Source organism: Lactuca virosa, chromosome 4, assembly GCF_052849685.1.
Source record: "Lactuca virosa cultivar CGN04683 chromosome 4, Lactuca_virosa_CGN04683_v6, whole genome shotgun sequence".
Classification (NCBI taxonomy): Eukaryota; Viridiplantae; Streptophyta; class Magnoliopsida; order Asterales; family Asteraceae; genus Lactuca; species Lactuca virosa.
In genome coordinates this window covers 329,531,210-329,603,298 of record NC_136429.1, presented here as the reverse complement: position 1 = coordinate 329,603,298, position 72,089 = coordinate 329,531,210, and the positions used below count along the sequence as shown (strand labels likewise).

The 72,089-nt window shown below is 36.3% G+C and overlaps 1 protein-coding gene across 1 annotated transcript; it reads right to left on the bottom strand.

Annotated features, from left to right (window-relative positions):
• Positions 1 to 36,895: 36,895 nt before the first annotated feature.
• LOC145168921 (uncharacterized) lies at positions 36,896 to 40,129 on the bottom strand. Its single transcript, XM_079087568.1, has 2 exons — positions 37,484 to 40,129; positions 36,896 to 37,407 (listed from the first exon to the last, which is right to left on the bottom strand). The coding sequence occupies exons 1-2, from the start codon at positions 40,116 to 40,118 to the stop codon at positions 37,034 to 37,036; spliced, it is 3,009 nt and encodes a 1,002-aa protein (XP_078943694.1). The 5' UTR covers positions 40,119 to 40,129; the 3' UTR covers positions 36,896 to 37,033.
• Positions 40,130 to 72,089: the final 31,960 nt, after the last annotated feature.

The following is a 72,089-nucleotide window of genomic DNA, read 5'->3' as shown; positions in this document are numbered from 1 at the left end:
GCAAATGGCAAAAAAGTTATATAACTTGTGGCCACTCTATAGCATCACTAAGAACCTATACGTCTGTAGCCATTCACGAAATGGTTGAATATAAGCTGAATTATGTCGTGTATCGAGCTGATTCGGATCTGAGACGGTGAATTCTCTTCCATCACATGTGTAATGGGAAATACCAAATGAAAGGGTGGTCCTGTTAACTCCCAAGTGGAAATAGATATTGATGTAACCCTATCCATTTTATGTCATATTATGTAGTAGTTATGGTTTAATGATTTAATGAAATGAAAATGGATGTGTTTACTTAATTCACGTTTTATGCTCCTTACCGAAACAGCATACATTAAAGGATTAACAAGACACACGTAAAAAATAAACAGCATAACTAAGGAACATTCTACATCTAATCTTCTTTAACTAACATGCATATTAAAAATGAGGGACATTCTTTAAAATATTCCATGCTTCCTCATACGTAAACTCCCTACCATTAGATTCGAAACGGTATAGCTCCATAGCCACCTGTATGATAATATCTTCATCCATATTCGGATGTTCATTATCCAACTCGTTATAAATATGTTGAAAATGCTTGACCCTTTGTTTCAAATCCACAAACTTGGCTATGAAATCTCTTCTTCTTCGATATTGAGTACGACCCATTTGATGGTGAAACAAATGACAGACATGAGACCAAAATGATCTATTGCGAACTTGTGGCAGACCTGGTGGAAAATCCTCCTCTATTTTTATGATCCAAGAATAATTTAAAGCGTCCTCCTCTTGGATGATCCATCTGAGTGGTAAAGGTGGGTCCATATTTGAAAGCTAAAATTATAAGGTGATAGAATTAATATGGATAGGAACAATTATTTATAGTGGCCCCCTTTTGTAAATCCATATGTGTTGTCAAGTCAAATAGTCGTGTATTGTGTTGTTAGTCAGTGCAATGGCTTGTCAAGTCAAACAGTCTTCTCTTGTGTTGTCAATAAGTGCACTACCTTCTTTAGTTAAGTTGGACTATGAACTGCAGACAAATTATAAAATTTAACTGTGATTTTGTGCAGACACTTATGTGCAGGACATTAAAAACGTGTCGTTTATCGTTGTCATAAAGCCTACTATAAATTTACTTTCATTGAAAAAATTGTTTCACTTAAAGATATATCATTTCTTCATATATTAGTTGTAAAAATTTACTCTCTTTATTTCGCTCAAAATTACTTCAAAACCATAGACCGCTGAGGAGTACTTGTTTCTAATTCATGCATATATTCATGTGTATGAGACCAGCAAGTTGAATGATCCAATGTTTTAGACTCGTTTAACTTATATTTTTAACGCTGAAACTCGAACAACTCCAAAAAACCATCATGACAACCTAGATATCACAGCAAAATGGTGTGAAATAAAAACAAAAATTCTATTATTCAACGATATTTATACCAAAAGTGACGAAACCTATTTAAATGCTACTGAGGAGGTCATCTTGGAAGCTGCTAAAGAGGGACACAAATCAATAAGTGACGGGTTGGAATTCCAGTATGAAGTCCCTTGGAATATTTTGAAATATGTCCCATTTATTTAATATCTATTTCTTTCTATTAGGTTTGTACTAGGTTATTTATATGTATTTTGTCTGTATTAGATGTACCTCGTCTGTTTTATGTTATTTATGAAAAAGTTGGGTTATTTTTAATGAGATTCCAAACGTCCTCATACTAGATTACACATAAACGTAAAACATTAATCATAAAACCTTACAAATAACAATTCCATGAAGCATTACACATAAAAGAATACATAAAACATTACAAATATGAAATTTGCATAATAGCATAGCCGTCTACATGAAATACTGATTATTTTTAAGGAGATTCCAAACGTCCTTATAATCAAAGTCATTGCCTTCATGCTCCAAAACATAAAAATATCTAACAATTTCCAAAAGCTCTTCGGCGTCTACATAATAAGTTTCGGTATCTTTAACATAATTATACCATCGATTGTACTATATGACTTCTCCCTTTACATCCATCCTTACTAATAATATATGATTGTAGTCGGTGTTGTCCTTTTCCCATCTCATGGTTGAACAAAGCTGTTATGCGGGTCCATTGATCACCTACTAGGAAATGCGGGGGAGCCAGTGGCGTTTCACCCTCCTGAATGTTACTCTAACATCATGTTATGACCAACACCTCACTTTTCGTCCATAGTCTTGGAGAATTGGAAGTAGTTACTACATTCGAAGAAGTTGCTACATTGGACGACATTTCTAAATATGGGTGTTCGTTTCATATAGATTAAACATCTATTTCTATTTAAAATAAGGAGTTAAAAAGGACATGACTAGTCTAGTGGAATCTATGTGTACTACAGTGACTTATCATGTCAAACAATCATCTATGTCTAGTCATTACCAAATTTGACTACAAAATGGTTGTCTTTTGGACTATGATTTGGAGGTTACTATAGTGACATGTCATGTCAAACAATCATCTATGAATTCCAACTGTGACTACGAAATGGTTGCCTTTGGACTATGATTTGCAGATTACTAGGATGTATAAATATAACATATACCATCATTTTATTATTAAAAATACTATATATAATCTCAACTTTATCATGAGTTCATCCACAAAGTTTGAAATTTTCTCATGTGATGAAGTAGATTGTTACTACTGTGATCCAGTCGACCCCTTTGTTACACCCTCTTCGAAAGGCCTATATATATATATATATATATATATATATATATATATATATATATGTCAGATAAAACTTTTCAAGAATTGGAAAGGGCTGAAGAACAACAAAAACAGGATCAAGAGTCGTCTCGGCTTCTCAGTGAACGTCGTAAAGTTATTGCATCGGAACCATCGAGGATCTCCCATTTGGATGGCTTTGGATGGCTTTGGCAAAGGGTTCACTAATTCCTCATATGTTTTCCTCAATGTTTCGGTATGGTAAGATTTTAATGCACACATCGAGCAGTCTTGGAAATTGTTAACTGTTAACACTCTTATGACATGACTACAAGGTATTCCGTCAAGTTGCCAGTGCCTACATGTACATGTCATTTGTTGGAAATCAACAATGAACTTTTGTCTCCCCTTTTTGACCTCGCATTTCTTACTTGAGATCATGCGGACATCCCAATGACTAAAAGTATTTTTATTTTGTTTTACAATATCATCGGCCCAAGGGGTGAGTGTTGTTGTTGCTTCCGCTAAAATATAGAGAAAATTACACAGTTAAGATCAATAATATTTAAAACAAACATTAATATTATAACTTACTACCTGCAAAGTTACGTCTTTGAAACTACCACTGTTGCATTGTTGCATGAAAAAAGTCGATCAACATCAGTATCGGCACCTTACGTGCGAAATCCCCAAATTCACGGTTATTTTAAAAATTTTATTTATGCTTATTTAAAACTTAGTGTATCCATTTTAAAGAATAATATTGTAGAATTTGTTCCCAGAAAACATGATAAAGATTTTAGCAAAGCATTTCTGAAGAAATGTATTTTATATTAAAACATTGGGATGTCAACGTCAATACAGAAACATAAGCATAAACGTACCTTACATTCATTTACACTAATGATTTACATCTCCGTTAATCTCTCAGTGTAATGTAGCTTCTTATCGATACCTGTGATACAAATAAACTGAGTGGGTCAGGTTGGGAAACATGGTGAGTACATAGGGATTTCAATCCCACAATGTTATATCATATATAATATCTGGAACTCACAATATATACAATTTCACCTCATATAAGCAATTTTACCCCACCCCGTCGATCCTCACAATGACTCAATCCATACTCTCGGATCTAAAATTAACAGCTTTACCTAATCCATACTCCCGGATCAGGTATTTCTAATCCATGCCCTCGGATCAATGACAAATGAATGTGCCCACTCCATACTCTCGGAATGACTATGTCTAATCTATACTCTCGGATTAATGACAAATGACTATGCCCTCTCCATACTCTCGGACTAAGGACGAATAACTATGTCTAATCCATGCTCTCGGATCAATGACAAATTTTAAACTTCTACCCTCCGTGTATATCTCACTCGTACATATAAAAAGATACTACTCAATATTCATCTTAATTAATTTAGGTTTACTTTGTATCCTAAATCATGATATATTGTCAGATATGCTTCTAACATGTATTTCAGGCAATATCAGATATTTCACACATAAACATATCTAATAATTTAATTAATACGTGTATTAAAATCATGTTCTTGAAAGGGACTATGCACTCACTTGTTAAAGTGACGACTCCAAACTCGGGCAGTGCTTTGCTTCTAACAATTTTATTATCACTAGATTTTAGTCTAATATTTATTGTAACTACTTATTAACTCAAGGTCTACGAGCTATATTGTTTTATAAGTGTTAAACAATACTTTTCAACTCTTATGTACAGATAGGGGCCAGACATGAAACATCGTAGGGCAGGACCATTTTGGCATTTATGCTGTTCTGAAATCCAGCAACCCTATGCGGCCCTTCAAACAAGATTCCCCGTACCACGAGCAGTTAAAAGGTATTATAATAACACTTGTATAATTTATAATACTAAGCACATACATTGTTCATAGATTCATAATAACGATAATGAACTTAAACATAAGTTATACTTAAAGTACGGTAAGCATAACTCACTTACAAGGAAGTTTAGCAAGGAACCGGGCTCTGTGCGGGCAGAACATTTGAGCCGAAAGATCTTCTTCTCGGGGCTTTCCAACGCTCCGGGACTCGATTCAATCACCTAGGAGGTGCTAGGGAAAGGCTTAGAGGGTTTGGGGGTGTTTGGGAGAGAATGGGTTAGAACGTGTGAAGAAATGAAGTGATTTGCACCTCTATTTATAGGCTGGGGAATGGCTGTATGTTGGGCGTACTCCAGCATTACGTTGGCCATAATGTGGCCCGGTGTCACCATCTGGTGGCAAGGCATGGGGAGGAAGCAGTTGCTCAGATCATGCCACGTGTCACTCGCTAGTTACTCCAAAAACTAATTATCTTCTAAAATCCGTAACTTTAGCATACGAGCTCCGTTTTTGACGTTCTTTATTTACACGCGTAGGTATCAACAGGATCTACAACTTTTGTTTAGACTCTGTCGTCTAATTTTGAATTTATTTTTAAAGTTAAATTTTAACAGACTTAGACAGTTAAATCCATTAAAAATTCATAACTTTGTCATCCGATGTCTGATTTTTACTGTCTTTATATCGTTGAGCTCTTATTAATGATATCTTCAATTCTCATTTAGGTTTTGTCAGCTAAAAATCGATCGATCTAAAATTCGATTTTCGGGTTGTGCACTGTTATGCTAAATCTTAGAAAAATCATAACGTCCTCATACGAAGTCAGATTTGGACGTTCTTTTTATTTACATTCTCGGTTTAACATATACTACAAATTTCGTTTAGATCCCTAAGGCTAAAAAGTGATTTATCAAAAATTCACTTTTTACGTTATGCGGTGTCGTGCCGGTTTAGCCGTAAAACTTCGACGAGTCATAACTTCTTCGTTATAACTCGGATTTCAGTGTTCTTTATATGTACGGAACCCTTGTGACTTATACTATAACTTGGTTAAGATTATTTATTCTAAACAATCTTCTATCAAAAAGTCATTTTTAACGCTTATTACTTTTAAATTGATTAGCCCAGATATGTGGGCGTTACATTACGTGCATGTCTAGATAATGCATTTATAGACTCTAAACTGTTGGACGACATAGGATTTTATCGGTTGCCTCTAAAATGTGCCCTAGACCAAGTTTCAGGATTTATACTTTGTAAGTATTCACATATTGGTTCTTTTGTCTTTTTCATAAGGTCCATGGCAGCATTAAAGCCATCAATTGTCTACGCTCTACAAGTATCCCAAAAAATTCCTTTAACTATCTTACTCTTCCCATATCTAGCTACTATGCTGAAATACAAATGGACACCACATATTTTGTGATGAGCGTGAGGAAAAATGATGGAAATAAATGTCGCTATAGATGGAGACCTATCAGATATAATTGTAAGATCCTCTGTATGGCCTATACAATCACGTAGTTTTTGAAAAAACCATGTCCAAGAATATGTACACTCATTTTTGCATATATCATAAGCAACCGGTAATATTTTGTTTTGTCTGTCCTTAGTAACTGCAAGTAACATGATACCTTTGAATTTTCCCTTTAGGTGGGCTCCATCTATTGAACAATTGCTCAGAAGATTGACAACTTTCTAGGTGATTTGACTAGCGATTCAACTGGCGGATAATGCACTGAACAAGTATTAACCTATAATATTTTAACCTATTAATCTCTATGATGATCTGGTAATGAAAGCTAGATTTTTTACTAATCCCAATAAATACTGAGAGTTCTATCAAGTAAGAATCAACCAGATCGGGCAGTCAGGAGGTAGGACCATTGCAGTGTATAACCTTTCTAAAATCCAACAACCAAGCCAACATGACCATTCTAGACACAACTCCCATTAGTAGATCAATCAGTATTATAACTAGAATTATTGATGAATGTCACATTTATAGGTCCCTAATAACGACTATGAATATAAATATAAGCTACACTTAAAGCATAGTAAGTATAGCCTAACATACAGAGAGTTTCTAGGGAAACTAGAAGATTGCACTGGCAGAACTCCGACTCGAGAGTTACTAGTTGTTAGGCTCCTAGGGACCTCAAGGCTTCGCTGAATACTAAAACTAAGGGAAATTTGTGCCAATATATAGAGAATTTTGAGAGAGAAAGTTAGGAAAGGTGTGGTAAACAAATAAGCAGCAAAAATGTATTTATAGGCGGATTTTGGGGGTGCGTATCGTGTACCCAGTGTGCACTCGATATGCTACACACATAGGTGGTGTCTGGGATGCCATATGACACTTTTATGTCGGTCCACATGTCGCTTCTAGAAGTGCACGCCATGCACCCGATGTGCACTACGCGCCGCATAAAACACACATTTTGTAAATTCCATAACTTCTTCATACGAGCTCCGTTTTGACATTCTTTTTATCCATGTGTAGCTAGCGACGAGATCTACAAATTTCATTTAAACTCTGTTCGCTAGATCTCATTTTATTTTTCAAGTAATATTTTAGAAGGCTTACACTGCTAATCTCCGTTTAATATTCATATCTTTTTCATACAACATTCATTTTAGATTGTTTTTCCTAACAATCAACCGATCTCAAATTCGGTTTCTGTGTTGCACACCATTATTTTGATACAAACTCTATGATATCAGTCTTGAGCATACTTAAGTATCGATACATCTGTACCTGCTCCGATGAGGCAAACTTTGGGCAAAACAAGGCCCTTTCGGTGAACATCTTGGTAATCTCAGTCACTGATTCAATGGTTTGTTTGAGAGACGGATATTCTTAAGTGAGTCGCTCCCACTCTACTGGTGGAACCTACTCTACCTTAAAGTTCTTAACGAACTATTCCCAAGTCACCGTGCGCTTCTCCGCCGGTGAATAGTTCTTGGTGTCAAAGTTCCACCCGTCTTTTGCTCCTAGACGTAGAAGATTCTACGCATATCTAAACTTCAGGTTCGTCGGGCAAGCATAATTGTAGAAGCATCCTTCCGCATCCTAGATCCACCTTAATTCAACAATTGGATCTCTAACACCATCAAAATCTATGGGTTTGGTGTTATTGAACTCTCAATAAGGCATATCTTTCTCTCCAGGTGAAGTTGTAGTAGTGGTTGTGGCGGCAGCGATACTGGAAACAGCAGCATACCGTTTATCAAAAAAGCTATCAGTTCAATCTTAATAATTCCAAACATTTCCGAAATTATCTCTCTTACAACTGTTGATACTGCTGCCTCTATCCAGTCATGTATCTCAACCTCGATTGGTCTTGACCCTTCAGATCTAGAACCCAACGGGCTTGCTCTCGTGATCATTACCATGCTGAAGGCTTAATGGAAATAGGTTAAGACGAGTCGAACTAACTCCAAAGGTATATTCTAACCCTCTCTCTACTTCCTTAGCAACTCTGTGACTTTTTTTTATTTATGTATGGATCCTGTGTTTCCGGTAGTACTGGCCCATATACCTTCTACACCTATCCATACTAGATCCAAGAATTACTCCAAGGTTTCTAAGTCACTACACTCTGCTATGGATAGGTCTTTTCACACACACACACAATGTTTCAAAAACCCAATTATTTCTTTACTAAACTTCACTCGGAACTTGCGCCTCTACTGATGCCCTATCATATGAATATATGCCCTATCAAGCGTATATTAAACTTCCTAGACTATTCTTCTAGGATTCCTTTCCACCTCTCTTCTATTAGCCGAGGAAGAACTTCTACTAATATAAACTAATTATCGAACGAATACAATTACGTGCCTTTAATATCAAACAGTCTGTTGACTGGAAAATCCGACACTACGATGGTTAGACTCAAACGAGAGCCACACAATAGCACCAAATCAGGCAATCTAAAACTATTTAATTTCGGGAGCATGCAACCTAATGTACTTGTCGAATAATTAATTAATATCAATATAGGTTCTTAGTAGCAAATAACAAGCAAATCCCTAGGCTATAAGGCATCTTAAGTATCAGACAATTCTAACCGGCAATTTCTGAAAGATCCCTAGCCTACATACTGGCATGAATTTCTAGCTTTTCGTATATCAATAAGCATAACAATATGGATATTTTGGGAATCATATTCCTTTATGAGCTTTGGTTGACTGCACGTATCACATTCTTTCCTTTTTATATTATTCTTTTTTATGAAAAATAATTATTAATTACTCAGATCCATAGTTTGAGTCTGGAATCAAACGAGTGTTCATCCAGTTCACTCAAACTAGGGCTCTGATACCAACTTGTAACGTCCCGATTTTCAACCAAAAATTTTCATTTTTATTTATTCAAATATATTAGAGTACTATTACATTCTGCGGAAACATGTTACGAATACGCGTGTGTACAATCGAACCTTTCCCTTCATATGAGTACCTGAAAAACATTTATAAACAACTAGGTAAGTGCTAGGCTTAGTGAGTTTCCCAAGATACCATATATCACAATACATATTCATACATACAAATAGCCCTGCCCAAGCTGTATAATGGGACTCACCCAACATACATAATGGGCCCCGCTCTAACTACATGACGGGACCTGCCCAACCTACATAAAAATACATAAAGACTATACATATAGCTCTACTAGTACAGACACATAGAAGCTATACTATCGGCTCTACTTTATTAGCTCCTATGTCCTAACATACATGGATATATATTGTAACACATACTATAGTTAGATAACTCACCTGAACAATTACTCAGAGGATTGACAGCTTTTGGGTGATTCTACTAGCAATTCAAATGGCGGATAACGCACCGAACTAGTATTAACCTATAATACTTTAATCTATTAATTTATATGATGATCCGGTAATGAAAGCTAGATATTTCACTAATCCAAATGAATACTGAGAGTTCTATCAAGTAAGGATCAGCCAAGCCAGACGGTCGGGAGGCATGACCATTTCGGCATATAGCATTTCTGAAATCCTACAACCAAGCCAACATGACCATTCTAGACACCACTCTTGTAAGTAGATAAATTGGTTTTATAAATAAAATTATTGACGAATCTAGCATTTATAGGTCCTTAATAATGACTATGAATATAAATATAAGCTACAGTTAAAGGTTATTAAGTATATCCTAACTTACAGAGAGTTTCTAGGGAAACCGGAAGATTGCATTGGCATAACTCCGACTCGAGAGCTACTAGTTATTAGTCTCCTAGGCACCTCAAGGCTTTGCCGGATATTAAAACTAAGTGAAATTTGTGCCAATATGCAGAGAATTTCGAGAGAGAAGATTAGGAAAGGCGTGGGAAACAAATAAGCAGCAAACATGTATTTATTGGCGGATTTTGGGGGTGGGCATCGTGCACCCGGCGTGCACTCGGTACGCGACACACATAGGTGGTGTCTGGGGTGCCACATGTCAATTTTCTGGTGGTCCACGTGTTGCTTCTAGAAGTGTGTGCCATACACCCAGTGTGCACTATGAGCTACACAAAATGCAAATTTTTTAAATTCCGTAACTTCTTCATATGAGCTCAGTTATCAATGTCCTTTTTATCCACGCGTAGCTAGCGACGAGATTTACAACTTTCATTGTGTATGTTATATTGTTGATATGGTATGGTAGGGTTTGAATTTGGTTTCTGATTTATTTTGAAAAGAATTTGAGTTTCTGTTTATGGAATTTTTTATATATGATTTGAAGTTTTTAAATAAGAAAGAGAAAAAAATAGAGAAGAAGCTTCTAAAAAAATTTGAATGGAAGAATCCACCAAAGCTTGGTTTGGTTTGGAAAAGGTTTGATTTTTGATATTGGATTCGTTGAAGTAAAATATTAGTATATAGTCTGTGTGTATCTTTAGGAATAATCCAAAGGTTAAATTTTATTTGGATCTATAAAATTGTAGTTAAGAACCTGGGCTTACTCTGCTATAGACACAAATGTGGTAATCAAGCTGACATAGAAGAAAACGTGTCGTTACTATGCTTAAAACTTCAGTTCTGTGTCAAAATTATCCATTTCAAATGTAATAACCATAATAACTGTTAGTGTCTATATATGTTGGAGTCACCCTCTCTCCATAAGGGGTCATTTGGAATTTGGAGAGACAATCTTAGATTCTACATATATCTTACAATAATAGGTGGGTGGTAGGCATAACCTTCAATTTGACAAAATTAATGTTATGATTTTCAGGCGCCTGAAATAGAAAGCAAATTAAGCAAGAAACAAAGGCAGAGAAACTGATTCAGAAACTTCTTGCATTTAGTCCTTTATTCAATGTTTTTGGTTTGAATCGTGTTAATTGGAATAAAAGTTATGTACCTAAATTAGATAGTAATGTGGCAAAATTAATTCGCAAAAACAGATGACATTGGTAAACTTAGGGTAACGTACTAATCTATTTGATTGTATCCATGAAAGGGACCAACACAGTCCACAAAACCATTTGACTATACCCAAAAACCAGATATGTAACATATCATAAGTACTGGTCGTTTAAGAAACATATCTCGAACCCTAGAACACAATCATCTATTTGGACAACTTTATATACTTAAACAATAAGAATATATTCACAATAATCATAAAAGTCCGACAAATAAAAAATTAAGTAATGTCATTCGTTTGGAATAAAATGAAGGCTTTCAATCCCCGCAAGCAAAATGGAATAACCTTTGCTAGTTTAATAAAGAAAATACAATATTTAAGAAAACAGAAAATGAGTCTTTAATTACAACGATTACATCACACGTCCCCTTTAATTTATTAATTAAAAATCGCCCATCTAAAATCAAAACCAACTTCAGGAGATATATGTACGTGTACTTCTTTCGTTTAAGAGAAAATTACAAAATTAGCCATTTTACTTAATCGCTTTCTAGAAAATAGCCAAAAAAACTCAAATTAAAAAAAATAGCCATAAAAATCGCAAATGGATTATGCCCATCTGCGATTTCCCCCAACCATCTGTGAACGTACAAGTCGGTGAAGCAGAGACGTGCATTAGGAGTTGTACATTCCCAGATGGGTTTTTTTAGTTTTTTTTTCATTTTTTCTGGTATAAATATGCTCACCCTCACACTATAATCGCAGATTAACTTCGTTCATCTACGATTTCCTCTGCAATCCATCTGCGATTTTGCGCACTTTTAAATATTATTTTTTTTATTTTGATTTAGACTACGAAATTGATAGGATTTGACTACAAAACAACCATATTATATATAACTTTTTGCAAAACATTATCACTTTAGTTGTTATTTCTTTGGAAAATTCGTTTAAACCTCAATAATAAAATGAATGAATATTCAGTTTGCGTTGTACTTCTTTCGTTTAAGAGAAAATTATTATCTCATACCATCAGGCTTGGCATGCGAAGCAATATGCACTATTGTTGTTAAGGGGTACGAAAGAGGATTCTTTTACCAAACTTCCTACTTATTTCCACAATTTGGTCAAACATAATCCCGACACGGTGACACATATTTATGTTGGATATAGTGTCTAAGTCCATAACTATATTTGGTATGTACTTGACCCGACCCGGCATGGTCCATTTGGGTTGCACTTCACCCGAACAATTTATGGATAATCGTTTGAGAATAGTATAAGTTATGATTTATTAATATATTATAAGTCCTAATATATTAATATAAAATCATATTATTTAACTAGTATTGATCTATAATTAATCTAGAATTAATTTAGAGATCAAAAGTATGACTAATTAAATATGGGCTCTTGTATTTATATAGTGTGGGCTAATGCTTATTTGGAATGGGCTAGGCTTGCATGGAAAGTCCATGGATACTCCATGGAGCTTTAACCCATGGATCTCATGGAAATGAAAAGACATGGGTATTAGGGTTTACATGAATGTAACCCTAATCCACCACACTATATAAAGGAGGCTTTGGTTCTTGAAATCACACGAGTTGTGGTGAGTAAAGTAAGAGGGTCGATTTCAAGAAGGTGATTACTATTCTCTCAAAGTTCCAAGTTTGTGGTGATTTGTGATTTCCATTTGAGGCATCCACACTATTGGTGCTAGGCTCTAAAACTCCAAGCAAGCAACTACAACTACAAGGTAAGTAATTCTACTAGCTTTATTTTATTCAAGTTCCCCATGCCATGCTAGATAGGATAAGAACCTTGGAAAAATAATTATTTGCATGTATCATAGTCAAACATAGATCCAAGGTTTCTAGGGTTGCATGTACACCATAGGAGTGTTAGAATGCTCAAAAACCCATCAGTGGTATCAGAGCCTGGTTTGTTTATTTGATACTTGATGCAAAAAAAAAAAAAAAAAAAAAAAAAAAAAAAAAAAAACTTGAAAATTGAAGTTTTGTTCAAAAGCTCGTATCAAAATTTCAAGTTTTGTATATGTACTTACGATTCTTGAAATTTTTGATATGAACATTCATAAACATATGAGTTTAAGAAGATCATAGAAATTATGTGCTAATAATTGATTAGATTAATTCTTGATCTTTATGTGTTTTAATGGAGTCCATAACTAGTTCTTAAGTTATGGATAACCAAAAGTCACATTTATAAATAACCATTAAAAGAACACATAGGTTACAAAAAAATGAAGAGTCTTCATTTTTAATAACCATTAACTCATAAGTTATGAGAAATGAAAAGTTTTGAAAGTTTACAAAACTTGCCCTCAAGTTTTGGAACATGTAAAGTCATATTAAAAACTTTAGTTCCAACCCCTAGAATTTTAAAAGTTAAAATTCAACCCTTATACTTTATAATATTATAAGTTTAATAATATTTATATATGTATAAGATCAAGTCGTCTTACCGCTAGTACGCCTCATTCACGAAGCCGGTCTATAAGGGGGGTATAAGGTTGTTGCCTATAAAATGGCAACTTAATGGGTGTCCACTCTCACCCACCGCTTCCTTGATCGGTGGAGGGTCGTTAGCCGAACGGGTAGGACAAGGACTTATAAATTCTCATTAAAAGTATAATGATAATACTAAAGTAACTAAACTTTATTGAATTCCCAATCTTAGTTATTTTAGGAAAATGTGAATAAGGTGCTAATCCATGAAATTACACTTTACACTTTGTTTAAGTCGTTAGTGGAGCGTGTGTGGTTAACCGGCACACTAACTTGAACTTAACAAGGTAGGTAAAGGGTGACTTAATGTTTATCATAGTATCGATGAAGCGTGTGTGGTTAACCGGCACATCGATTGAGGGGTAATACATTAAGGGTACCAAGTAATTTGCATCGTTACTTCACACCTTGTTTTGTGATCCTCGGCATCCCGGTCACAAAACTTGAAGGGCACACTCGAGATTGAAACATGCCATTGAAGAAAGTTAAATGAATCTCAAAGAATCTAGGAGTTTCTAAACCAATTAAAACCTAATTAAATATTTCGTTTTTCATGGTGGAAATTGGTGAATCGTCATTCACTTACCTTCAAATATCTTATAGCTTAGATTACGGCATCCCTCTTCTAAGTTATAAAATATTGTGTTGGGTCCTAGCCTTAATATTACATTTGGGTGTTTTATTAAGGACTATCTCTATATCTAATCTAATCTATTCCCTCTTCTTTTCAGATGTCTTCCAATAACAATGCTTCTGGCTCAAACCCTACTAGCTCCTTCTCTCATGAATCTTTGTGGGAGAGTCATCTTTGATGGGTCCAACTTTACAGATTGGATCAGAAACATCAGGATGGTCACTCGGTATGAGAACAAAGAATATGTTCTCGACAAGGAGCTGAAGGTACCTGAGCCAACTGCTACTCCTGAAGAGCTTGCTGAATATGAGGTACATGAAAGAGATGCTACAAAAGTGGCATGCATCATGATGGCCACCATGACAGCCGAGCTCCAAAAGTCCTATGAGGACTATTATACTTTTGAGATGCACCAGGACTTGATGGACCGCTACCATCAAAGTGCTCGTCAAGAGCGATATGAAATAATATCCTCCATGATAACAACCCGAATGAAGGATGGTGAACCCATCACGGGCCACATGCAGAAAATACAAAGGTATGTGGACCGTTTACTGAAGCTGAATGTGAACTTCCCTGAGGAGTTAGCAATAGACATCATTTTGCACTCCTTGCCATCGTGTTATGATCAATTTCGCATGACATATCACATGAAAAAGGAAGAAGTCACCCTCAGCAAACTTCAAGGACTCTTGAAGACCGCCGAAAGTGGTCTAAAGGGTAAGTCGGTTGTTACTACTCCTACTCCTACTCCAACTGCGACCAATGTCTTGGCAATCGGGCATGGCAAAGGGAAGAAGAGAAAGAACCCTTCTAAGGGTACCAAGGGTAAGACCCTTGAAGGCTCCTCTTCAAGCAAAACCAAGAAAGGTTTTGTCACTCCTTCTGCTAACCCTAATGAGGCTGAATGCTTCTATTGCCATGAAAAGTCGCACTGGAAGCGAAACTGCCCAAAGTACCAGCAAGATTTGAAGGATGGGAAAGTAAAACCCAACCATGCAGGTATATACACTATATTGTCTAATAAATCACCTCATTCTAAGTCTTGGGTCCTTGATACAGGTTGTGGTATTCACATATGTTGTGATTTGCAGGGACTAAAAAGAAGTGAGAATGTGGAGCAGGGAAAGATAAACTTGATCATGGGAAACAGGAAAGCTTCACCTGTCACCAAGATAGGAGTTTATTCCTTAGTGCTAAATAGTGGGTTTACATTAGATTTGAATAAATGTTATTATTCGCCAGAAATGGCAAGAAATGTTATTTCCTTTCATGCATTGTATAAACAAGGTTTTACCTTTTATTTTGATAATAATAATGGTAGTATTGATGCTTTCTTTAATAATGTTCTTTATTTTAAAGCATTACCTTGTGATGGCGTGTATGAAACTGTATCTGTTGTAGATAATCTAGGAAATAATGTATTGTGTATTAACTCTTCCACTAGCTTAGATAAAGCATCCTTATGGCATTGTCGTCTTGGACATGTAAGCAAGAAACGCATAGGCCAACTCCCAAAGGATGGAGTCTTAGAGTCATTTGACCTAAAGTCAGATGATAGTTGTGAATCTTGTTTGCTTGGTAAAATGACAAAGTCACCTTTTACTGGCACTTGTGCTAGGGGTGAAGGTTTGTTGGACCTCATACACACGGATGTGTGTGGACCCTTCAGAACCACCACAAGAGATGCTAATCGGTTCTATGTGAATTTTACTGTTGATTTTAGTAGATATGGATAGGTCTACCTAATCAAGCATAAGTCAGAAACCTTTGAGAAATTCAAAGAGTTTAAGCAAGAAGTGGAGAATCAGTTGGGCAGGAACAATAAGATGCTTCGATCCGATCGTGGTGGTGAGTATCTTAGTACTGAGTTCCTTGACTATCTTAAGGAATGTGGGATTGTCTCACAATTGACACCTCCTAGGACACCACAGTTGAATGGTGTAGCTGAGAGGCGCAATCGGACCTTGTTGGACATGGTTCATTCCATGATGAGTCGAGCTTCGCTACCAATCTCATTTTGGGGGTATGCCTTAGAGACTGTCGCCCGTATCCTTAATCTAGTCCCTACAAAGAAGGTTGCCAAAACACCTCACGAGGTGTGGACTGGAAAAGTTCCCAATCTAGACCACATCAAGATTTGGGGTTGCGAGGCTTTTGTGAGACGCGAGACTCACGATAAGCTCGAACCCCGAAGCGAAAGGTGTATTTTCATCGGCTACCCACAGAAATCCTTTGGTTACATCTTCTACAGACCCAGTGATAATGTGGTCTTTGTAGCAAGAAGAGGATTCTTTCAAGAGAGAGAATTCATGAGCCAAGGAGACAGTGGGAGGAAAATTGATCTTGAGGAAATTCAAGAGTCAAGTGGTGAAGGAACCTCAAACCCTAGCCCTCAACCTGAGGAGGAAACTCCTGTTGAGCCGACTGAAGAATCTATACCTCTGAGGCGTTCCACCAGAGATAGGAATGCACCTGAGCATTATTATGGTTTTCATATTACTGCAGAAGGTGAGACACTTATCAGTGATAACACACTGGTAAATCTGGATGAGCCTAACAGCTACACGGAAGCCATGGCAGGCCCTGAGGCTGCTAAATGGAAAAAGGTTATGGATAGCGAGATACAGTCCATGTATGACAACCAAGTTTGGAACTTGGTTGACAATGTACCCGATCGTAAGATAGTTGGGTGCAAATGGATCTTCAAGAAGAAGACCGACATGGATGGTAATGTACACACTTATAAGGCACGACTGGTTGCAAAGGGTTATTCTCAAACTCCGTGAGTTGATTATGATGAGACCTTTTCACCAGTGGCCAAGATTAAGTATATTAGGGTTCTGTTAGCCATTTCTGCATTTCATGATTATGAAATATGGCAAATGGATGTCAAAACCGCTCTCCTTAATGGAAAGTTGGCTGAAGATGTTTACATGGTTCAGCCAGAGGGTTTTGTCAGTATAGAGTACCCCAGTAGAGTATGTAAGCTCGAGAAATCCATTTATGGATTAAAACAGGCACCTCACAGATGGAATCTTTGCTTTGATGATAAAGTCAAAGAATTTGGTTTTTCAAGGAGTGAAGATGAATCTTGTGTCTATATCAAGGCTAGTGGGAGTATAGTCAGCTTTTTGGTACTGTATGTGGATGACATACTACTCATAGGAAATGACATCCCAACCCTGCAGGAAGTAAAGTCCTGGCTTGGGAAGTGTTTCGCTATGAAGGACCTTGGAGAAGCTGCCTATATCCTAGGGATAAGGATTTTGAGAAACAGGAGTAAAAGACTAATTGGACTTAGTCAAAGCACCTATGTGGACAAAGTGTTGAAAAGGTTCAACATGCATAACTCCAAGACAGGAGAGTTACCCATCCAGAGTAACGCCAGATTGAGTAAGACACAAAGCCCTAGTACTGAGGCTGAGATAGCAGAAATGAGTCGAATACCTTATGCTTCAGCTGTAGGATCGATCATGTATGCTATGACGTGTACTCGACCTGATGTAGCCTTTGCTTTGAGCATGGTTAGCAGGTATCAGGGGAACCCTGGCAAGGCACACTGGACTGCGGTAATGAATATCCTCAAGTACCTATGGAGGACTAAGGACTGGGTCCTTACCCTCGGTGGCAGTGAGGACTTGAGAGTTGTAGGGTACAGTGATGCTAGCTTCCAGACTGACAGGGATAATTTCCGCTCTCAGTCGGGCTGGGTCTTTACTCCAAACGGAGGGGCAATTACTTGGAAAAGTTCCAAGCAGGAGACAGTGGCTGATTCCACTTGTGAATCAGAGTATATAGCAGCAAGCGAGGCAGCAAAGGAGGCTATATGGCTAAAGAACTTCATCGGAGACCTTGGAGTTGTACCAGCTATAAAGGAGCCAATGGAGATTTTCTGTGACAGCAATAGTGCGGTTGCCTTAGCCAAGGAACCAAGAGATCATGGGAGATCCAGACACATTGACAAAAAATATCACTTCATTAGACATCGAATAGAAGAAGGAATCCTCGTGGCAAAGAGGGTATCATCGGATGAGAACCCAGCAGATCCCCTCACGAAGGGACTGACTCGGGCTAAGCATCTCCAGCATGCTCGGAGCATAGGGCTGAAGGATGATATTAGTTTTAATAGTTAGATAATCTTGAAATTTGTAAAATGTAATTGACATTTGATGATAAATAAAAGCTGTTATTTATGAGTAAAGTGTTGTTATCTCTTGTCAATCGTTTACTATTATTTCTTTTTGCATGTTTTGACTTCCAGAATAATTATGTTATGGTTTATATCATATTATTCAAACTCTCCACAGTCGGTCATATGTTGGAAGTAGATATGAATCAAGACTGTCATGGGTTGGCTTGTAGAGGTCTAAGATGTTAGACAAAGCGGGGCTACAGCACTCATGAGTGCTCATAAGTTCTGAGTATTGGATTCAACCCACGCTCACTTGTATCACTTCATGGAATTTATCTCGAGTGATCGTGAGACGGTAATATCATATAAGTCTTCAAACCTAGAGATATGATTTGTTGCCTATGAGTTGGTTATGCATTGATTGCACGAAAACGCATTGGTAACTCGATGTTATAAACCGTTTTTTTGTGTATAATTCAACAAGTAGTAGAGCAAACATATGAGTCGAAGTTTATCTGTTCCTTCTAGGATTAGAAGCGATATCTGGGCCCCGCGATGATTTTGTTTTGACCTATGTACTGGGCCCGGTCAGAACTAAATTGATTTGTTCAGTTAAGTTCTATGTCAAACAAATCGGAAATCGGGAAACAAATGCTGGACAATAAGCAAGACCATGTTCCATGTATTTGTCCGGCTGATATCTAGAACAGAGGATTATATGCTGGACAAAAAAAAATTATATTCTTCTTTTTCACCCTTTTTATTTTTGCATAACATTTAGCTTAGGGCATTAGCATTCATGCATTTTGTTGTCTGTTTATTCTCACCTCCTTGGATGCCATGGAACAGGTTCATAGTTATTGTATCATTATTGGTCCAGGATCTTGTTGCTATCTCACCCATCGAACCGGGACCACTAGCTGCAGTTTGGGATTTCATACTTGGGATCAGATGCTGGAAGCTTAAAGGGGTAAGTGATCATGGCCAGGTAGTTTTCATGAAGAATTATGCATGCAATACTAACAACTGTAGGATATACTATAAATATGGATGTTCTTAGCCTTGTGGTCACTACCGCCGAGAGGATCACACTTGATCATGTTTGAACCGTTAGGATGAAGCACTGGTGCTTGTCCCCGAGTAGAATCCATATCCGGTCTCTTTACATCACCATATCTTTTTTGCGATTTTCTTAGGATTTTAGAGAGTCTTTTAGTCCACATTTGGACATTTTCATTATTTTTGAAAAATCACAAGTTCGAAAAGGAGCTTACATCTTTACGCTCCACACATCGTCATTTTCACATTTAGACCATTCAGATTATATTATTACCCCCCCCCCCCCCCTCTCGGTTCCACTTACATACTCTTGGGAACCAAATTTTGAGTAAAAAAATTTTCTTGATAAAAAGCAAAAATTCAATATGTTAGTGCATTACCTTCAAATTTACTAGTATATGTGCTTTTAAAAATAAAAATAAAAATAAAAAAAACTCAAGAAAATTCCAAGCGGCGATTATTATAGATGGGTGACCGATTCAATTATTGAACAAACTTTCCTACATTTTGGTCACCCGACGTTTGATATTCATTTATTTGGGTATGTTTTATTGTATATAGATCGAGTTGTTTTTCACAAATTGGTGATGTTAGGGAGACTGTTGAGTCGGATACTACGGGAGGTTTGGGCCAACACTAAGTGAACTGATTCCTACAACGGTGCTCGAGCGATGAAACCCAATCACATTTGAGAGTGGCCGACAAGTGTGAAATCACGTAACTTTCGTAATAAGGGTGTACACTTAAAGAAGAGCTCCACACGAGCCCATCCAGCTGCTTTCTCCCTAATATAGATGTTCTTCATTGTATGCATGTTCCATTGGGGTTGCGACTGACCATCCCTCCTTACTCACCTAGAGGAGTTGTCCTAGCTGTGGTTTATGGTCCCATTGTCATCGGATGAAAAAGTAATGAGATAATAGCAAGATCAATTCTGACCATGTTGACTAACGGTGATCAGGTTCCGCAATTCTATCCATTCTTTTTACTTTTCTTAGTATAGTTCATCCCGAGTTCATTTTAGTCTTGTCTTACTTGAGGACAAGTAAGGTTTAAGCTTGGGGTGATTTGATAGCTTCATTTTATTTACTTCTTTTTATAGTTTATTTTAGCACATTTCATTCGCATTTTAGTTAATTTCCATGCATATTTTCCTTTTTGTTATTTTATGACCATTTCGGGTACTTTCTAGTTTCTTGAGCATTATTGCAGATTTTTTGGAGACTAGCGGAGCGAGATTTTTGGGAGGCGATTGGACTTGAAGGGCAATGGGGATTTCGTGCTTGATGGCTATGGAGGTGATTCATGGATTGGGCTTGCCAATTGCTTGAAGGCTTGAAAGATTTGAACTTTAAATTACAAGGCGCGGTGAATTTTCAAGTGTGCGGAGATCGATGATCGGGAGTTTGCGGAAGCTTTGAGTGATTTGGAGAGGCAATTGGGCTCAAAATGAAGAAATCTTGAAGAAAAATGACCAAAAAGTTGATTGGGCCAAAGCTGGGCAAATGGGCTAAACTGTGAAAGCCCAAGATTTGAACAATGCCAAAATCCTTCACACTCACGCGGCCCGCGTAAGGTTTCCACGCGGCTCGCGTGGATTCCTGAGGGGGCAAATTCGTGATTTTACATTTGCCTGCTATTTGAGGAAGTTTGGTGGGATTCTTTTGCAACTTTTACACATCCGAACTTGGGAGCATTCTCTGGAATTTTGGAGCATTTTGAAGGCTAAGAACTTTGAGAACTTCATCTTTTTGCCCTTGAATCTTGTAAAATGTTTGGTACAATCTTTACTAACTTTGTTTTCTTGAGTTTAGCCATGCTTGGCTAGACTAATTGTGGTTGACTTTGGTGGAATCCTCTGACTAATTGTTGAATGTTCAAGATTCCATGAACTTGTGTTTGAATCTTTATGAAAATGTTTTGTGTTTTAACATCTTATCACTACTTGTATGTTTTTATTCATGAGTTTAAATGTGTTTGTGGTGATTAGTTGGCTAATTTCTTGATTAAGTAAATGATCTTCAAATTAGCAAGCAACGAGTGATTTTTGTGTTAGTTTTACTTCACACAATCATAAAAACATTTTCTCCAACATGTTAGTGGAAAATTTTGACTCCTCTTGGATTTGGTGACTTTTTAGTTCTTAATGCTAGTTGACTTTCACTAATTACATGCTTGATGGAAATTGTGACTTTGACTAAGAAAGTTGTTATAAGCTTCTCTAACCATTTTAACAACTAAGAAAAGTCTAGGTAATCTCAAGCTTCTTGGATTACTATAACCAAATTAAGGATTTTAAACAAGTATTGCACCATTGGATTCTAATGATATGTTCATTAAAAGTAAAAGTGAGGAAACTTTAAGTCAACCATCTCTCCCTTATTGATTTTACATCAAAATCTTGTTTTTGTTAAATTGTCCATTTAAACCTTTGTTTAGTTTTAGTTTATTTCAAGTATTTCAAAAGACCAAACCCCCCATTTTTATTTTTATTGTTATTTAACAAGTATTTTTACAAAGAGATTTTCATTGAGTAACAAATTGAACCAGTCTCCGTGGATTCGACCCCTTCACCACTATACACTATTTTAGTGTAAAAGATTTAGGGTTATTAATTTTGTTGACCTCGACAACCACCAAATTTTTGGTTTGTTGAGCGATGTCTGACTTGAAGGAAAGTCAAGGTCGAGCATCAGAAACCCCACGGCAAGGTGCAGCCTTACCCTTTCCCAAGTGGAAGTGGGAGGAGATCACTATGGATTTCATCACGAAATTACCAAGGACGGCATGTGGTGTTGATTCTATCGTAGTCATTGTGGATAGACTGACCAAGAGTTCACATTTCATACCGATTGCAAAGAGCATATCCGTGAAGAAGCTAGATAATATTTTTGTCCGGGAGGTGGTAGTTCGGCACCGAGTTCCAGTTTCGGTAGTCTCGGACTGAGATGTTCGATTCACCTCCAGGTTTTGTAGGAAGTTTCATAAGGAGTTGGGCACTCAGTTGCATTTCAGTACAACATACCACCCTCAGACCGATGGACAGAGCGAGAGGACGATTCAGACACTTGAAGATATGCTTCGGGTTTGTGTGTTGGATTTTGGAGGGAGTTGGGATACTTACCTTCCACTGGTCGAGTTCTCCTACAACAACAGTTACCATGCCAACATTGATCGACCGCCATTTGAGATGTTGTATGGGAGGAGGTGCAGGACCTCGGTTTGTTGGGTCGAGCTTGGTCATCGGGTCATGGGAAGCACTGAAGTGGTTCTTAATACCATAGAGTTGATTCAGTAGGTGCACGATAGGTTGCGGGTCATGCAGATTTGACAGAAGATTTATGTTGATCGACGACGTTCGGACCTCGAATTTTAGGTAGGGGACTTGGTGTTGCTGAAGGTGTCACCTTGGAAAGGTCTCATCCAGTTTTGGAAACGGGGAAAGTTAGGCCCCCCGTTTATTGGTTCTTTTAGAATCACGGCCCGGGTGGGCAGGGTTGCATACCGTCTGGATTTGCCTGATGACCTAAGTCAGATCCATGAAACTTTCCATGTGTCCCAGTTGCGGAAGTGTGTAGCCGATGATTCAGCAGTGATTTCGTTGGATGATATTCATGTGGATGAGTGCTTGAATTACGTGGAGAGGTCGATTGCAATTCTCAACAAAAAAACTAAGACTCTGCGTAATAAGGTGGTGAATCTGGTAAAGGTGCAATGGCAGTACCTAAAGTGCTCTGAGTGGACGTGGGAGCCGGAGGACGAGATGAGGGAGCACTATCTAGAACTATTTGGGGCGACGGACTTCGAGGACGAAGTATGATTCTAGTGGGGGAGAATTGTAACACTCTTATCATGGAGGTATTTAATTTCTTGAATTTTTAGCTTTGATTGAAGGTCACAACGTGAAACATGAAGGTCACGTTATGAATGCCCATTGACTAGCTGACCCGTAGTTTTGATTATCACGACGTGAGACTTTTAATGCTCACAACGTGAGATTGGCATGATGACCAAACCTTAGTATTTTGGGTATTTAAAGGATATTGAGGTCTAGGGTTGCCTATCCTTAGCCCTCACGTATGCTAGATCTAAGTTTTAAGCTTCTTTTTTCATGTTTGTGTTTGATTGCATGCTTGGGATCCATAAAGTTGGCAACTTTATGGATCATTGAGTCATTCTCTATAATATAGTCTTTGGATCTGAGTTTTAGTATAGTTTGAGACTCCAAGCATGAGTTTAGATCTCATTTTTTTCCCACTCTTGGCCTAGTAAGAGTTTGAGTCATGCATTGGACATGCATGATCGAAAAGCTATGATTTTGTTCATCCTTTGGGTAAGATAAGACCCTCTATAAAGTCCTAAGATATGGCTGTAAGGAATAAGAGCTTAATGCTCAAATTTGGTCAGTAAATATCTCACAACGTGAGGATTAAGCCTGTCACGTCGTGAGAATACTCGCCATCCTGACTATTTTGTCCGTATTAGGTCACCACTTGACTCAGGGTGTGGTCATGACGTGAGAAGGATTGGAATTGTATTGATGGGCAGAGTAGACCTATTGAGTCGGTACTGGGTCGAGTTGGTTCTTACGATGTGACCATGAGCTAGTCACAACGTAAGGACCAGCTGTTAGAGTTTGGACCATTGACTTTTAGGCCTTAGTTAGGTTTTGGGCCTTGGACTGTTTGTCGCCTGAGTTAGGCCTTTTCGGGCCTTAGGGTCCACTATTGTGATGTTGGGCCAAGTTTGTTTAGGCCCATTCTGAGAAGGGTAAAATGAGCTTTTATTTTAGGCCTTGGGGTCCACTATTGTGTTGTTGGGCCAAGTTTGGTTAGGCTCGTTGTGGGAAGGGTAAAATAGGATTTTATCTTAGGGGTCTGGATTTGGGATTTAGGCCCACGGTTATGGTTTATAACCTATTTCTGATTAGGGTAATTTGTTTATGTTTAGTGTGGGATCTTTCAGTTTTGTAGCCGAGCATTTAGTTACTTATCAGCGGATTGAGGTGAGTTTTCTCACTTTATCAATGGGTCAAAGGCACCAAGGCCGGCCATTCTCTGTGATATAGGATGCTAGCTATATTTGTGATATGTGTATAAAAGACCAGGATTTGGCCCCTAGAAACTATATGAAAGACTAGGATATGGCCCCTGGCATCTGTATGGAAGACCGGGATTTAGCCCTCAACAGGAAATTACTTGTAAAGCAATGGTTTGGCGCATAACACTAACTTATTTATGTTTGGTATGTGGTACTTTGGGTAAACTCACCAAGCTTTTACTTATAGTTTATATTTGTGGTTTCAAGTACTTTCGGTACTAAGGGGAATGACCCGACCTAATGGCATAGCATTCTATCATCACTATTTTCCGCACTTTTTGATATTGTACTCTGATGATTTGACATTGTTATTATGTGATGGGTTTGAAACAATATGACGATTGTAACACTTTTTTTAAAATGAAAAAATTATCTTGGTTTTTAGGTCGTTACGCGATCTTTTATTTCTTGAATGACTTCATTTTTGGTGCAAGTATTGCTCTTTCTTGAGAAAACACTGAATTATTGGCATTTTAAAGAATAGAAATATAGGCAAATTTAATTAATGAACTAGTTATATCAAATCAGTCAGTAATAAGATCATCCAGAATATCAATAATTGTCTCGTCATCATTTAAACCACCAATATTTCCTTCTCCTTTATGGAAAAGCCAGTTTGCAAATATCGACGTTTCTTCAATGTCATATGTTGTAACACTTAACATCATGTTTTTCCTTATTCTTAAGACTTTGCATTTTGACCAAGTTTTGGAGGAACTTAATGAAACATTCACAATGACTTTTTTTATTTCTGTGTATTATATGGGTTGATTAAAAAAAAGTTAAATATAAAAATCTAAACATTAAACATTTTTTAAAGTAAAATTTCGAAGTATATATAGCCGAAATGATGAATAAATAAATATTCCAATCTATACACAAGTTGATTAAAAAATTGTTAAACAAAAAATAACAAACATTAAGGATGTATAAAACAATATGCTTCCAAAATTTGTTTGTTAGCTATCTTACCTTCAAAATAAATAACATTCTCTAGAAATTGACCAAAAATTAGTAAAAATTACAAAATATTCAATAACTTCTTTTTAGAAATATGTCATATTCTAACAAATATACAACCATCACATATTGTTATTTGTTAATTTTATAACCATAAATCATTTTCCGTTATATATTTCTTTTGTAGATCGTTTGACATTTTTTAGGTGATTTATTTTATTTAACTTTTGGTATATATTGGTGCAAATTTGAATATATCATCAAAATAATATTCTATAAAATATTTACGTTGTGACAATAATACAATTTATCATTTATATTTAATTATTTATAAATATGAAATTAAGATGATATTTATAGTTATGTGGTGTTTAAGAAGAAATTGATTTTTATAAGATAACCATTCATATTATAACATAAATATGAAAATTCTTGAAGATTGCTATTTAGAATAAGGGATAATGACTTAAAAGGGTAATATAATTTTTGATTTGTATACATTTGGTCACTGAGTTTTTTTTCGTCTACATTCACCCTTTCAACTTGTTAAATTATACACATTCAATTCTTATGACCGATTAATCTAGGTTTGCCGGGAAAATAACTTAATAGGGTAATATATTTCTTATTTTGTACACATTTAGTCCTTAATATTTTTCTACATATTTTGGCCTTAATATTTTTTTGTTTCAAGATAAGTTTTTTTTGTTTTTGTACTCATTCAGTACTTATGAATGATTTTTTTAGGTTTTTCTCACGACATCTTACGTTGGACAATCATTGATGAGGTTTTTGGGATTGTTGATGCTTATGTCAATCACGATCTCGATTGTTTGGTTGCGTAGGTCTTGTGGTTTGGCTTAGGTTTTGTGTTATGAACGTTGTAACTTCTTCATACGATATCAAATTTTAACGATCTTTATATCCACATGTTCGTTTTTTGAGCCTACTACAACTTTCGTTAAGATTACTCCCGTTAAAATGTAATATATTTGTATTTACTATTTTATAAAAAAAAAACATCCATACATGCATTCATAAAAAAGGTATGGATATAACGATCATAAGTAAATATATATTACTTTTTAACGGGAGTAATCTAAACGAAAGTTGTAGTAGAGTAAACTATGAACACATGGATATAAAGATCGTTAAAATCCGAGATCATATGAAGATGTTATGACATTCAAAACATATGACCTAAGAAACCAAGTAGTCGAGATCACGATGGACATAAGCATCAGAAGCCCCCAAACACCTCATTAATGATTGTTGTCACAACTGGCAAAAATTAGATTAAGATGTGAATTCCTAAACAATGTAATCTCCTTGTATAAGCCCAAAACTCGATCCAATAAGCCAAGCCCAATCATTTTTGGGCTTTTACCTATAAATTCTCAAACTAAAACCCTTATTGGACCAAGACTCACTTATTGGGCCCAAATGGGCCGATAACCCCTCCTTTAGGGCCCAATGGGCCGAAAAATATTATTAAGCTCCATAAATTCGAGCAAGCCAAGAAAAAAGAGCCCAAAACCATTTCATCTCCATCCTTAAGCCCAATTCTCGGCTCATTTAGTTAATTAAACAAAAAAAAGGAGAAAAGAAAGGATTTTGTGCATATGACACCTCATGTTTGCATGGTGGATATCCATGCAAACATCACCTCAAACTTCCTCTCCTTTCTTCTTATTACCCCTTGGCCGAAACTCCCCCACACCACCTTCATATTTTCCTTCAAACACTCTCAAGAAATCTCTCAAAAACTTCTCCTTCTTCCACCAAATTTTCGAGATTTTGGGTGTGTTTCAAGAGGATTTTTCATCAATATCATCATCTTTGGTAAGTTCTCACTTGGATCTATGGTTTAGCTTCTTGAATTCTTCAAAAATCTCTTCTTAACTCATGTCATTTCGTGATCTTGCTCGTTAGAACCCATCTAAGTTCAAAAACTTCTCAAGGAGCTTGCTAGGGCCGAGAATCACAACATCTCCTTTCATTTCTTCTTCAAACCGAGAACAACAAAGCAAGGTGAGTTCATACCCCTTTGTTTTCGATTTTATAATGTTTTTGGGGGAGGATACAAGTGCTTTTGTGTTAGATCTATGTATATGTGCATGTTTATGTGTTTAAATTTCAGGTTATTACCTTTAAAATTACTACTCTCACGTTTTCATACGATTTTTCTACAATTTTTGGCGAAATTTACAAAACTGCCTATCATATTTGAAATAATCTCGGACCAGCCTGTGAAGGTGAGCAATTTCACACTTGTTTGAGGCCATTAAAAATTATGAGAAAAAAATTGTGAACAAAGTAGACAGAATTTCCAAACTTCCAGAGTTTACGGATCCAAATTTCGAGTTACGATGATTTTTCTACAAATTTTCCAACAACCGGGTCAGAAAAGTCAAAAACCAGAAAAATGTGTATTTTCACAAAAAATCAAGCCAAAAATGATATTTTTGATAAAAATGAGTTAAAAATGTTATCTTTACCAAAAACTAGCCATAAATACAAGTTTTGAACAAAAGGGGGACTAAAGTGTTATTTTTACTAAAATTGGGCTTTAATTGAAAATTTGTGGCTTATTGGGCCAAGAACGTCATTTTTACAAAAAGTGGGCTTCTTATATCAATTTAGTAAATAATCGAGCTAAAACTAGCAATATAATAACAAACGGGCTAATTAGGTTATTTTAATGTTTATTGGGCCTTAGTAACCCATTAATATGTTTGATAGGTCCTGAATACTATTTATATATTTATTGGGCCTCATTGACCCATTAACATGTGCGACGGACCTTGGATACTAATTGCGTGCTATTTGGGCCTGTAAATACCTTACATGTGAAATGGGCCTTAGTTGTCCTTTTACATATATTTTGGGCCCATGTTATATAATCTCATTCCTATTGGGCCTTGAAATGACTTACATGTTTAGCGATGCCTTAGTGGTTCACTTACATGGTTCATTGGGCCTGGGAATGAGTTTTATATGTTTTTCTTCTTTTTCCACGTAAACTTTGACTAAGGATCTAGTGAGACGTGTCGGTTGACACCTATTGAGTGTACGATCGTAGCCTGTAGTTATAACCAGAGTCTCTTGGAGGGAGAGCGTGAGTTTATGTATAGATCTATACGGGGGTGACGCCCCACACCTGAGCTGTTCGCTACAGTTAGACTAGGCCAGTCTAGGGTGACAAACCGTACCTTGTTCCGTCGGCGTCCCAAAGACGCCAAGACAGGCGAAATTGTCATTATTTAGTATGGTTATAACGGCTCACTTAGAGGAATTAACATTATAAAATTTACGGGAAACCATTCTATGTTCTTTTTGGATAAAACAGGAAACCATTCTATGTTCTTTTTGGATAAAACGGAAACCATTCTATGTTCTTTTTGGATAAAACGGAAACCATTCTATGTTCTTTTTGGATAAAACGGAAACCATTCTATGTTCTTTTTGGATAAAACAGGAAACCATTCTATGTTCTTTTTGGATAAAACGGGAAACCATTCTATTTTCTTTTTGGATAAAACGGTAACTTATACGCGCTGGTACTCAACCCCGGGGGTTGAGATTCCAGCATTCTCTTACGCAGACAACATCGGGTTGTTTGGAATTATTCTCTTTCTATTTTCGCAAACATTAACACACATGCATTAATATAAGATCGGACACAAATATTTCAAACCATTTCTTTTTAGAAAATATCGGATTTCTGAAAGCACTGTGAAAACTATTCTAAACAAGTACAAAAATCATTTTTATACAAAACTGCTTATGAACTCACCAACCTTTTAGTTGACACTTTTCAAAGCGACTTGTATTCTCAGGGATCCAGTAACAGGTAATAAGCTCGGCTATGAGATCAAGTGGTGCGACTTCAAGAAATTTTACTTTCTTACTTTTGTGTAACTGATGAACAAGTTCAATAAGTAAACTATGTAAGTGTGTATTTCCAATGTATGATGTTTGGTTGATATGTTTCATTCATATTCAATTGTTATGATACTGTACATGAAGTCATCCGCCCCCGGACGTTTCCGCCGTCCCGGTTCGGGGGTGTGACAATTGTCCCACATAAGATGTCGTGAGAAAAATCTACCGAAATCATTCATAAGTACTGAATAAGTACAAAAATAAAAATGACTTATGTTGCAATAAAATAAATATATTAAGGACTAGATGTGTACAAATATATTCAGGATTAAATGTCTACAAAGTGAGAAATATATTGTCATATCAAGTCATTTTTACCGGCTAGCCTGGAATTGTTGTCATAAGGACTGAATGTATACAGTTTAACAAGTTAAATGGGTAAATATGGACGAAAAAAAACTTAATAACCAAATGTATACAAATCAAAAAATATCACTCTTTTAAGTCATTGTTACTTTAGAATAAAAAATAAAGAAATGTAACCATTACAATTTACTATTACATTAATCATTGCAATTTACTATTAAAGAAAGAAATGGAATCATTCCAATTCATTATTACATTAATTATATTTAATAAATTACATATATAAATAAAACTATTACTTGGCTTTTTAATTTTAAAAATTGAAAAAAAAATATAGAAAATTAGCATATAAATATTATTTGTTTCACAAATATCATAAAATGATAAATATGAAAACTCTTAGAAGATTGACATATAAATGAACCTTGATTTATTAGAATAGATTGCCATAAACCAAATTTATATTTTTGAATAATGATTAATTTATATTTTAATTTTATCAATATAAAATAATATTTTATTGTTATATATTTTAAAAAAAAATTTAATTTTAATTTATAAATAACTGTATTGCTATCTATATATCATTAAAAACTTATTAAATATCATTCTAATATATTGTTGAAATTATATAAAATAATTCTTAATGTGTAAGTAAATTTATATTTTGAAAAATATTGGTAATGTGGTGGTCATGGTAGGGGATGCTTTTATATATATATATATATATATATATATATATATATATATATATATATATATATATATATATATATAGAGAGAGAGAGAGAGAGAGAGGATCGGGTATGAATCCAAAAATCGGTAGGAACCGCAACGACAAAAGCGAGACCATTCATTTTAAAAAATGAATGGTTGAGATAAATCCAAATTTTCTATTTTTATTTAAAAAATGAGTTGTCATTTTTGAAATTAATGTGAACTTCATATGCTTTTCCTGCCGAGGGTAAAATATTTTGGGGCATTTTGGTAAAATTTATTGAGATTAGACTCTCTTGTACCTTTACATCTCTATATTCAAACTAAAACCCTGACTCCCTTGTACGTTTACATCTCTATGTTTTATACGTTTTTGCAGATTCTCGTAATATTTTGTGAATCTTTATCTTTAAGCTTCGTCTGGCTACGGTTTCAAGTTATTGAATCAGGTAAACCTTCTTTTCTATTTTTTCTTTTGTTTACTTTGTTTTTTTTTCAATTTTAAGTTAATTGAAGTACCCAAACCTTCGTTTTATATATTCATTGTAGAAATTGTTTGATTATTTGATTATTGGTGTAGTTTTCTTTCTTCGCCTGTTCATGTAAACCTTACTTTTCGATTTTTTTGTTTTTGCTTCGTTTTTTGCTTTTTTGGTTTTGAGATTCAATGTTAAAGAGTTGGAATATGAAGATTAATGATAAATTTCTTGACTGTTAAAAACATTTTTGGATGGAGAATAGATTATAACATCAAAGTGAAGTTGAATACAAGGATGCCAACAATATGTTCGATAAAATCTCTCAAAGAAACCATGGCCTAAATTTTTTGAAATCTCAATGATATGTTTCTATTTTCTTTTGCTTATATATGTGCGTGGAGTACTAATGTAGTTGTTTATGACAATGCTCAACTGATTTTGTTTTAAACTAATATGTTTTATCTTTAGATGGAGAGAAAATGGTTATATAAAGATTACTGAAGTTGGCAACTAAGAAGAAGAAAAAAGATTTATATAAAGATCACATTGGATCTTGATTTTCATTATCTGAAATTCCTTTTATACAAATTTAGGTCAACAAAATAAAGGTTAGAAGTGTAGAGATATAACTTCACTTTCATTTATTTGTTATTGCAGCATCCTACTTTCAAATATGGAGGACTTTGGGCAGTCGGATATTTTACAAGAAGAAAAAGATTTTATTGAAGGTCATTTCCATTATTCTGAAGTAATTGTTTAAGTATATGGAGTTATATTATTAGTGGTTTAGGTGTTTTAGAAGACTTTTGGTCAACTGTATATACACAGTGTTGTTGTGAGTTTTGGTTAAGTAACAACAATACTTACATATATATGTTTCATTATTAGTGTAGTTTTTTCATGGTTGTGGTGGAATGTGTGGTTAAGAAGCAATGTTACTTGCATATGTTTGTTTGTTTGTTAGAAATTTGGTTTAGATATATTTAGTTTTTAGTAATTGTAAGGTTTGGATATTAAAGATAGTTGTTGTGGGCTTATGATGGATTTTCTGGATTGTGTTTATTATGCATTGTTTTGTTGGATGTTTTTTATTGTAACTTTGATACTATTTTACTATAAAAGTTGAATCACATTTTTTGGATCCTAAACTATATGATATATAAATATATAATCAATAGCGATTGATGATGCAAATTTTATGATGAAAAAAATGAGTGTGTTGATAATATAAACATTCATCAAAAAAATTGAATCATAAACTTGGGATTGTGTTTCTATGTATCAAACAAAGTTTTGAATCTTATAATTATAATTTCTAAAATCTGCATCATTTTATTTTGGATCAAAAAAAATTTAGCATCATACAAATATGGATCGTAAATGTCTTGATCATGTTAATTTGGATTGTATGGATAAAATATTTTAGCATCATACAAATATGGATCGTAAATCTTTTGATCATGTTAATTTGGTTCGTACTATTTTGAATTATAAGTTACAAGTATTTGGATTATTAATCTTTTATTATTATAAAAGTACTTCAGATATATACTTTGATAATAATAAATATCCATAGTTTTATATCTTGTGTTTTTTGGATCACAGATCATGTGCATCATAAATGTTGGATTATAGATTTTGTATATTGCATATCTATATCTTGTGTTTTTTTGATCATGGATTGTGTTTTTTGTATCATAGATCGTGTGCATCACAAATCTTGTGTTTTTTGGATCATAAATCAGTAATTTGTTATGATCCAAAAGCAAATTGTTAAATTGAGTTTTATGATCCAAAATTATATGATTCATATACGTTGTGATCCGAAATTATACAATATATATGTTATGATCCAAAACACTACAATTCTTGAAATACTCTTATGATCCAAACATGTTATGATCAATTGCTACAACTGAGGTGATACACAAATAAATGTTTTCACCTTATCCAGATAGTATAACAAATTAATGATATGACAAAAAAAGATGATATGGTTCAAATATATTATGATCCAAAACTCTTTAATGCTCCAATCCAAAAAAAATGCAATTCAACATATGATAAACCATAAAATATGTACAACTAAGGAATTGATATCAATAGTTTATGATTTAAACATGTGATAAACCATAAAAAGCTCCAATTTATAGAATCAATAAGATGAACCTAAAGACCAAGCATATACCCTCAATCATGATATATGGCATACAATTTCAAATTAACCAACAAGACCACCTGAAGGAGGCCACTACAAACAAATTTATACAACCATTTAGCAACCAACAAAAATAAGTATTTAAACACAAGACCATCAATTGTACATCAAGTTGAACTATCAAGACATCTATAAGATCATGAAAAAACACTATGACACTTTTAATATACACACCATTGAAATAAAAAGACACCCTAAAGACAGCCACTAAACATAAAATTAAACTGGGAAAGATTGACACAACTAGAAAAATTGTGAACTCTCTTATGCATTTCATCAAGCACGTGTAAGACATCATTAAACATAAGATGATAACCCTTTTATCATTTAATTTAAAGAGAGCACAATATAGCTCCTTATTTTTAATCATTAGTTTAATCAACAAATTAATGAATTTCATTAAATAACATCAGTTTTAAATTGAAAAAATCAAAATTTTAACCTAAAAATTGTAAACAAGGTAGAGATCAAATTCTTTTACTAAATCAGTTTTTTCAAATAGAAATCGTATTGAATCGTATCAATTAACTCTCTAAGTCAACACGATTTTAGAAAACAATACGTGCTTTTTTCATGAAGTGAAGGAGTAGTTTGAAAACTTTGAAGGGTTTTAGGTAAAACAAATAAACTAGAAAAACAATTCCTAAGTTCACATGCAACCTACTTTGGATCTATGTTTTAACTATTGAACATACAACTTTGAATTGCAATACAAGAACCCTAGAGGAGAGAGGCTATTATCGAAAATAGTAAACTAGGGTTTAGGGTTTACATACCTTTCAATTGTTATAGCAAACAATTGATATTCCCTTGATCTTGATCTTGATCTTCTTGGAAGCTTTAGAACCACAAGTGTAATGCCTCTAATGGAGTCACACCCAAACTAGCAAGAAGGAAAGTAGAAGAGAGAGAGAGGAGGGGGAGTATGCAAAATCTCGGCCTTAGGGTTTCTTCAAAAGAAAGAGTGACCAAAAACATGAACCAGGAGGCTCCTTATATAGCTGAGGGATCTAGGGTTTAAGGGAAACCCTAGTTATCCTTTGCTTAGGGCCTAAGCAAACCCAAGGGCCTTATCCAAGCCCCTATGGACGAAATTATTAGGGTTTCCCCTAAAGATTTCGTCCACCCTCTTCCAAGGGGGTTCTAGAGCCTTCCACTCAACTATTAGATAATTGCAAACTAGTCCCTGCACCTTATAATTAATTCTTTTAACCCCAAAATCAATTCTGATTAATTTCTGGCTAACAATTAATTAAACATAATGATTTCTAATTAATATATTAATCCATTAACATATTAATAAATCATTTATATATATATATATATATATATATATATATATATATATATATTAATTTATTAATCTTATAAATTAATATCTCTCCTTTCATAATTTCCTTGTCCAGTTGCTAGGTTGAGGGCAACCCAAAAGGACTGTGCTGCTGTCAATTCAAGTACATACCAATTATAGTTATGGGCTTAGACACCTAATCCAACAAACTTCGTGTTCAAATTGGCCCAACACAACTTATTTTTCGGTTGACAAAACTACCCTTAATGAGGTTGATTGGTTAAGATTAGTCCTCGCGGTTTCTAACAAGTTTTGGGTTCCTATCGGATCCGGACCGTGTATATATATATATATATATATATATATATATATATATATATATATATATATATATATATATATATATATATATATATATATATATATTAAAGGCATGGGACGTTTAAACAGGAAATTTTCCCACTTTATAATTTTGTCATTTCACTTTTACTTCTTTACACTCTTGCCACTAAACTTTCACTTTTACTTTTTTACAACCCTTTTTCTTTATTCTTTGTTATTTTTGTCTACCATATTTTGATGTCATTTATTTTTTATTTCTAAAAAGATTCATTTGTGACTTTTCTCATATGTTTTTTATATTTTCTCAAAAGTGTTTCGTTTCTTTAATTCATTTATAATTTGGTTTTCTATTTTCCATCATTCTTCTATTTTGATATTTTTTTATCTTCTATTGTCAACTCGAACTTTTTAACGTTCAGACTTTTGTCATATGTTTTCTAAAAAGTTGCTAAATTCAGCCCCTTTTTTATTCTTCATCATTTTCGTCTATCATATTCTTTTGCCCTTTATGTTTTTCTAAAAAAAAATTACCCGTACAACGCATAGACCTTTACGTAATAAAAATGGCCATCTCTTAGAAATTCTATATACAATCTTTTAGGCTGAACAGAGTGGGGGCTCGCAACCTCGTTGCTACGCTTGCTAACAGGAAGAGAACACCGCCCCCTAGCACTCGTTAGGGGGCTCGCCACCGGAGACTCATCAATGTGTTGGCGAGAAGAGAGAGAATGTGAGAAACGAATATGATTGGTCCATCAAATGAGTTCATAATTTTCACTCCGATCCGCATATGCTTTTCTTCCTGATAACATTCCCGTATCTTGTAGAATTATAGACGCAATTGCAAAAATCAACATTATGCCCGTTGCAATTTATAAATCCAGATTGCTTCAAGTTCTTATCTACACTAGATTGTTGATTTTCGAGATTAGAAGCTGTTGAAACTTGGTTAATTGGTTTAGTTTTTTCTTGAAGAAAGCATGGTTAAAATTGGCCCAAGCGGGAGGACTGGTACAAACAGATACCTATTATCACTCGTTCGTATCTCACATCTGCAATTGTTACCACAATCGATTGTTCTCTTGAGGTTTTTTTTTGCTTAAATTCTTTCGATTAAATCATGTTATGAGAGCTACCTGATCAAAATTTAATTGGAGAATGGTCCAAAACATAAGAATCATTTAGTCAATTTGTATTCAAAGTGTCAGGTTTTCTGGACTGCACGCAAGTTGCTCGACGAAAGTCTTGAACCATATTTAGTTGCTTGGTCTACTTTGCTTTAATATAAGGATATATTTGCTTAATACAAGTATATAAATTTGCATTCCTTTATTCATTTCTTATTTCATGATATCTTCCTAGGATTTCACTGGACAAGTATACCACTTCAACGATGATCCAACTCATTTAGTATTTTGATTATTATCTAATTTATATGGTTATTGATTTGTTAACAACCTATTAACATAGTTGTGCATGGTGTTGTTGACTTCAATTTGTCTAGAAAGTTGCAAAACGGTGTCATCAATTACTGATTTGTTGTTAACCATGACCCAAATGTTGAGAAAGCATGGTGTTGTTGGCAAATTTGTTGAGTTCTTTGGTAATGTCTCTCTTATTTAATAAGATATTTCAAATCATTTTAAGGTCATATTTTTAAACATGTGTCTTTGAATATTCAAAAAGAAAGTTTTCAACTCCAACTAATTCTCTCTTGACTTGGTTTTAGGTGCCTATGATTGAAGCATACTTGCGAGCAAACAAAAAGTTTTGTAGATTAAAAGGTTTTGTTGATTATAATGAGATGATAATATGTTATTCCATTTCTTGTCTCTCTACATTCGTGCTTTTTATTATTTACTTAAATTTGACATTGTTGTTAATGTAATTAATATAATTAATGAGAACATTTATATATTCTTACCCTCACTTGTTGGTAAAAGTTGTTCAAAATGTTTTTGTCATGTTAAACATAATATAATTTTTTTGAATTTATCATTGAAACAAATATTTGTATATTAAAATAAAGTAATTTAATGTTTAATATTTATGTAAAAAAAATGTTTGTGTATTAAAATAAAGTAATTTAATTAAATTAGAAAATAAAAATAAAAATAAAAAAAAATTAAAGTGTTAGGAGGGTTACCAATTCCTACAAATACTAAGATTAAATGCTAAATAAAAAAAATTATAATAAAAAAACTCACGTCACAAAATGTTAAGAGTGGTAGGGCTCTTTTTTAACCTTATAGCAAACATAATGGTGAATGTTTTATACGTTATTGTTTAATAACTAAAATAGTATGACTTTTCACACACGTCCAGTTGTTCGTCACCACGTGGACTTCATTTAGCTACTATGCTTGTGAAACAGATCCTGAACACATTTGAGTCTGCGGAGAGCCTCAATTATGGTGATCCGTCGTTCCGGAGAATTGTTGGTGCAAGAAACCGCAATCTCAATGACCGTTTTGAGGCAGTCAAGTTGTATCTTCAGGCTCCTGGTTCGACCATCCGAGCATGACTCATCCTTTTGGTGAAGCATTTCAGGATCCAACACTTGATCCAAATCAGCCGGAAAAGCAGACTGCACCCAAGTTTTCAAACTCAAACCACCGACAAAGCTCTCATCTGTTGGGCTCTTCCCGGTGAAAATCTCCATCAGCATTATACCGTAACTGTACACATCTCCTTTGGTCGATGGTTTTGCTCCCATTCCATACTCTGCAATTAACATATAATCATTCAACAATGTTGTCCAACCATAGAAGATGAGATTAGTACCGAATAATGAACTCACCTGGAGGTATGTAACCCATGGATCCTTTAAGAACATGGGAAGAGCTAAAAGATTTATCTTTGTCAACCAACATGCTAGCAAGCCCGAAATCTCCGATTTTTGCAGTCAAATCTTCATCTAGCAGAACATTGCTTGGCTTTAGATCACAGTGCACCACCGGAGCCACCACACATTCATGGTGAAGATAACTCAATCCACTCGCTACGTCAATTGCCACCTTTAATCTCTCTAGAAAACCCATTTTGTTCCGGATCCAGTACTCTAAACTCCCATTCTTCACAAACTCATAGACCAACGCAAGAAAATCCATATTCTTGTGATCCAAACTGGAGCAGGAAGTAATCAGCTTGAGAAGATTCCGGTGCCTGAGATGTCGCAGCGCTGCACATTCGGCTAAGAAGCTAGGCAATGATCCAGTGGTTTCCATGTCAAGAACCTTCACAGCGATTTCCATGGATCTTCCTTCGAGGTTGAGACACCCTTTGTAGACAGACCCGAAACTCCCACGTCCAATCAGGTTGTCCTCATTGAAGTTCCCTGTTGCTGAACGTAGCTGTTCATATGTCACCATTTTATGTTGGCCCTTGAAGGAATCAGAACTGTCCATGATCATAACATTGTTTCTACGGAAGTAGAAAAACAAAGCGATTGATAGAATCAATATCGCTACTAGTGAAGAGATTACGACAACTGAGATCACAACTGCTTTGTGGGTGTCACTATCACCTTTTGTGCATTTGGAATCATAGCATAGCTTTTGATTGCCTTGAAGATGAACACTTGTGAGATTTGAGAAAACCCCATTACTAGGAACTTTCCCTTCCAAGTTGTTGAACGAAAGGTTTAGAAACCGGAGGGCCATCAAGTTTTGAAGCTCGACAGGGATAGAACCGGAGAGTTGATTGGAAGAGAGGTCGAGTGTTTCCAAACCTTTTATTTCACCCAAACTATTTGGAATATTGCCTGAGAGAGAATTCTTTGAGAGGATCAGCTGCTCCAAGCTCTTACAATTCTGGATCGACTCTGGAATGCTACCCGATAAATTATTGTTGGAGAGATCAATTGCTACCACTCTTTCGAGACTCTGGATTTGTCGAGGCAAAGAGCCTGTTAATGAGTTGCCAGAAAGATTGAGGATGGTGGTTAAACTTGGGAGATCAAGAACTTCACCTGGAATACTCCCATTAAACTTATTCATCGACAAATCCATGGAAATTAACTTTTCGAAATTCCTAAAACTGATAGGTAAGCTTCCTTCCAACTCATTACTTGAAAAATCAATTTCACTCAAATTCCGAAGATTACCCAATGAATTTGGGATATTCGAAGACAATCTATTTTTTCCTAGAACAAGCACCTGCAAGTTCTCCAATTGGCCTATCTCCGACGGGATTTCACCAGATATCGAGTTGTAACTTATGTTTATCAAACCTAAGCCTTTTAGTTGACCAATCGAGGGTGGGATTCTACCTGATATCCTGTTCGAACCCATGTACAAGATTCTAAGTGTTTTGGAAAGATTGCCTATGGACTCCGGAATAACACCATCAAAATGGTTGCCATCAATAGCTAGGAAATCAAGCTTTGTACTATTTACAAAAGAATTCAAGAAACCAAGACCCTCACCTTGTTCGCTAACAATATTATTGTACCCGATATTATACATTTCTAGCTCAGGGAGGTTCCCTAGTCCCGGTGGCACAGTCCCATGCAATCTGTTATGCGCCATTCGGATGATTCTTATGTTCGTGAGGTTGTGCAACGAACCCGGAATAGTGCCTGTGAATCTGTTGATGCAAAAGTTGAAAACCAAAAGATTTGGGAGTGTTTCCCCAACGTTGTAAGGTATATCACCCCACAAATCGTTAGAAGCCAAAGCTATAGACTCAAGCGAAGACATGTTGTAAATGGATGGAGGAACTGTGCCGGTGAGATTATTGATGGTGAGATCAAGATTCTTTAGATTCGGAATACGAGACAAGTCGCTAGGAATTGGGCCACTAAGTGTATTGGTTCCCAAGTTTAAAGTGGAGAGTGAAGAAAGGTTAGCGATGGAGGGTGGAATAGAACCAGAAAGATGGTTTTTTGCCAAGTTGAGAGTTTGAAGATTAACGAGGCGTGTGAGGTCTTCAGGAATCGAACCAGAAAGTTGGTTTTGCATGAAGTCAACAACCCTGAGCTGGATGCATCGGCTTATGTTTGCTGGGATGTTTCCTTCGATGTTGTTGGTGCTGATGTTGAGGATTCGAAGGCGAAAAAGGTTGGTGAATGTTTCAGGAATTTTTCCAACAAATCGGTTATTTTGGAGTTGAAGTGATGTCAGGTTGGATAGGTTTCCGATGTCGGGGCTAAGTGGACCAGGTATCTGAAGCCCCGAGAGGTCAAGACCAACCACTCTCCGGCCACCTTCACCACATGACACTCGTGTCCAGTTGCATGGGGAGGAGTTTGGTTCCCACGTAGCTAAAGCATCTGGGGGTTGGGTGCTTGTTTCAGATTTGATGGAGATCAAGGCTTGTTTATCTGTGTCAATACTTAAAGTGACAGAAGCTACATATGGGTTTGGTATGACATAAGAAGAGAAAACAAAGAAGATGATAATATGGATCAAGGAAAGGCGACTCGTTGAATCCATGATGTTTTGGGTGTCACGATAAGGTTGATGGTTGGGTATTGGTGTCGACTTTGTGGGTATTTATAGAGATTTGATGGATACGTCTCTAGTTATGTCATTTTCAAATGTTCGTCGACTCATTTGTAGTTGTTGGCAACTGTAACTTGTAACCTACGCTGAGGCTAAGCTTGGTCAAACCTTATATAATTTGTAAACTACTTCATTTTTTCAACACCCTAAAAGTCTGTATCTTTATCAATATCGTTTACATATTAGTTTTCATTTTTTCTATTTGACTAGTACAGATGGAAATCGTGTTTTTTTGAAGTATTTTTTTTTTTGGCATCTTTAGTGCAGACCATGCATAGAAATTAAGCTTCTCAGACTGTTTTTTAAGACTGCAGTCTGCAAAGGTTTGTATGTCCTTTTCTTAACGCAGATGTAGACCAAAGTCTTCAAAACTCTTCACACATGTTCTAGCCTAAAAAACATATATATATATATATATATATATATATATATATATATATATATATATATATATATATATATATATATATATATATATATAGTTTTTTTAACTTAGATTTATTCCAACTTTATCTATAATAAACAATTTGAAAAAAAAAATAGTTACAATATTTAAAGAGAAAATGTTCAACAATACAATCATGACATGTGTAACAAATTTATAAATAAAGATTTAATTATAACTAGAGAAGATTCCCCCACATTTTGGGGGTTAAAGAGTATTCCTTTGTAAATTATACATGTATCATTACAATCTTTATGGTCTTCCTAAGACTCATCAGGGGTAGTGAACTATTGTGGTTTTGACTGGAAATAATTACAACAAATGAATGTAAAAAGGTACGATACTTTTCGAATGGTAAAATGGCTTGCGGGAGGGGTAATGGGTTGGGAATTGTCATGGAGATTACAGTCAAATACCTGTGAATTTAAGTTTCTGCAGAGACATTAATTTGGTTTAGAAAGGGGAAAAACTGGAAATTTGCAGAAGTTCAAGGTTAATAAAAGATCCAAACACCAAACTCTGCACACACGTTTACAGGCATGCACACTATTTTTTCTTAATCATACTTACAATTTAATCAGAATTGTGAAAAAAAATTGTGTTATTAAAAGTCATATAAACAAAAATAGGTTATATTGTAATGTTCATTCCATTCCATGATTTAATGAAAAAGCACCTCCACCCTAAAAAAATAAAATGTCCATTTCATTCCATTCCATGATTTAATGAAAAAACACCTCCAGCAGGGGCGGATTTAGGGGGGGGGGGTCACCGGTGGCATCGGCAACCCCTAACTTTTTTCGGCCGCAGTGGAAAAATTTTCGAAATTTTTAAAAATATTTATTTTTTCTACTATCGTGCAACCCCTCACTTTCTCGTGCAACCTCTACTGTGAAATCTTGCGTCCGCCCCTAACCTCCAGCCTAAAAACTAAAATTCAACAAAATATTAGGAATCAACTTCCTTTATGAATAGTCCATTCCATTAGGCAAAAGAAATGACTTTTTTTATTTCAATTGAATGAATGAATGGTCTTTCTATTCCTTCCCCAATTCACACATACCAAAGACTTGGGTTACTATGTGCAAATATAAGAATTATAAAAATAAAAAGAGAGCATGATACATAACATAGTTAAAGTATCCATATGTTTACCTATGATTCCCTTATATTTAGAGGAGAGTGCAAAATTTTGGTGTTTCATAACATATGCAGACCATAATTAACATTTTCTTCAATAGAGGCGGAACATGATGCAGGGATTACAGGAGAGTTTAAAACTTTCTCAAATAATAAATGAATAAATAAATAAAATTACGTTTTGTAAAAACTTTGGGCTTGGAATTCCTTCTTCCATTGATCTAAACCTAGAGTGGAGAATTGAAATCTGAATTTGGCAAGGGGCATATTCGTCCAACATATAAATCAATTGATTTATCAATTCTTTTTTGTATTATAATCTTTCATTGTAGATCAAATCTGTTTTCATTAGAGATTTTGGGTTGATGTTTCAATGGAAGAAGATGAAATTCTAAGAAGCCAATTTTGTTGCCCACCAAGTGTTTGATAAAATGCCTAAACCAGTTTTTCTCGTGTTGCAGCCTTATTGTTCAAGATAATGTAGTTTGCTTAGTTTGGATGCTTCTTGTGCACACCAACAGTGTGTTGGTGTGCCATTTCCTTCCCTTCCTTGTTAAATATTGTTTCATAGTTTTTGCTTCATCTTGAGGCTTGTTCTCTTGTATGGCTTCTTCTTCCACAAGTTCGAGTGATACTTGTCTGTGCCCGTTCAGAAGCTTCCATTGTTGCCCAAATGGTGAAGTGGGAAGTAAGGGGATTGGTCGTATGATTTCACACATCAAAAGGCATCATTTACCTACTGAAGACCGTAAATGTGTGTTATGTGAAGCTCTTTCTAGTGATGTTGGTTTATTTATGGCAGTGGAAGAAACTTTGAAGGCCTTTGGTCAATGGATGTGTGGGAAGTGTATGACTTTGCAAGCTCTTAGCCGTTATTGTCATCACCCGGATGGTCGTGCGAGGTTTGTTACTGGGGATGATGGCTCTAGTCGTTATATTGTCGGTATTCTAAAGTCATCAACTAAAGAGTCGGTGACAAATGCTCTTGGAGGTTTGGTTTTTGATGTTGCGCTCCTTGATTGTGTTTTTAAAGAGCCTATAACTACTGTCAAGAGTATCCCCCATAGTTGTCGCCTTGCTTTCTCTCAGGCTTTGAAGACCGCTCTTTACAAGGTGATTCCCCAACCTGGCTCGGTTGAGGCATGGATGTGTTTGTTACTTCTTCCTCGTTGCACACTGCAGGTGTTTAGACCCAAAAATAGACAAGAATGTAGGTCTGGGAATAGAAAATCCTTATAGCAAAGCTCCATCCTGAAGTCCTTGGATACATGGGGGAAAGCGGGTGGTATCACGAAGTTAGTTCAAAATATGTTAGACAATCCTGAGGTTGGAGCTATGAGACAGGGTGGAGGCATCCTTCAGAAGGAGGCTACATCAAGTAACACCAACATCAGACAGTGTCTCCGTAAGGTTGCAGATGGTCATTTTACCGCAGCAGTGAAAGTGTTATGCTCATCGGGTGTTGCACCATATAATGGTGATACTATTAAAGCTCTGGAGGACAAACACCCTTTCAGGCCACCACTATCCATGCCGAGCCCCATAATTTCTGAACCTCCCCTTGTAGCAGACTTTGACTGTGTATTTGGTTGCATCAAATCCTTCCCTAAAGGAACTTCTTGCGGGAGAGATGGCTTGGGGGCTCAACACTTACTAGATGCCCTTTGTGGAGAAGGGTCTGCTATTGCCACAGATCTCATACATGCTATCACTTCAATGGTTAATTTATGGTTAGCGGGAAGATGTCCAACCATTTTGGCAGAGTTTGTTGCGTCCGCTCCTCTCACGCCTCTACTTAAACCTAACAACGGGATCCGTCCGATTGCAGTAGGCACTATATGGTGACGTCTGGTTTCCAAGGTTTCCATGAAAGATGTGGGTAAAGAAATGGCCAAGTACTTTAATGATTTTCAGTTCGAGGTTGGTGTATCTGGCGGTGCTGAGGCTGTGTTACACAGTGCCAATAGGGTGTTGAGTGAACACCATCCTAATGGGTCTCTTGTAATGCTGACTGTGGATTTCTCGAATGCCTTTAACCTGGTGGATCGATCAGCATTGCTCCACGAGGTTAAGAAGATGTGCCCTTCCATTTCTTTGTGGTGAAGTTCTTGTACAGGCAAGCAGCGAGACTTTATATCGGAGACCAACATATATGGTCTGCCACTGGGGTGCAGCAAGGTGACCCCTTGAGCCCTCTTCTTTTTGCCCTCGTTTTGCACCCGCTTGTGCACAAGATTAGAGACAATTGTAAGCTCCTTCTCCATGCTTGGTATCTAGATGATGGGACTGTCATTGGGAATTCAGAGGAGATGGCTAGAGTGTTGAACATTATTCGGTTGTGTGGTCTAGGTTTGGGTCTTGAGTTGAACATCAAGAAAACGGAGATTTTTTTGGCCTTCCTGTGATGGTAGGAAGCTTCGTGCTGATTTATTCCCAACGGATATAGGGAGACCTTCTTTGGGGGTGAAGCTCCTTGGGGGGGCTGTTAGCAGAGACGCAAGGTTTATTACCGGGCTGGTCATGAAGAGAGCGGTCAATGCTGTTGATTTGATGGGCCTTCTTCCACAACTATGTGACCTGCAGAGTGAGCTCCTTTTGCTTCGACCATGTATGGGCATTGCAAAACTTTTCTTTGGTTTAAGGACATGCCAGCCAGTACACATAGAAGAGGCAGCGTTGTTCTTTGACAAAGGATTGCGCAGGTCTATCGAGGATATGGTGGTATGTGGAGGCCCCTTCTTTGGACACATTCAGTGGCGTTTGGCTTCCTTACCTATTCGTTTCGGTGGTTTGGGTTTGTACTCGGCATACGAGGTTTCCTCCTACGCATTTGTAGCCTCAAGGGCCCAATCTTGGGCATTACAAGACCACATCTTACGTGACAATGACGTATGTGGTATGGACTCGGATTACCTATGTGCTATGACTCGTCTTCGCGATACGATTCCGGGATTTGACTGTAGTGGTTTCACTAATAAGGACACCCCCCCCCTAAATCCCAAAAAGCTTTGGCATGTGCCCTTTTTAGCAAAATCGTCCAAGATATGGAAGTCGACTTCGACATGACTGTCAGACAAAAAGCAGTCTTTGAGTGTCTCCGGGCACCTCATGCTCAGGATTTTCTGCTGACTATCCTTATTGATGGTCTTGGCCAGCATATGTCTCATGTGGAGTACCGAACTATCCTTCGTTACCGCCTCATGATTCCCATATTCCTAATTGACGAGATATGCCCAGTTTGTCGCAAGGCATGTTTGGATACCTTGATACCTTTGGGGAACACACAGTTCATTGTAGAGAGCTCCCTGGTTTCAAGTATAGACATGATGTGGTTCGGGATGTTCTCTTTGATGCTTGTCGGCATGCTGGTATTTCTGTAAAGAAAGAAGCGCCAGTGAACTTTTTGACGGACCCGCAGGATGGAAGATCCACACTTAGACCGGCTGACATTTTGGTCTTTGGATGGATAGGAGGGAAGCATGCGTGCGCGGATCTTACTGGGGTCTCTCCTCTCGTTGGTTTGGGGAGCGGGGTTTTCACAGCTAGGTATGCCGTTTTGAAAGCCGTTGCGTGCAAAGTGGTAAAGCACGAGAATGTATGTATAGAAAATCAACATGTGTTTGTACCTTTTGCATTCGATACATTTGGTTTTCTAGCACCAGAGGCGGTGGAGCTCCTCAATAGAGTCCAACGGGTCATGCATTCTAATGTCATATCACCTAGATCCACAAATGTTGTTTGCAAAAGAATTGGTTTTGCCATCCAGAAAGGGCTAGCGGCGCAGCTTGTTGCTCGTTTGCCTTCAATCGATATGTATTGAACTATATAACTATTTATAAGAAAAGAGGATAAATCTGGTTTTCATTTACATGCAATCAAAATCAAAAACTATATATATGCAACATACCTTATATTCATATGTCGTACTAATGTTTCTGAAACTTTATTCGTATTTTGTCTGCTTCTTTTTTTATTGGTATTCATGTCTGTTGTTCTCTTTACTTGATGAGTCATACTTTGCTTTCTTCTTAGATAAGATGGAGAACCAATTCTTCAAATAAAATAATTATTTAAAAATGGTTATAAAAATATGAGATATTAGTTTACCTATATGATTTTTTGTGCACTAAAGACTAAAGAGGTTATTAAATGACACATTTGTGAGTTTATGTAGCAAAATAGTAATTCATACATCAGGAAGAAGACACATTAAGTCACTTATCCCATTAATCAAAAAAATTTATTAAGTAAAAAACAAACACTCATATACTTGTAAGGATTAAGTTTATTACACATTAAGTCAAAAAAGAAACACAACCTTAATTATAAACTTATAATTAAATTCTTAATGTAAAATTGGCTTATGAAGTAGATGATTTTATCTACCTGCCTTGAGCCACTTTTGCTATCTCAGTCCATCTGTTGCCAAAATATTTATTGGGCCTCTAAATAAAATGATTCAGTGAGGTTATTACCTAATCCACTTTTTCATGGTTATATTGGGATGTAACATGATGCTTTGATTGTGTTCATTGGGTTCCAATAGTAATAAATTGCACATTCATGACTTGAAGTAGGAAAAAAAAGAGTTTTGTAGAACTTTACTTGGCATAATAGCATATGTTCCTCATGTGACCATCCACCTTTTTTGAAATCAGAATTTAAATAAGTGAACCATCTGCCTTACAGGTTTTACATCATTATCCAAGATTAGTGATTCTATAATTGAAAAAGATTATGATAAAAGTGACTAAAACTTCAACTTTACTTTCTTCTACATTGCCAAATATTAAATAACTAATTATGGATGCTTAAACAAAACTGAAAAAATGATCTAAACAAAGACCTATTTGTGCCGATTGCCGATAAATCGAGAAAAGAAAATAAAGTGGACACATAGAATAAACAATGATCATGAAGCGGTTAAATTTTTACCATGCGTTTTCTCTATTCAAAGAACTAAATTTTGTTTCCAAAATTACCGTCTTGACATTTGATTTCCAGAGTGCTGGCTGTGTTGATCAAGAATCTGCAATTGGAAAAATTGCTTCTTTGCTTTAACGGTTCTTACTACAATATCAATAGGAAATCAATTAAATGCATAGAAACATACCATTATACGAACCAAACACCACCTGAATGCTCCCAAAATATGAAATAACTTCAAAAATTGTAAGCATATAAGAAAAGTATGAGTAAAATATTATATAATTGACAACTTAAAGTTTTCATAACGCAATGAAGACATACCTGAAGCGCTCCATCATAATTAGTTGCAACATCGGTTGACTTTCTGGGTGAATATAAATGTAAAACTCCAAAAAAAACCTAAAAGTTCTTTTCTTAAGTAGACTTTCAAAGTAAAAACTAATATATATATATATATATATATATATATATATATATATATATATATATATATATATATATATATATGCCATCTCAAAACAGAAACCAAAATACGAAGGAAGTGTATTATGCATTCTACATCATATATCATATCTTTTTTTAAGAATCAGTTTGTGTGCGATAGAATTAGATTGACTAACCTCTTTGATGTTGTAGAAATGCACACCGAAACGTGATTCAACATCTTTCTACACCAGAGAGAGAAGAGAAGTCATGAAAGGTACTGTAAAAGGTCTGTAATCATGTGGAAAAAGAAAACGGGTGCGCACCTGGTGTTTGTAAGCAGTAGTTGGTATGTTGGAAGTATCATGTAGTTTGTATCTTGGTAAGGTGAATTACCCGATAAATTTGATGGAGGAGAAAAAAGGTGGAGACGCCAGCCGATGAAACGAACAAAATTACATAAGTTTCAAAAACAAAACCTAACTTTTAGAATAATTTCTTGCTTGATACCTATAACTTTCTCACCGGAGCTGCAACGATTCTAGAAACAAAGAAAGACGAATGGATAATTGGTCCGACTGGCAACTGTATCCAATTTGTAAAAAATCCCAATTGATTAGGGCTTCCAAATCGATAATGTAACAACTCGTTGTTTCGAGTTAATAAAAGTCTAGACTTTAACCATGTACAAGTTAATTCACCTCCTATCATTGATACAATAAGAACTTTTAATGTCTATAGTGCATGTTCATTTAACTTATATGCAAGTATATGTGGAAAACCATGTTGAGGTAGGCTAGTATAAGCTAAATACTTAACATAAAATCACACTAGATCAAACCAAGCTTACACTAGTTCAATTAAAGAGCTTATACTTAACTTAATATATGATAATTCATGTATAAATGTAGTTTTCGGTTTTGGAAATCTAATCCCAAAGCCAAACCGAAAACACCTTTCTTTTGGAATAAAGCAAACCGAAAACACAAATGGATGAAGGCTAGACCGCAAACTCCTTTCCCTTTGACTTAAAACCGCAAAACACTTCTCCATTTGACCATTAGGACCGAAATCAATAGGGATTTCGGTCATATAGGACCGAAAACATAAAGTTTAAGGCCCATTAATGTCGAAAACCCCATGTATATATAGGTGCTTAGCCGCAAACTCAATCCATTTCTCACATTTTAGGCCACAAATACCCCACTTTTTGCTCTCAAGTATCATCCGAAAACCCTCATATCTTCATAAAATATTGCCCAGATCTTCATAAATTCCACCAAAAACACAAGAACAGTCTTCAAATCTTCAAGCTTCCACCCAAGAACACACTGAACCCCCCCCCCCCTACACACCGAAAACACCTAGCAACACTCCAAATAATTCCAAATAATATTTGTAAGTATTTCTTACATAATTAGGGTGTTGTCTAACACTTTAATTATTATTTAATTCATTATTCAATCAATTATTTAAATTAATATCTCATTAATTTAAATACGACGTCGGATATAATTATTTTAGGATACGACCATTTCCACGTACGCTAGCCGAGGATCGTCACTACAGTTTCGCTATCCAAACACGAACACGCACTAGAGGTGACTTCATACCCCTACGTGTTCACTACTTTTCAATGCCTTAGGGGGAATACAAGTAAAACACAAGGACTCTTGTGTTAACATTTAAACGATTTCAAAACCGTTTCAAACTATTTGCAATTGTTTCAAACTGATTTATTGCTACATTTTATTGAATTATATATATATATATATATATATATATATATATATATATATATATATATATATATATATATATATATATATATATATATATATATATATATATATATATATATAAGGTTCAACAGACTTAGAATTGACAATTCCGTCCTAAATCATGTTCCTTGTCTGGTTGTGGGTTAGGATAGAATTACTTATTCGACTGACTTTTCACTCCAAATTATATATGTTGGGAATATATATCAGTATAAAAATATATTTCATTATATTGTTAACCCTTTTGTAACATGCCGAGAAAAAGGGGACTTTACACAGATCTTTCATTACTGCTTTATACATACTGATAAATTGCAAATGTTTTCAGTTCATCATAGAGCATACATTTAAACTATAATAGGTATAGTTTGTAAATCGCCACACTATTTTGCTAAGTTCAATAAACAATAGAAGAACATACATTTAAACTATAATTGGTATAGTTTGAGAACCACTACACTATTTTACAAGCTCAAGAACACTATATAGAAACAAGATATAAACTATAATAGGTATAGTTTATGGTAGGGTTGTGCAATAAACCGCACAAACCGCATAAACCGCCCGCACAGCACCAAACCGCACCGCATAACGCGGTTTAAAACACTCGCGGTGCGGTTTGCGGTTTGTATTTTTGTTAAACCGCATTATGCGGTGCGGTTTGCGGTTTACGATTACAAAATTGCGGTTTAAACCGCACCGCATTGATAAAATCAATTAATGATTATATATATATATATATGTATATATATATATATATATATATATATATATATATATATATATATATATATATATATGTGTGTGTGTGTGTGTATATATATATATATATATTCGAAAATAATTTGACAGGTCCTAAATTAGTGACATTATCTTAAGTTTTTGAAATGTAATATTAATTAATCCAAAATTTAATGCAAAATTTAATGGAGTGACCATATTTTTTGTCTCAAATTCATTTTCAACTAACATTCAGTGACCATTATTTTATACACTATGTTTTCTTAACTTATGTATATTCATAAGTAGTTAATGACCACAATTCTATGACCACCAAATTTCTTAATGACCGCTTAGTGAGCCGTTAGTGACGACAATAATAGTATTGTCATTAAATTTAATGTAAATAATTACTCAAACCGCAAAACCGCATGTAAACCGCATAAACCGCTCGTACCAAACCGCACCGCATAATGCGGTTTTGAACATTCGTGGTGCGGTTTGCGGTTTCTAAATAACTCAAACCGCATGTGCGGTGCGGTTTGCGGTTTTGGCTCTAAACCGCACCAAACCGCACCGCGCATACCGCTAGTTTATGGAACACTACTTTATTTCATTAATTTAAGGATACATTATTAAAATGATTATTTAAGTATAATTATTTTACATTACAAAGTACACTACTACAAGGCAATACATACAATTTCAAGTACAAGAGAACACTATAACACCACACATAAACTAGTTCATACAGGGTTGTGAGGCACTACTTCGTGTACCCATCAGGGTATAGGTTCCAGTCCTATAAATTATAACCAGAGTCTCCTGGAGGGAGAGCGTGAATTTGTGTGTAGATCTATATGGGATTGACAATCCCGTACCCGAGCTACTTGCAACAGCTAGGTCTGCAGGCCCGGGGTGACAAATGTCATAATATTCTGACGCCTGAAGAACGCCGTAGAGACCACAAGGTCATATCAGCATGGTTTTATGAAACTCACAATAGTATCAGCTAAAACATTGTTTACGTGATTAACACTACTTCAAAGGTTTTATTTTAAATAATGGAACTACAATACACTATTTTACACTACAGCTGGTGGATTCCAGGCACTCATATAAAATGTTTCCATACAAACACTACTACGATACGCTACTATTCCAGTACATAGTACACTAGTACAACATACAAATTCAAGAAACATTCATGATATAGTTTTATTTATTAATAAGACTACGGTTTACTATTTCAAAGTACAGAACAAAACCTACATTTTGGTCTTAAGGCCTAAGACTACATTTCATTTACTAAAGAAAATATTCGATTTTCTGGAAGGACACTATAACATTTTCAAAGAACAAAGACAAGCTTTCTATCTCAAAAACATACTTATGAACTCACCAACTTAAATGTTGATACACCTTCAAAACCACTTGTATTCTCAGGGAACCGGTAGACAGGTACACCCACAGTTTTTGAGAAGATGGAGCTTTATAGAGTCACGTTTTTATACTTTTCCTATACACTTTTTATGTCATACAAACTATGTATTGAACAACTGTAAACACTAAATTTCATCAATGTAATGGTTGTGTTTGCTTTGATTACTATTATACAATTGTTGTGATACTGTACATGACGTCCACCACCCCCGAACGTTTTCGTCGTTCCGGTTTGGGGGTGTAACAGATTGGTATCAAAGCATTGTTTATAGTGAACTAAGTATATCAAACCTTACAAGATATACAACTATAAACACAATGGGTCCGAAGTGCTCTGACTAAATGTATACTTTTAAAATCTAAGTATTTTATAAGAAGTATACAAACATACATACATCCCAGAAACAATATCACAGTAAGAACTACACAAAAGTATTTAGATGTTGGACACTGCAATTAAACCTAGACAGTTATGTAATCATATCTGGGATAAATATAGTCTGATCAACTATATTTATTTGAGATACGAACAACATGTGTTTGGGAGTGATTGTAGTGTTGCAACAAGTCTAAAACTTACCAACAATTCATACAAGAGAAACTCTAGAACCAAACATGAAATTAAAATACCATAGGAGTATTTTATGATCCTACAACACTAGAACAAGAACATTTAGGCCTCGATAGTTAGATATAATAATTGTCGATAAGGGCTTTATTACTAGAATCGCACATGAGAAAACAAAGAACCTTTGCTGGTAGGTCTAATATTACTAAGTGTATACGTAAGAGTTATATATAATTAAGACTTTATAGACTTAGAATTTGTGATTTAGCTTTATTTCCTGTTCCTTGTTTGGTTGTGGACTTGGAGTAGAGTCACTTATTCGAAGGTCTATTTAGCCTTGGTTATATATAATTTGTATACACTAGGTGATTATAGGAGGACCCAGTGTGAGTCACGTTATACAAATTCTTTACAAGTGTTGCTATAAATGAAGTTGGCGATTGTTTACTTATATTAGTAGACTTCCACTGTAAATCGCTTAATATAACACTATAATAGTCGGGATACGATATATATTGTTCATTATCCCCTGACTCATGATCACTATAGAGGACTTATCATCTTTTTCTCTTAAATCATTATAGAGAAAGATGCCTCCAAAGAAGTCCAACGAGAAGAAAAACAACCCGTCGACGAATCCACCACCTCCTTAGTATGACCATGTTGTCTTCCAAGCTGCAGTAACCGTCGTCGTGTCAGCCGCCATGATGCAAATCAATGCGAGTGGCACTAGCGGGGCGGGTAGTGGTGCCAACCCTTCTAACCATGGAGATAGTAATGGACACCGAAAGGAGTGTTCATACAAAGACTTCACGAACGCTAAACCCAAATCCTTCGATGGCACCGGAGGTGTCCTTGCTTTAACACGCTGGTTCGAGAAGACCAAATCAATATTTGAAATCTGTGCGTGCCCCGAATCTAGCAAAGTGAAATTTGCAGCATGCAATTTCATAGACAGGGCCCTCACTTGGTGGAACAGCCAAGTCAAGTCATTGACTCTCCCAATAGCCAATGCCATGAGCTAGGATGACTTAAAGGACTAATTGTTGGATTAGATGTCTAAGCCCATAACTATTATTGGTATGTATTCGACCCGAGAGTAGCATGGTCCATTTGGGTTGCACTTCACCGGAACAATTTATATGGATAGTCTTTTGAGAATAATATGTTTATGATTTATATTAATATATTATAACTTCTAATATAGTAATATGGAATCATATTATTTAATTAGTATTGATCAAGAATTAATTTAGAATTAATTTAGTGATCAAAATGAACTAATTAAATATGGACTCTTATATATATATATATATATATATATATATATATATATATATATATATATATATATATAGCGTGGGCCAAGTTCATTTAGGTTGGGCTAAGCTTACATGGATAGTCCATGGAGTTTTTAACCCATGGATCCTATAGAAATGAAAGGTCATGGGTATTAGGGTATACATGAATGTAACCCTAATCCTCCATATTATATAAAGAGGTCTTTTGCATATGAAATGGCACTAGTGTGTGTGTAAACAAGAGTGGGCCAATTTCTAGTGTGATTACTATTCTCTCAAGTTTTCCAAGGTGTTTTTGGTGATTTGTGATTCCACTTGAGGCTTCCACAGTATTGGGGCTAAGCTCTTAAAGTTCAAGACTTCAAGCTACATCAAAAGGTATGTCATCTAACTAGGCTTTGTAGTATAGTTGCTTCATATTAAGCTAGTTAGGATTAAACCTTGGAATATTGAATATTTGCATGTATAATAGAGAAAACATAGATCCAAGGTTTATAGGGTTGCATGTACACCATAGGAGTGTTAGATTGCTCAAAACCCATCAGTGGTATCAAAGCCTAGGCTTGTTTTCAATTATACTTGATGTAACAGCTTAAAAATCAAAAATTCTAGCTTTCTGGGCACTGGAATCGCCGACTCCATGAAGAAATCCATCCTACTCGTCGAGTAGGTTCATACAGTCGACGAGTAGGAGCCCCTGGCAGCATATTTTCGACTTTTAAGGCTGAAATTGGACTAGAATCATTACCCTAAGCTATTTTTGAACTTATAAACCTGTTTTTGATGTGGTAATGATTATTCTAATCCAATTCCAAAGATAATTGTCAATAGATTCATGTTTTGTATTAGTTTAATGGTTAGGCTAATTACATGAAAATTGTTTGATTTGAATTGTCTTGTTCATATGAGTTTGATCTAGATCATTGTTTTGACATGTTTGTTTTTTAAGATGATCTAAATGGCCTTTAGTGGGTTCTATAACTTGTCCTCAAGTTATGGAAAACCAAAAGTTTTTCTTTAAAAGAATTATTAAAGACTCTTAGGTTATGAACTTGAAGAGTCTTTTCCCATAAATTGTTTTATGACCTCGATAACTTGTCCTCAAGTTATGGATTTTCAAGAGTCTTGCCATTAAAAGCCACATCAAACTCATATGTTATAGAAATTAAAAGTTTTTGAATAGTTTCAAAACTTGCCCTCAAGTTTTGGAATTTGTAAAGTCTCACATACACTTTACTTCCAAACCCTAGAGTTTTAAAAGTTAAAATTCAAACCTTATACTTTATAGTATTATGAGTTAATAATATATATATATATATATATATATATATATATATATATATATATATATATATATATATATATATAAGATCAAGTCAGTCTTACCGTTAGTAGGCCTCATTCACGAAGCCGGTCTATAAGGGGGTATAAGGTTACTGCCTAATAAAATGGCAGTTTAATGGGTGTCCACTCTCACCCACCGCTTCCTTGACTAGTGGAGGGTCGTTAGCCGAACGGGTAGGACAAGGACTATAATTCTCATTATAAGTATAATGCTAAATATAAAGTAACTAAACCTTTTATAAATTCTGAATCTTAGTTACTTTAGGAAAATGTGAATTTGGTGCTAACCCATGAAATTACACTTTGCACCTTGCTTAAGTCGTTAATGGAGCGAGTGTGGTTAACCGGCACACTAACTTGGATTTAACAAGGTTGGCAAAGGGTGGCTTAAGGTTTATCATAGATCGGTGGAGCGCGTACGGTTAACCGGCACATCGATTATGTGATAAAATTAAGAGCACCAAGTTAATTTGCATGGTTATTCACACCTTGTTTGTGATCCTCGGCATCCCAGTCACAAACTTGAGAGGGCACAATCGAGATTTAAACATGCCATTGAAAAGTTCAATGAATCTCAAAAGATCTAGGAGTTTCAAACCAATTAAAACCTAATTCCTATTTCGTTTTTCATGGTGGAAATTGGTGAATCGTCATTCGCCTACCTTCAAATATTTTATAGCTTGGATTACGGCATCCCTCTTCCAAGTTATAAAATATTGTGTTGGGTCCTAGCCTTAATATTTCATATTGGGTGTCATATTAAGGACTTAAATCAACTAACTTGAATATCTCCCATTGTAGATGTCTGGTTCAGACAACTATGATCTTCCCTAATCTCTTGGAACAAGCCTTCCTAATGAAGATGATGTCCTGCGATTAGATCATGGAAATCATACTTCTCTCCCTCCACCTCCTCCAATAATTCTCCCTAACCCACAAGTTTAAAGACTTGAATAGTTCAAGGTCACTCAAGCCCTATTGGCAAGTCTATGTACACTCATATCTTGAAGATGAAGTCACATATTAACAAGCCGGGAGAGTTGGGTGTCATAGTCTTAAGGAAGTTGGTTGTTGACTAGGTTCTTCAATCATTTCTAAGTCACATAGTGAGTTCTTTAAGGACTACTATGTAACAGACTATGACATGACCCTTAATGATCTTACCTATTTGCTTGATGCTGCTGAATCAGCAATGATCTGGAGCACTGGTAAAGCAAATTTAGTTGGAAGATCGACTTCCCATACTTCCATGGACATTAATAATGGTAACATTGGAAATCCAGAAAAGCTTTCTCTTCTCAATGGAAAGGGATCGACCATAGTCAACTCGGTTGACCAAATGGTAAAGAGAAAGGCTAAATCTGAGATAGTCTCGTGTACCATTCCCAAAGAGTCCATATGTTTCTATTTCCAAAGGAAGGGGCATTGGTTGCGAAGCTGCCAAATTTACCTGAAAGATCATAAGGATGGTAAAGTCAAAAAGTTTGACTTTACTTCGGGTAAAATCCACTATCTAACTCTATTAAGTTCCTAATTGTTGATTCTTAATACATGATGTGACTCGGTTACATTTTGATGTTTGACATGATCAAGCAAAGGGAAGGAAACTTAAAGGAAGAGTAGATCGCGAAGATGGATTTCAATCGCATAGTTCGAAGATCGGATTTTTGAGCTATTACTTAAGAGTTATGATAGATTGCTAGGAAATATGTAATAGCATAGTTTTCATTTAAAATTGTATTGTAAGGAAAAAGTTTTTTCTGCATTTTATAAATAAATAAAAAATTGTTTTACTTTATTTTATATCTCCTTGCAATGGCATTTATGGAAAATTGGTGTTTGTATATTTCTAGCAATATTGGAAATATGAATTTGATTCTTTCTTTTGTGGTAGTGTCTAAATTTACCAAATAAGGAAATATTCTCATCACCCAAGTTTCAATTGGACCGAAACTTGGAATCATGCAAGTTGTATGATGAATGAGAATTTTCATCTTTGGAAAATTAAGACTAATTCCTTGTTCACATGTATATGTGAGTCAAGTAAAGGACCGAGGGATCGAGTACACATTCTTGTGCACTGGTCAAGTCCACCACAAAGATCGATAAGACTATTCGTCATGATTTACTAAACTTTAGTAAATATGGTTATACTTAGAAGTTAAGTATAATTCTGAAACGTTGGAAAAGTTTCAATGTATGGCAGAACAAATGAGAAGAATCAAATTAGGCAGAAAGATAAAAGTTTCTCAGATATGAAAAGATGGGAGAGTACTTTAGTATCATGTTTTATGATCATCTTAATGATTATGAAACCATATCACAATTAATCCTCTAAGTACATCTTAGTGCATTCTTATGGCTAAGAAGAGGAGTCGTGAATTGTTGAAGTGGTTAAATCAAGAAGATGAGTCATACTTCGTTCCAAGATAATTCTTAGAGTCATGCTCCAAGATTGTAACTTGAGTGACACATCTTAAAGAAGGTTTATAACACTTGTCAAATGTAAGAGTAAAATGTGTTCCACTCTTGTACATTTGAAATTGGTAAGTTGTGATGTTTTGGATAAAACAGAGACCAACTAAGGACAATTGTGTGAAGTGTTTGTCTTGATAAGAATCCGCACTATCTCTTGAATATTTGTTTGTTAGGGAATGGTTCTTGGCAAGAGAGTCTTATATGTCAATAGGACAGTGGGAGTCTAAAAGATCCTGAAAGAGTTTCAAGATCTAATCAAGACTAAAACCTGTAGTTCATAACTGGCACACGACTTGAGGTTTATAACCTATCGTGTTGACATATTCCTATTTCTGTGCCCATTCCATTTAAAGTTGGCTTTGCATAGGAGTTCTGAGAATTCTCAATTGGTTGCATAACGACCTGGAAGCAATGGCAGGCCCTTGTGCTGCCAGGTGACAAGAATTTAAGATTGCACAAGTTCAGTCCATATGAGTTTGGATTTGTCACTAACCTTGTCTTGTGATTATGGTTTTGACAAATTCACATGGATAGGAACACATACACTATAAAATCTAAGTGTCATAAGGTTTCTCTCCGATTCATGAAAATGATGGTGAGGAAACGCTTTCACTAAGTAGATTTTAAGTAGATAGCAACTGTGATATTTGCATTCTCAAAGTCGTTAGTGGAGCGTGTGTGGTTAACCGGCACACTAACATAGACTTGTGAGAAATGGCAAAGGACTAAACAATTGAGGCTATGATTACGGCATCCCTTTTCATAGTTCTAAAAATTGTTTAGACACACATGTGAGCTATCCAAGAAAAGATGTATGATTTTGATAAATTCTTATCAAAGCATCTCGTATCAAAAATCTGAACTTTGGTAAGAAAGTCAATAAAGTATTGATTTCTAAAAGTCCAGCTGATTTCTGGATACATGTCAAAGCTAGTGGAAGCATAAGTGTTATGCTAACAATTATCATGTTAGTGGGAGCATGATAATTATGATAAGTGTTGCAAGTTAGCAATATTAATTATAGAAAACAAAAGTTTCAATTGGGAAAAACTGTGTTGCTATAATTAAGGGAGAGGAAATCATACTTCATTTCAATTCTAAAAAGCTTAGATTGAGATTTTAATCAAATTTAGTCAAGTATATATATGAATGTTATGTTGGAATGGTTCAACATAAGGAAATTCTATATATGGGAACATTATTTGCATTCTAAAATTTGATTATGATCACGATATCCCTTTTCATAATCTGAATTATGAGAACATGGCAAATAGAAATAGAAAGATTATAACAAAACACTGGTCTAGTATCATGTCTTTATGTGAGACATCATGAATCGTGTCCCATATGCTTCGGATATAGGATCGATTGCATGTGCTATAATATTCATCATTTCTAAATTTTCCAAATGTCGAGGGCATTAAGAGGGGAAAAGGTCTGGAATTGGATATGACTAAAACTGATTAAGCAATTGTCGAGGACAATCTGAGGTTTACCAAAGATTGGTTGCTCATGGACAGTTGGAAGTATGGTGTAAATTTTTGGGAAAGGACCATATTGACATATTCTTAAAAGAGGCAACTCTTGTTCAGAAGTGATAGTCAAAATGGGAATATGGAAATGTTTCCATAGGTGGAAGTTATTCATTCAATATGTGTAAGATTAGAAAACTTAATACAAGAAGGATGTTCAAAGCAATGTACTTTGAATTTGAGACTTCGTTTCCATGGAATGATTTCCATTGGAATACTCTATAATGTCTGTTGACAAGTCTTTTTGACTGTGTGCATAGTCATTACAAGAGGATCAATGCATTTGAGTTTAGAATCTAACAGATTTCGGTAAATGGCAGGAATTTGGAATTCTTACATTTATGGTAAGGATTTGGGATTGCGAAATGAGAATCATTGGAATTATGTTCAATTGATCTATTCCACAAAAGTAAGGATCATAGACAAACATAGTGTGCATACTTGGTGTATGGCATAACTATTGTTTGGACAAACATAGTGTGCATGCTGGCGCATGGCATGACTATTGTTTTAATTCAAGTATTACGTTGATAAATTCGAAACATTATACAATGAATAATGAGTAATCAATATGGTGTTTAAATAAAAGGTGTTCTATTTACTCTCAAAGGTGCTTGGGGCCATATTGAATTAGTATTATTCTTGTGTTTCACTTTGCATGTTTTGACTTCCCGAATAACTGGGTTATTCAAATTCTCCACAGTCGGTCATATGTTGGAAGTAGGTATGAATCAAGACTGTCATGAAGTTGGCTTGTAGATGTCTAAGGTGTTGGACATAGCAAGAGTTGCTACAACATTCATGAGTGATCATAGGTTCTGAGTATTGGATTAAACCCACGCTCATTTGAATCACTACATGGATTTTATCACGAGTGATCATGAGACGATAATATCTTATATTCTTCAAACCTAGAGATATGACTCGTTGACTATGAGTTGGTTATACATTGATTGCACGAAAACGCATCAGTAACTTGATGTTATAAAACGTGCCTTTGTGTATGATTCAACAAGTAGTAGGACAAGCATATGAGTCGAAGTTTATCCATTCCTTTTACCCTTAGAGGGATAAAAGCGATATCTGTGGGCCCCTCGATGATTTAGTGATGACACCCCTAAGTGCTTGGCCATGCCTGGACTGATTTGATTTGTTCAATTAGTCGGTCGTCATAAATCCGAAATCAGGAAACAACAGATGGACAGAGACAATGATTATAATCCATGTCTCAGTCCATATGATATCTAGAATGGAGGAATATATGATCCATTATCTAATGGACGCGTCATTGATTTGTTCAGAGTACGGCAACGGCTTTAAGAGCTACGATTGCTAGTCGGGTTTTGGAGTCATATGCAATAATAGTTTTAGACTTTTCCAAGTGGGAGACTGTTGGATTAGATGTCTAAGCCCATAACTATTATTGGTATGTATTCGACCCGAGAGTAGCATGGTCCATTTGGGTTGCACTTCACCGGAACAATTTATATGGATAGTCTTTTGAGAATAGTATGTTCATGATTTATATTAATATATTATAAGTTCTAATATATTAATATGGAATCATATTATTTAATTACTATTGATCAAGAATTAATTTAGAATTAATTTAGTGATCAAAAGGAACTAATTAAATATGGACTCTTATATATATAGCATGGGCCAAGTTCATTTAGGTTGGGCTAAGCTTGCATGGATAGTCCATGGAGTTTTTAACCCATGGATCTTATGGAAATGAAAGGTCATGGGTATTAGGGTTTACATGAATGTAACCCTAATCCTCCATACTATATAAAGAAGTCTTTTGAACATAAAATGGCACTAGTGTGTGTGTGTAAACAAGAGTGGGCCAAATTCTAGTGTGATTACTATTATCTCAAGTTTTCCAAGGTGTTTTTGGTTATTTGTGATTCCAATTGAGGTTTCCACACTATTGGGGCTAAGCTCTTAAAGTTCAAGACTTCAAGCTACATCAAAAGGTATGTCATCTAAATAGGCTTTGTAGTATAGTTGCTTTATATTATGCTAGTTAGGATTAAACCTTGGAATATTGAATATTTGCATGTATAATAGAGAAAACATTGATCCAAGGTTTATAGGGTTGCATGTACACCATAGGAGTGTTAGAATGCTCAAAACCCATCACTAATGCTAGCAGAATATTGTCCCAGAGGCAAGATACAAAAGCTAGAGCAAGAGCTCTGGAGTCTAAAGATGAAGGACTCCGATATTGCTGCTTACACTGCTAGATTTAGTGACCTAGCTCTTTTGTGTCCCGGGATAGTCACCCCGGAGAGTAAGAAGGTGGAAAGGTATATCTGGGTATTAACTCCCCCGACTCAAGGAAATGTTATAGCTGTCAATCCACTTACTTTCGATAGTGCCAAGCGTCTGGAACAGACACTAGTGGATCATGGAAGTCGCCAAGGCTCCATAACAGTTATTCCCGAACAACCCACAGAAGGTGGCGGCAAAAAGAAATTCTGGAACAAACGAAAGGACCAATCTTCACAAGAGTCCTCAAAGAAACAACAAACAGTGGCAGTCCACGCTACTACCATTCCTGTTGTTGTTCCTATTGCTCCAACACCTCCCAGTCGATACGCTGGTAACCTAACGAAGTGCAACAAATGCAACTTCCACCACCACAGACCTTGCCAGGAATTGCAATGCACTAACTGCAACAGGAAGGGGCATAGTGCTCGTTTCTGTAAGGCACCGACACAGCCTAATGCTCAGGCCCCCGAAACTGGAGTAGGCCAGACCTGCTATGGGTGTGGTGAAGCAGGACACTACAAGAGGGATTGCCCGAAAGCAATGAATGCTGGCAACACAGGAAGAGTGCTAGAAATGGGTCAGAAGGAGGCAGTAGCGGATCCAACAGTAGTTATGGGTACGTTCCTTCTTGATAACTCTAATGCATGCATACTCTTTGATAGTGGTGCTGAGAGGAGTTTCGTCAGCCATAAATTTAAGCACTTCCTCAAACACAAACCACAATCACTAAACGAAACATTCACTGTCGAGATGGCTAAAGGAAAGAAAAAAAACACTAACGACATATTCATAGGTTGTACCCTCACTCTAAACGACTATTTTTTCCCAATCGACCTTATGCCAGTCTCCATAAAAAGCTTCGACGTCATCATCGGCATGGACTGGTTAAGTCCTCACCGTGCTGATATTTTGTGCTACGAGAAAGCTATTCACCTCAATCTGCCAGGTGGCGAAACCCTCGTTATCTACGGCGACAAATCCAGTACGAACCCTTGCATCATCTCTTGCATCAAAGCCCAAAAATACTTGCACAAAGAGTGTCACGCATTCTTGGCTCATGTAGTCAACGAAAAACAAGAAGTAAAAGACCTCGAGAGCATTCACGAAGTCTGTAATTTTCCTGACATCTTCCTCGAAGATCTTCTAGGAGTTCCTCCTAAACCCCAAGTCGGGTTCCGAATCGACTTGATTCCTGGAGCTACCCCTGTAGCCAAATCCCCGTATCGCCTAGCACCAGTAGAGATGCAGGAGTTATCCAGCCAATTAAATGAACTACTCAGTAAAGGATTCATTCGACCGAGCTTCTCACCATGGGGAGCACCGGTCCTGTTTGTGAAGAAGAATGATGGATCTTTCCGAATGTGCATAGATTACTGCGAACTAAACAAGCTTACCATTAAGAACCGATACCCTCTTCCGCGAACATACGACCTCTTCGATCAAATTCAAGGAGCTAGCTACTTTTCAAATATTGACCTAATATCAGGGTATCACCAATTATGAGTCCATGAGAATGATGTTCCCAAAACAGCATTCCGAACTCATTATGGTCACTACGAGTTTGTAGTAATGCCCTCGGCCTAACAAATGCACCCGCGATATACATGGATCTAATGAATCGGGTATGCCGTCCCTTCCTAGACAAATTTGTGATAGTACTCATAGATGATATACTTATCTACTAATGGAGTAAGGAAGAACATAGCCAACACCTGAGACAAGTCTTAGAAACATTAAGGGCGGAAAAGCTTTATGCGAAATTCTCAAAGTGCGAGTTTTGGATTAGGAAGGTAAATTTCCTTGGTGACATGGTCAGCGAAGAAGGAATACATGTGGACCCCTCCAAAATAAAGGCAATCGAGAACTGGTCAGCACCTAGAATGCCAACAGAGATCCACCAATTTTTAGGACTTGCTGGCTATTACCGCAGATTCATATAAAACTTCTCCAGAATCTCTAAACCGCTTACCGCCCTGACTCAGAAGGGTGTAACTTTCAGCTGGGGAGAGAAACAAGACACTGCGTTCCAAACACTGAAGCAAGCCCTGTGCAGCGTGCCTATCTTGTCTCTTCCAGAAGGGACAGAAGACTTCGTAGTATACTGCGATGCATCCAATCAGGGGCTAGGTTGTGTGCTTATGCAGCGAGGAAAGGTTATTGCTTATGCCTCGAGACAGCTAAAGGCACACGAGGCCAACTACACTACTCATGATCTTGAATTGGGAGCAGTAGTCTTTGCACTAAAAATCTGGAGGCATTACCTTTACGGTACCAAGTGCACCATCTTCACCGACCATAAAATCCTCCAACACATCTTCGATCAGAAAGAACTTAACATGAGACAACGACGATGGGTAGGGCTACTCAATGATTACGAATGCGAAATTCGCTATCATCCCGGCAAAGCCAATGTAGTAGCAGATGCCCTTAGTCGAAAGGAGTACTCAGGTCGTAGAGTGAAGGCACTAACCATGACAATCCATTCACATATATCCACACAGATCAAATAGGCTCAGTTAAAAGCCTTGAAGTCGGATAATGTGGAAGATGAAGCCTTAAAAGGAATGGAGAAGAACTTAGAAATCAAGAGTGACGGAGTTTGTTACTTCATGAATCAGGATCTGGGCACCGAAGTTTGGTGGCTACAGAGATGTTGTCACGAATGAAGCCCACAAGACTCGATACTCCATTCATCCATGTTCAGATAAGATGTATCTGGATCTCAAGAAACTCTATTGGTGGCCGAACATGAAAGCCGAGATTGCTACCTATGTGGGCAAGTGCCTAACTTGCGCCAAAGTCAAGGTAGAATATCAAAAGCCCTCAGGTTTACTTCAACAGCCAAAGATACCTGAGTGGAAGTGGGAGCGGATTACAATGGATTTTATAACCAAGTTGCCCAAGACCCCGGGTGGTCATGACACCATTTGCGTAATCGTCGAAAGATTAACCAAATCCACTCACTTCCTACCAATAAAGGAAACAAACAAGTTAGAGAAATTGACCAGAACGTACATCAGAGAGATAGTACGACTGCATGATCTATCAATATCTATTATCTCATATAGAGACAATAGATTCACCTCACGGTTCTGGCAGGAATTTGGAATTCTTACATTTACGGTAAGGATTTGGGATTGCGAAATGAGAATCATTGGAATTATGTTCAATTGATCTATTCCACAAAAGTAAGGATCATAGACAAACATAGTGTGCATACTTGGTGTATGGCATAACTATTGTTTGGACAAACATAGTGTGCATGCTGGCGCATGGCATGACTATTGTTTTAATTCAAGTATTACGTTGATAAATTCGAAACATTATACAATGAATAATGAGTAATCAATATGGTGTTTAAATAAAAGGTGTTCTATTTACTCTCAAAGGTGCTTGGGGCCATATTGAATTAGTATTATTCTTGTGTTTCACTTTGCATGTTTTGACTTCCCGAATAACTGGGTTATTCAAATTCTCCACAATCGGTCATATGTTGGAAGTAGGTATGAATCAAGACTGTCATGAAGTTGGCTTGTAGATGTCTAAGGTGTTGGACATAGCAAGAGTTGCTACAACATTCATGAGTGATCATAGGTTCTGAGTATTGGATTAAACCCACGCTCATTTGAATCACTACATGGATTTTATCACGAGTGATCATGAGACGATAATATCTTATATTCTTCAAACCTAGAGATATGACTCGTTGACTATGAGTTGGTTATACATTGATTGCACGAAAACGCATCAGTAACTTGATGTTATAAAACGTGCCTTTGTGTATGATTCAACAAGTAGTAGGACAAGCATATGAGTCGAAGTTTATCCATTCCTTTTACCCTTAGAGGGAAAAAAGCGATATCTGTGGGCCCCTCGATGATTTAGTGATGACACCCCTAAGTGCTTGGCCATGCCTGGACTGATTTGATTTGTTCAATTAGTCGGTCGTCATAAATCCGAAATCAGGAAACAACAGATGGACAGAGACAATGATTATAATCCATGTCTCAGTCCATATGATATCTAGAATGGAGGAATATATGATCCATTATCTAATGGACGCGTCATTGATTTGTTCAGAGTACGGCAACGGCTTTAAGAGCTACGATTGCTAGTCGGGTTTTGGAGTCATATGCAATAATAGTTTTAGACTTTTCCAAGTGGGAGACTGTTGGATTAGATGTCTAAGCCCATAACTATTATTGGTATGTATTCGACCCGAGAGTAGCATGGTCCATTTGGGTTGCACTTCACCGGAACAATTTATATGGATAGTCTTTTGAGAATAGTATGTTCATGATTTATATTAATACATTATAAGTTCTAATATATTAATATGGAATCATATTATTTAATTACTATTGATCAAGAATTAATTTAGAATTAATTTAGTGATCAAAAGGAACTAATTAAATATGGACTCTTATATATATAGCATGGGCCAAGTTCATTTAGGTTGGGCTAAGCTTGCATGGATAGTCCATGGAGTTTTTAACCCATGGATCTTATGGAAATGAAAGGTCATGGGTATTAGGGTTTACATGAATGTAACCCTAATCCTCCATACTATATAAAGAAGTCTTTTGAACATAAAATGGCACTAGTGTGTGTGTGTAAACAAGAGTGGGCCAAATTCTAGTGTGATTACTATTATCTCAAGTTTTCCAAGGTGTTTTTGGTTATTTGTGATTCCAATTGAGGTTTCCACACTATTGGGGCTAAGCTCTTAAAGTTCAAGACTTCAAGCTACATCAAAAGGTATGTCATCTAAATAGGCTTTGTAGTATAGTTGCTTTATATTATGCTAGTTAGGATTAAACCTTGGAATATTGAATATTTGCATGTATAATAGAGAAAACATTGATCCAAGGTTTATAGGGTTGCATGTACACCATAGGAGTGTTAGAATGCTCAAAACCCATCACTAATGCTAGCAGAATATTGTCCCAGAGGCAAGATACAAAAGCTAGAGCAAGAGCTCTGGAGTCTAAAGATGAAGGACTCCGATATTGCTGCTTACACTGCTAGATTTAGTGACCTAGCTCTTCTGTGTCCCGGGATAGTCACCCCGGAGAGTAAAAAGGTGGAAAGGTATATCTGGGTATTAACTCCCCCGACTCAAGGAAATGTTATAGCTGTCAATCCACTTACTTTCGATAGTGCCAAGCATCTGGAACAGACACTAGTGGATCATGGAAGTCGCCAAGGCTCCATAACATTTATTCCCGAACAACCCACAGAAGGTGGCGGCAAAAAGAAATTCTGGAACAAACGAAAGGACCAATCTTCACAAGAGTCCTCAAAGAAACAACAAACAGTGGCAGTCCACGCTACTACCATTCCTGTTGTTGTTCCTATTGCTCCAACACCTCCCAGTCGATACGCTGGTAACCTAACGAAGTGCAACAAATGCAACTTCCACCACCACAGACCTTGCCAGGAATTGCAATGCACTAACTGCAACAGGAAGGGGCATAGTGCTCGTTTCTGTAAGGCACCGACACAGCCTAATGCCCAGGCCCCCGAAACTGGAGTAGGCCAGACCTGCTATGGGTGTGGTGAAGCAGGACACTACAAGAGGGATTGCCCGAAAGCAATGAATGCTGGCAACACATGAAGAGTGCTAGAAATGGGTCAGAAGGAGGCAGTAGCGGATCCAACAGTAGTTATGGGTACGTTCCTTCTCGATAACTCTAATGCATGCATACTCTTTGATAGTGGTGCTGAGAGGAGTTTCGTCAGCCATAAATTTAAGCACTTCCTCAAACACAAACCACAATCACTAAACGAAACATTCACTGTCGAGATGGCTAAAGGAAAGAAAAAAAAACACTAACGACATATTCATAGGTTGTACCCTCACTCTAAACGACTATTTTTTCCCAATCGACCTTATGCCAGTCTCCATAAAAAGCTTCGACGTCATCATCGGCATGGACTGGTTAAGTCCTCACCGTGCTGATATTTTGTGCTACGAGAAAGCTATTCACCTCAATCTGCCAGGTGGCGAAACCCTCGTTATCTACGGCGACAAACCCAGTACGAACCCTTGCATCATCTCTTGCATCAAAGCCCAAAAATACTTGCACAAAGAGTGTCACGCATTCTTGGCTCATGTAGTCAACGAAAAACAAGAAGTAAAAGACCTCGAGAGCATTCACGAAGTCTGTAATTTTCCTGACATCTTCCTCGAAGATCTTCTAGGAGTTCCTCCTAAACCCCAAGTCGGGTTCCGAATCGACTTGATTCCTGGAGCTACCCCTGTAGCCAAATCCCCGTATCGCCTAGCACCAGTAGAGATGCAGGAGTTATCCAGCCAATTAAACGAACTACTCAGTAAAGGATTCATTCGACCGAGCTTCTCACCATGGGGAGCACCGGTCCTGTTTGTGAAGAAGAATGATGGATCTTTCCGAATGTGCATAGATTACTGCGAACTAAACAAGCTTACCATTAAGAACCGATACCCTCTTCCGCGAACATACGACCTCTTCGATCAAATTCAAGGAGCTAGCTACTTTTCAAATATTGACCTAATATCAGGGTATCACCAATTATGAGTCCATGAGAATGATGTTCCCAAAACAGCATTCCGAACTCATTATGGTCACTACGAGTTTGTAGTAATGCCCTCGGCCTAACAAATGCACCCGCGATATACATGGATCTAATGAATCGGGTATGCCGTCCCTTCCTAGACAAATTTGTGATAGTACTCATAGATGATATACTTATCTACTAATGGAGTAAGGAAGAACATAGCCAACACCTGAGACAAGTCTTAGAAACATTAAGGGCGGAAAAGCTTTATGCGAAATTCTCAAAGTGCGAGTTTTGGATTAGGAAGGTAAATTTCCTCGGTGACATGGTCAGCGAAGAAGGAATACATGTGGACCCCTCCAAAATAAAGGCAATCGAGAACTGGTCAGCACCTAGAACGCCAACAGAGATCCACCAATTTTTAGGACTTGCTGGCTATTACCGCAGATTCATATAAAACTTCTCCAGAATCTCTAAACCGCTTACCGCCCTGACTCAGAAGGGTGTAACTTTCAGCTGGGGAGAGAAACAAGACACTGCGTTCCAAACACTGAAGCAAGCCCTGTGTCGCGTGCCTATCTTGTCTCTTCCAGAAGGGACAGAAGACTTCGTAGTATACTGCGATGCATCCAATCAGGGGCTAGGTTGTGTGCTTATGCAGCGAGGAAAGGTTATTGCTTATGCCTCGAGACAGCTAAAGGCACACGAGGCCAACTACACTACTCATGATCTTGAATTGGGAGCAGTAGTCTTTGCACTAAAAATCTGGAGGCATTACCTTTACGGTACCAAGTGCACCATCTTCACCGACCATAAAATCCTCCAACACATCTTCGATCAGAAAGAACTTAACATGAGACAACGACGATGGGTAGGGCTACTCAATGATTACGAATGCGAAATTCGCTATCATCCCGGCAAAGCCAATGTAGTAGCAGATGCCCTTAGTCGAAAGGAGTACTCAGGTCGTAGAGTGAAGGCACTAACCATGACAATCCATTCACATATATCCACACAGATCAAATAGGCTCAGTTAAAAGCCTTGAAGTCGGATAATGTGGAAGATGAAGCCTTAAAAGGAATGGAGAAGAACTTAGAAATCAAGAGTGACGGAGTTTGTTACTTCATGAATCAGGATCTGGACACCGAAGTTTGGTGGCTACAGAGATGTTGTCATGAATGAAGCCCACAAGACTCGATACTCCATTCATCCATGTTCAGATAAGATGTATCTGGATCTCAAGAAACTCTATTGGTGGCCGAACATGAAAGCCGAGATTGCTACCTATGTGGGCAAGTGCCTAACTTGCGCCAAAGTCAAGGTAGAATATCAAAAGCCCTCAGGTTTACTTCAACAGCCAAAGATACCTGAGTGGAAGTGGGAGCGGATTACAATGGATTTTATAACCAAGTTGCCCAAGACCCCGGGTGGTCATGACACCATTTGCGTAATCGTCGATAGATTAACCAAATCCACTCACTTCCTACCAATAAAGGAAACAAACAAGTTAGAGAAATTGACCAGAACGTACATCAGAGAGATAGTACGACTGCATGATCTGTCAATATCTATTATCTCATATAGAGACAGTAGATTCACCTCACGGTTCTGGCAGTCATTACAGAAATCTCTGGGAATTAGGCTGGACATGAGCACAACCTACCATCCACAAATCGACGGGCGGAGTGAGAGGAATTTTCAAACCCTATAAGACATGCTGAGAGCCTATGCGATCGACTTTCGTAAAGCATGGGATACCCATTTGCCACTGGTCGAGTTCTCATTTAACAATAACTATCACACTAGCATCAAGGTTGCCCTGTTTGAAGCCCTCTATGACCGTAAGTGCAGATCCCCTCTATGCTGGGCTGAAGTGGATGACACGCAACTAGCTAAAGGCCAAGCTCCTGAAAGCACTCTCACTGACCCAGAAATCATCCGAGAAACCACATAAAAGATCGTCCAAATCCGAGAACGACTGAAAGCCTCTAGAGACAGACAAAAGAGCTACGCAGACAAGAGACGAAAACCCTTGGAATTCCAGGTTGGCGACCACGTTTTGTTGAAGGTCTTACCTTGGAAGGGCATGATACGTTTCGGAAAGCGTGGAAAGCTAAATCCAAGGTACATTTGGCCGTTCGAGATTCTTACTAGAATCGGCCCAGTAGCTTACAAACTCTGTCTACCACAAGAACTTAATAACGTACACCCTGTCTTCCACGTGTCAAATCTAAAGAAGTGCCTATCCGACGAGACTCTTGTGATTCCACTTGATGAAATCGAGATAAACGAGAGTCTTAACTTTGTGGAAGAACCAGTAGAAATCATGGATATGGAAGTCAAACGAACGAAAAAAAGTCGCATACCAATAGTGAAGGTTCGTTGGAATGCCAAGCAGGGACCTGATTACACTTGGGAGCGAGAATATCAGATGCAACAAAAGTTCTCGCATCTTTTACCTAGTCCATGAGTACTCTCTTTAGAAAGAATTTTGGGACGAAATTCCCTCTAACGGGGGGCATAATGTAACAACCCGTTGTTTCGAGTTAATAAAAGTCTAAACTTCAACCATGTACTAGTTAATTCACCTCCTATAATTGATACAATAAGAACTTTTAATGCCTAGAGTGCATGTTCATTTAACTTATATGCAAGCATATGTGGAAAACCATGTTGAGGTAGGCTAGTATAAGCAAAATACTTAACCTAAAATCACACTAGATCAAACCAAGCTTACACTAGTTCAATTAAAGAGTTTTACTTAACTTAATATATGATAATTCAAGTATAAATGTAGTTTTCGGTTTTGGGAATCTAATCCCAAAGCCAAACCGAAAACACCTTTCTTTTGGAATAAAGCAAACCGAAAACACAAATGGATGAAGGCTAGACCGCAAACTCCTTTCCCTTTGACTTAAAACCGCAAAACACTTTTCCATTCGACCATTAGGACCGAAATCAATAGGGATTTCGGTCATATAGCACCGAAAACATAAAGTTTAAGGCCCATTAAGGCCGAAAACCCCATGTATATATAGGTGCTTAGCCGCAAACTCAATTCATTTCTCACATTTTAGGCTGCAAACATCCCACTTTTTGCTCTCAAGTATCATCCAAAAACCCTCATATCTTCATAAAATATTTCCCAGATCTTCATAAATTCCACCAAGAACACAAGAACAATCTTCAAATCTTCAAGCTTCCACCCAAGAACACACAGAAAACCCCCCTACACATCGAAAACACCTAGCAACACTCCAAATAATATTTGTAAGTATTTTTTTACATAATTAGGGTGTTGTCTAACACTTTAATTATTATTTAATTCATTATTCAATCTATTATTTAAATTAATATCTCATTAATTTAAATACGTCGTCGGATATAATTATTTTAGGATACGACCATTTCCACGTACGCTAGCCGAGGATCGTCACTACAGTTCCGCTATCCAAATACAAAACATGCACTAGAGATGAGTTCATACCCCTACGTTTTCACTATTTTTCAATGTTTTAGGGGGAATACAAGTAAAACACAAGGACTCATGTGTTAACATTTAAACGATTTCAAAACCGTTTCAAACCATTTGCAATTGTTTCAAACTGATTTATTGCTACATTTTATCATATATATATATATATATATATATATATATATATATATATATATATATATATATATATATATATATATATAAGGTTCAACAGACTTAGAATTGGCAATTCCGTCCTAAATCATGTTCCTTGTCTGGTTGTGGGTTAGGATATAATTACTTATTCGACTGACTTTTCACTCCTAATTATATATGTTGGGAATATATATCAGTATAAAAATATATTTCATTATATTGTTAACACTTTTGTAACATGCCGAGCAAAAGGGGACTTTACACAGATCTTTTATTACTGCTTTATACATACTGATAAATTACAAAGGTTTTCAGTTCATCACAGAGCATACATTTAAACTATAATAGGTATAGTTTGTGAATCGCCACACTAGTTTTCTAAGTTCAATATACGATACAAGAACATACATTTAAACTATAATTGGTATAGTTTGAGAACCACTACACTATTTTACAAGCTCAAGAACACTATATAGAAACAAGCTATAAACTATAATAGGTATAGTTTATGGAAGACTACTCTATTTCACTAATTTAAGGATACATTATTAAAATGATTATTTAAGTATATTTATTTTACATTACAAAGTACACTACAACAAGGCAATACATACAGTTTCAAGTACAAGAGAACACTATAACACTACACGTAAACTAGTTAATACAGGGTTGTGAGGCACTACTTCGTGTACCCATCAGGGTATAGGTTCAAGTCCTATAAATTATAACCAGAGTCTCCTGGAGGGAGAGCGTGAATTTGTATATAGATCTATACGGGATTGACAATCCCGCACCGGAGCTTCTTGCAACAACTAGGCCGGCAGGCCTGGGGTGACAAATGTCATAACATTCTGACGCCTGAAGAACGTCGTAGAGGCCACTAGGTCATATCATCATGGTTATATGAAACTCACAGTAGTATCAGCTAAAACATTATTTACGAGATTAACACTACTTCAAAGGTTTTGTTTTAAATAATGGAACTACAGTACACTATTTTACACTACAGCCGGTGAATTCCAGGCACTCATACAAAAGGTTTCCATCCAAACACTACTACGATATGCTATTATTCTAATACAGAGTACACTAGTACAACATACAAATTAAAGAAACATTCATGATATAGTTTTATTTATTAATAAGACTACGGTTTACTATTTCAGAGTACAGAACAAAACCTACATTTTGGTTTTAAGGCCTCAGACTATATTTCATTTACTAAAGAAAATATTAGATTTTCTGGAAGGACACTATAACATTTTCAAAGAACAAAGACAAGCTTTCCATCTCAAAAACATACTTATGAACTCACCAACTTAAATGTTGATACACTTTCAAAACCACTT

Excerpts from the sequence above, each read along its gene's own strand:
- LOC145168921 (XM_079087568.1), bottom strand. The coding sequence starts at position 40,118 with ATGGATTCAACGAGTCGCCTTTCCTTGATCCATATTATCATCTTCTTT. Across the intron at positions 37,408-37,483 it reads CATGGGTTACATACCTCCAG|AGTATGGAATGGGAGCAAAA; the intron begins GTGAGTTCATTA and ends TGTTAATTGCAG.